The following is a 72089-nucleotide window of genomic DNA, read 5'->3' as shown; positions in this document are numbered from 1 at the left end:
CAGGAGTATTCTCATGGTTATCCGCCACACTCTGACTGCAAATTTGTACGTCAGTCTGGTAATTCGATCTGTTGTGGTGCCATTCAGGAAGAGCAATATAGAGGGTGTCTTCCAATAGCATAACGCACGCCCACGTACCACTGTTGTAACCCTACATGGTCTACAGGGTGTAGACATGTTGCCTTGTCCTACTGTATCACCGGATCTGTATTTAGGTTCCCAACAATAAATGTTCCTAGAAATGCCTTCAGTAGTGGAGCTACGTTCAAACCATACCACTCTCCACTGTTGCCAGATGTATCCAAGATGACAGCGATGACGACATCCAAGATGGCAGCCTGTAGATTTGGCAACAGCGCATGAAATCATCCAAGATGGCGCCTATGACGTCATCCAGGATGATGGATTTTGATGTGAAGATAGGTCAATTGGGCTACCTCCACTAACCTAACCCCCCTTCCCTCTCCTTCCCCCCCCCCCTCCCCCAGAAAATGGTGGTAAGTTCAAATTGCATCATCACAATGCAACATACCTGTATTAATGTAAGAACATAACAAGAAAATAGGTCACATGGGCTATCTCCACTAACCTGTCATCCAACTGCCACCTCTACCTAGGAACTGACGGGAGGTTTGAAATTTGGTGGTAAAGAAAGGTCGCTTGGGCTATCTCTACTAACCTAAATCATCTGACCGCCACCTCATCCTAGGAAATGGTGGGAAGAGGACTCGACCTGTGCTGGATATTAAGTCTTTATTTTGTAAGCACTATTTATTTAAACAATTAGTACCACTATCAAGTGTAGTCACCATGGGGTCCAAAGTCAAATAGGCTTAGTATACAGTAGTGCCAACAGAGGGCACTGTCATCCATTCAAGACGTAATCCAAGATGGCGGTCTGGGGTGGGGGGGAAATGGCGCGAAACAGTATGGTCACCATAGGGTCCAGAGTCCAACTGACCTAGTACTGTGAAGTAATCAAGATGGCGCGGGAAAATGGAGGGAAACAGTGTGGTTGCGATGGGGTCCAAAGTCCAACTGACCTAGTACACAGTACCATCACAAGAGGGCGCTGTCGTCCATTCAATTACATAACCCAAGATGGCTGTCTGGAGGGAAAAATGAGTCAGCTGATGCTGGGCTGCTGGAGAGAGGAAAAAGTGTACTTTTTTTATTTTGGAACAATTTATTGAGGGATGGATTTTAGACAGTATATTTATCACACTGATACAAAACACATGCTCTGAAGTGCTTGGGACCACACCACACAGCCTTCAGACCTGTAAACTACTCATTAATTACCGAAATAACGCGCTGCAGACACGCAACAACTCCTAAATTACCGAAATAATTTCAGTGCACAGCACACAGACACGCAGACTCTCCCTACATAATTCAGTACCCTAATGTGCAGACACGACATCAATTCATAAACTGTCCAAATAACACATAGCACAGCCTACAGACCTGCTCGCAAAATAATGCAACAGGCACGCAAACAACGTGTGCAGGCACCACCTGCTGTTCCCTGTCCACTGGACCACACAGGAGGCTACCACACAAGCTCCCAGAAGTTGGGCTGCACCAGCAGGCCCTGTGAAGTGACACGGCTGTCAGTTTCCAAGCCACACACAGGTGCCCATTCCGGTGACTCAAGCATGAGCCGGACGCTGCGGCCGAGCGGTCCTGGGCGCTTCGGTCTGGAACCACACTGCTGCTACGGTCGGAGATTCGAATCCTGCCTCGCACAGGGATGTGTGTCGTGTCTTTAGGTTTAAGTAGTTCTAAGTCTAGGGGACTGATAACCTCAGACGTTAAGTCCCATAGCGCTTAGAGCCATTTGAACCATTTTTCAAGTATGAGGCGGCGTCATCCATTTCATACTTGACACCTGGGAAATTCCTCTCGAAATATGTGATCACCTAGGCACCATTGCTGTCGCAATGATATGGGAGCGCAGGCCTATTTGCAGAGCACAGGCGGTACAAGGGTGTGTGCACATTCACTCCGCCATGAGCCACTGCAGGACGCAAGCCAGCATGAGCCATTACTCTCACACCGTTGCTGCCTACAGCGAGCATGTGAAAGTTGGATCTATTTTTGGGTATGCGGTTAGATATCTTCGAGTGTTATGCTGACATCACACAACAAGGCGCGCTCACTACAGTCCCATAGGAGAGACGCCACTAGGGAACATGTATGTTTACCAATGCTGATTCCATACCTGTGGATACTGACATCACAGGATAGCACAGTGTGCATTGCTCGTAGCGATCCTAATGGGACATACAAGCTGCGTCTAGGCATTCACGCATACCCAGTGTGGCTGACGCACCATGCAAAATGTTCGTCCTGCTGTCAATATACATCTCAGAAATGTTAAACGTTCTCAACGCTAAAAGCCTGTGCACGCCACGAAAACACCATTAATCGTAAAAGCGTTCTAGTTGTTTGGAAAGAGAGCACTCTCTAAGCACAGACAGGGAAGAAATCAGAACAATTACACATAATGAAATAAAGAAGAGAAAAAGATGGCCGGAATGCTACAGGTCTGGAGACAACATAATGCCACAGTGGCAGCAACCCTGCCAGGGATGGATGGTCTGCTTTAACTTGTCTTTGAACACTTGCTTTCTCAGAACTTTCCGTACATACTTTGCCTCCATCTTGTTCGAATTAGTTTGTAGGTTCTCCTACATCCTGGCATTAAGGATGTCTTGTGAATGTAAAGAGCATTACGATTGCATTTTGTACAGATCACCATATTGCACCGATAATTAAACCCTGCAAAGTGGCCTACAGATCGTCAAATATGGAAAGACTCTTACTCAGTTACACTGCTCTCCCACTGAGGACAGGAGCTTGAATATTAGAGCGTGAAAGAGATTTCCAACCCAGCAGTATATCACCACGTACTGTGTTGATGTAGTAAACATACAATTCGTATCCTGCGCCATGCAAAATCTGCCACTCAGCCCTCTTGCATCATTCGTACAGACAGCACCGTATACACTCCTCACAGCACTAGATATTTCCCTGCAAGGTCGGCAGTCATCCACCCCTAACCGATGCCCAGAGCGCCCTCAGCGGACCGAACTCACTCTCAGAACTGTTCTACAAATCAGGCTCGTTCCCCCTCAGCGCAAAGTCATTACTGTTTCTGGTCCAGACCTATTTGCTTGCTTCCTCTTTCAACACCCATCTCCAGACTCTGGGATTACAAGAACACATGTATTTTCGCGTGGTTTGCCATAATATTATACCATTTTCGCGGTACTTATCTATATCAACCACAAAGCAGTATCCTACCGATCGCTCGCGCTACATAATTCCGAAGATAGAGACTGAAAATGATTTCTCTACGAGCCCAGAGCTTTATCTAGGTGGGGTGTGATGTAAACCACTGACTAGCTAGAAACTTGTCACGTCTGTGAAGCCATTTACTCGGAAACACGAAAAAGTACAGAAAACTGATACTTCCACTCATGAATACCGATGTCGGTGATGTAGCAAATTCCAAATCAACCCTGCAATTTACAAGGTCAAATAAGGTGTCTAGAGAAATGGCAAACATGTCTTCCGATGTAGCAGATTCAAAATCGTCCGTATAATTTACAAGGTCAACTAAGGTGTTTCTCATGTCTAGAGAAATGGCAAACATGTGTTCCACATGCTAGTTGCACACACCACAATCGATCTTCTCTCAACTAAATATAGATGTGAAATGTGCAGAAGCAGTCAACCATGCAATTTACGTGGGAGGGAATAACAGTCCTGCATGAACACACCTCCATATTAAATGTTCTCAAAGTCCCATGCGATCACGAAAGCTATCCAACACATACTAAGTATTAGATCGCTATTCGGTCGTCTAGAGGACAACACAGTTAAGTCATCTACATTCGTACATTCCAACAGGCCTCTCCATTTGGACAGCTCCTACCATTAATGGGAAATGTGGATCATCCCCACACAGGTCACCAGCGCTGCAAGCCAAGCACGCACAGGTAGAATTATCACCCTAAGAAATCGGTCACATTATATTTCATACCTGTACTTACTGCTATTTAGGGAGTAAAATAACTGAGGATGGTCGAAGTAGAGAGGATATAAAATGTAGACTGGCAATGGCAAGGAAATCGTTTCTGAAGAAGAGAAATTTGTTAACATCGAGTATAGATTTAAGTGTCAGGAAGTCGTTTCTGAAAGTATTTGTATGGAGTGTAGCCATGTATGGAAGTGAAACATGGACGATAACCAGTTTGGACAAGAAGAGAATAGAAGCTTTCGAAATGTGGTGCTACAGAAGAATGCTGAAGATAAGGTGGGTAGATCACGTAACTAATGAGGAGGTATTGAATAGGATTGGGGAGAAGAGAAGTTTGTGGCACAACTTGACTAGAAGAAGGGATCGGTTGGTAGGACATGTTTTGAGGCATCAAGGGGTCACAAATTTAGCATTGGAGGGCAGCGTGGAGGGTAAAAATCGTAGAGGGAGACCAAGAGATCAATACACTAAGCAGATTCAGAAGGATGTAGGTTGCAGTAGGTACTGGGAGATGAAGAAGCTTGCACATGATAGAGTAGCATGGAGAGCTGCATCAAACCAGTCTCAGGACTGAAGACCACAACAACAACAACAACAACTTACAACTAAATGTTACAGTCATGGTCTCAGTTGAATGACATTCGACAATGACCGAAATATTGGAAATACACCCTGTTGGCAGCGGTGACTCTGGAAAGAGAAATATCAGTACTTTTCTTATTACTTGTAATACTACTGGGTACTAGGTCAGTTTGACTCCGGACCCCATGGCTACTACACTTGATGGTGGTACTGTCTCTAATTGTTTAAATAAATAGTGCATGCAGAATAAAGACTTATCTCTAGCACAGGTCGAGTCCTCTTCTCGCCATTTCCTGGGACGAGGTGGCGGTCGGATGACTTACGATAGTGGATCTGGCCGCATGACCTATCTTTCCCACCATTTTCTTAAGTTAGTAGAGATAGCCCGAGTGACCTTTCTTTGCTGCCAAAGTTCAAACTTCCATCCAGTTCCTAGGAAGATGTGGCCGTAGGATTACTTAGGTTAGTGGAGGTAGCACAGGTGACCTATTTTCCCGCCATTTTCTTACGTTAGTAGAAGTGTGTTGCTTTGTCCTGATGCAATTTGAACTTACCACCATTTTATGGTTGAGGGGGAGGGGGGTTAGGACGAACATATCTCCACTACTGTCTTCCACAGCTACTCTTTTGCAATCCACAGTGATCTTTCGATATTCTGAGACGTCACCACTTAAACAACCTTGTTCGTTCATCGATATCAGTTTCATCTTTTACTGGTCTTCTGTACGTCCTTAATTCACGTAGTTTCTAATCAGTAACATCAACTCTCGCTGGAATGATTGATAATCGCTCTTTCTTCTCAGTCTTTATATGTTGGTAACCTCTCGACTTCTTACTAGAGTTCTTCGCCTCAGCGCTGTCTGTAGCATTTACTGCAACCGATCCCCAACTTTACAATCTGAACAGCACCTCTATCTCCTGACACCTGCCTAGTCGCATGCCCGATCGTTACGTACTAAGATACAGCTGGCTGCTGCTCGACAAAGCTTTCGCTGTCAACAACACTTGTGTGTCTCGCGGGAGGTTCCAGAATGTCAGCTTAGCTGGCTACCGGATGCTAACAAAAGAGTACAAGCGTACCAGGCACACTATTCTTACAAGGGGTGAATGACTGCGTCCCTTAAAATCCACCGAGTTAGGTGGCGCAGTGGTTAGCACATTGGACCCGAATTCCGGTGGAAGTCGGTTCATATCCGCGTCTGGTCGTCGTGATTTAGGTTTTCCGTGATTTCCCTAAATCGCTTCAGGCAAATGCCAGCATGGTTCCCTCGGAAGGCCACTGCCGACTTAGTTTCCCATACTTCCCTAATCCGATGGGACCGATGACGTGGCTGTGGGCGCCTGAATCAACCAACCAACCAACCAACCTTAAAATCACAGACTTTCGTTCTTATTCTTCTGTTCTTATTTTTCACTCGTGCTTCGTTAACATATTGTATCGTACAGTCTTTCTCTACAGTTTATAGCGGTTTTCCAGAGAATTTTCAACTTTAGCATTACTACACAGTGCTGAACGTTTTTTTCTGCCTCTACCAATTCTGCGACTCAAATATCTCTTATCACTCGTATTTGCAATGGTTTGAGAATTAAACTCGGGCATTAATCATGTATCTGCTTTTGTAAATGTACGTTTGGGAAAGGACTGCAGAGTTTCTCTCTTTGCTTTGCGACTGTCAGTTTCAGATCCTCTGTCATCCTCCAGTGTCTGGACACTAACTGAGGGGCCATTGAGAACCTTTAAATATGACCAAAATTTGTTTGAGTTTTGCGCGACATCTTTCGATAATGTTCTGTTTCGGTACTCACTGAACGCATCATTCACAGCCACTTTGAAAGATAAACGCGTTTCATTTAGTATCTCTTTGTTTATCTTGGCTGTTTCTTTACAAGTATCATTACTGTGGCTGTCTACCATTGAATAGCCGCGCGGGATTAGCCGAGCGGTCTTAGGCGCTGCAGTCATGGACTGCTCCCTCGGGCATGGATGTGTGTGTTTGTCCTTAGGATAATTTAGGTTACGTAGTGTGTAAGCTTAGGGACTGATGACCTTAGCAGTTAAGTCCCATAAGATTTCACACACATTTGATTTTTACAATTGATTGTTATCTCCCATCACGAACTGTTCTACTAGGTACATGTCCGTGCAGTTCTTAATCTATTGTACTTCAAAACCTCGAACCGCAGTTCTTCTAAATGCTCCTGCCACAGCCAATGTTTCTCAGTTCCTACATGAAATACGACACCTCTGGCTCCTTATTCTTTTCTTTCTACGCACACAGATTTTCTGGATACCTTAGTTCCAACGGTCTCGCATCACGCGAGGCTGCCGCTTATCTACGTGCTGTGTGCGTCTGTATGCTCGTGAAACGGGAAAGGAGCGCTCCCAGTAGGTGTGTTTTACACGCGCGCGATGTTCCATGAGATGAAATGGAGCACGGCATCAAACTACTGAAAAAGACTGATGACCGTAAAATGAAAGAAAAAAAACGTATTCTCCGTGTTTACGAGCGTCGTCTCTTGCACTGCAGCCAGCACGCTGCCGAACTATCTGGGTCAGCGGGCGCCCTCACGGCCATAAAAATCTGCGTAGCATCCAGTTATCTGGAATCTCTAAGAACACGCCGTAATTTTACTCTTTCGCCCACATAATTAGAGTAATATCTCGGCAGCACATTGATTAAAACATGCGTTCTGTTACCGCCACCAGACTACATGGGAGAAAAGATGTATACTTGGCATTAAACAGTTTCCCGATACAACGAATCCTCTCAGAGTCTTACGATTTCGACGTTGCATGGTAAAACAATTGTACAATGGACTGTTACTCATTGTACGATAAAAGCAAGCAAACTATTTACACAATTCTTTAACAGTATATGTGTGGGTACATAGCTTTAGAGATAATGAAGTTTTCTTTCTTTCGGTAATCGGCTTCCCCACTCTGTTCATTAACTATGTCAAAGGTACATCAGTAATTGTGCATTTGTTTCATTGTATGCTTTGCTGCAGTTCTTAATTACGTAATAAACCAGGTACATTCGTACCAGTTTGTTTATAAGTCAGCAAACGGTTTCGTCATTCGTCCCGTTTCATGGCAGACTATTGCTCCTATTCTTGTCTTTCTCCTTTCACTTTCCCCCGTTTTTATTCATTCATCTCTCATGCAGTAGTTCTATTTCTCAATACTCATACGGTAACATTAGTGGTACACAATGTCCATCATTCCCACCAGTTGTGAGACCAGTGCATCGTGCTGTTTGAAAAGTGGGAAAGAATGGATTGAAAGCATCGTAATGGTTGCTTTTTAACTAAACTGAGCACATAAAAGATCTGACTTGAATAAACATGCCCTGAAAATATTCCTTTTCATACAAGATTTTGACCAGTAATGAATATTTACGATATCTGACCTCTGTTTAACTGACACAGTCAGTAGCAGAAAATACTTTCATTGCATAATCCAAGAAAGGAGGAGAACGAAAAATTATATGACTAATAGGAATCATTATAATATAATTTAAAAGCAAAGACGCAATTATCCTGCAGAGAGTACAGCTCTGGCACGTGTAATAATATCTGTGTGAATTTCGTGAATCAACTATTTTAAAAATTGATGTTTGACTCACTCTTGTTTCAACTCTTGTCTCGCCGCTTGTCTTGAATACTTGTTATCTCCCTCTCTTATCAGCCATTGGATGAGAATGTCACGTACCATCATTACTCTGTCCGATAATCAGTTAATAATAATATATTGAAAATTGTGTTCTGTTTTATTTACTAGAAGACTAGATGCCAAACACCTCTACTAATTACAAATATTTTATGTGGTTTCAGACTATTAAGCCCGATAGAAGTGGTCGGTTTGGTGACGTTACGACCGCACGCCATTAGCGTGGTTTTGTTTTCGAATTACTCGTTCCAGCAACATTAACGTGACCACTGCCTTTGTCCGGCGTCAACAGGCAATAACTACTCACAGACGGCAGATGGCAGCACTAGCAGTGGAGGGTAAATAAAGCGTGTCGGAGGAAACGCCAAAAACTATAGCAGTTGTAATGCGTGTGACACTCCACTCTTTTCATATTCCTCAGATATCAGCAAAAACACCCTGAGAGTACGTCAGCTTCACTAGAATAAATTAATGGGGTAGGTGTGGATCCTTATTCTACGACACTTATTCTACGACAGAGCACATCGGTGTTTAGCTGTACAAAACTGTTTTGTTTACTGTATTATTGTCAATGAAGTACTCCGGTTTAGATAGTGTGTGACATGACAATTTCAGGACATTTTTCAAGATAACGTCCTGATTAGCAGAAACAACACCAAACGCAAAAATAAAGGATTTAAGTAGAAGTTCTCTACAAAATTTGTGTTACATCTCGACAGTGAAGTACTGTCTGAGTTGGGCAATGTTACCTCAAATTATCCGATTCCAGGTTCTAAGCTCAGTACTATATAGGATGACAATCAAGTTTACGGAGAGTGGTCAGTTTCTGTGACAAGATATGCAAAAGATTACTCAAGGTTGCTCGTGTTCACAGTGGACACGAGCTGGTTATCCAATATTTTTATGCCCCTGCCAGAGACATTTACCTTTAGCTGCGACGTGTTGTCGGTTGTATGGCTGCCCTCGACCTCTGAAAATCCTGTAAAAAGCTAATCAAAATCCTTACTGATTTTATCAGCTGAAACTGCCTTATGTTCCTTGTTAGGCGAGAAAACATGCACTCGTCGCTAGTCTGGAAATATGGCGATATACACACGCAAAGATGGAGCAGCATGTGTACTTCAACGCCTTTTCAGTTCTCGCAAGAGCAATTAAGTACGTGGCTGTTTCGTTTCTCAACTATTGGAGCTCAACGACTTTTTCAGCCAATTTCTAGCTGAATCTCAGTGTTCACACAAAATTCCCCTTTTTGCGTCGTGAAGAGAGTGATACGCCCTGTTCTACACTTGATACTGGTTCAGAGGAAAGTCCCCAAAGTTTTCGGTATTCTGTCTGTCGTAGCAAGGTGTCCTCCATCTGTGTCCTTTCGTGCTTCGCGTCAGAGCTTTTTAGACCAATGGAAGCGTTCCTTTCATCTCGTGGAAACTACGCCGCCAATCACCAAGGGAGTACCTTCAAACTGCGCCATAATCTCGCCATTTCATCTTCTTTGGGGTTTACTTCGGACAATCGGACATTTTGTGGACGCTCCTGACGCCTAAAAGTTATACGCGTGCATCACAAGAGCACCACGGACCTGTCACGTGATCAGAAAATGTGACTCCATTTAACTGCGTCTCAAGCCTGTTTGTAGCCATCTGGAAATTCCCCCAATGTAATTTTCTAAAGAATTTCTCCGTCGCAGGCAGCGCTTGGCCATCACCTGCTCCCTTCGATGGACCACCTGGTATGTTCGCCATCTCCCCCTACCACGGGTCACACCACGCTAATAGCCTTTCGCTGTACGTGGGCAGTGGCCAGCCAACCCAAGTCCGCCCCAAACTCAAGCCTCTCTTCCAGCAGCTTTTTTCCACCTTTTGCTCATTAATAAGCAGGATTTGGGTTAGTTGTGTTAATACCATCGAACCAAGTGTCATACCTTTTTGCACCACACACAGTACATTTTGCTGGCCGCTGTGGCCGAGCGGTTCTAGGCGCTTCAGTCCGGAACCACGCTGCTGCTACGGTAGCACGTTCGAATCCCGCCTCGGGCATGGCTGTGTGTGATGTCCTTAGGTTAGTTAGGTTTAAGTAGTTCTAAGTCTAGGCGGCTGATGACCTCAGATGTTAGGTCCCATAGTGCTTAGAGCCATGTGAACCATTTTGATAGGCAAATCTGCTCACTGTCACCAAAGTATATGATGCAACATATCAATCTACTCATTACGATGTATAGAAACTTATGTAAGTTGCAAAATTAACATTCATTCTAGCTGCCACCTTACACGTGGAAATGGTGCCGTTTATCTGACGTCCTGAATGGCATGTCATTGGCTTTAAAGCAAAGGGCAGAAGCATTCCAAAATGGCTAAGTTTGTAAACTGATCATACGCTGTCATGGTTAAAGTGTACCGTGCATGGCAAGGCGCTATCCAAAACAGGTGCCAAGGCAACTGTAGTGCACCATAGGCAATGGATGATGGGGGTGAACGACGGTTTTGTGGAGATATGTACGAGCGAATTGACGCACAACTGTTGAGCAACTGATCACCCAGATGAACCCAGGGGACACCAACAGTGTTTCTGCAATTACTGTTCAGCCAGCACAGCCTTGTCGGTGCTATATCTTGCAGAACCTCATGGATTGTCTTCCTGCATGTCTCGCAGCAGCCTGCACTGCAAAAGGTAGCTATTCAGGCTTTCGACAAGTAGTCACGTTAATGTGGCTGGACAGTGTACTATGTTCTTCATTCGAGATTGCTGTCTACAAAATTGAGGAAGTCCAATTACAAATATTATCCTCATGCAAAGCTGATTTTTCGCATCAGCTGTCAGGAATCACAAACCTAACTACTTTCCAGCTATAACCCAAGGCTTTGAGACTTATATAGATACTATGAGAAAATATACATATGAAATTAAAGACAATCTTACACCATATCGTTGCGATTAGGAGCCAAATGCTTTTTTTCTTTTTTGCCGTCTATGTGCCCCGCCATTCAAACATTCAACTCTGAACAGTAACACCCTCTGAAACTTCCTGGCAGATTAAAACTGAGTCCTGAAGTCGGGACCTTTACAAAGGTCACGAGCTCGAGTCTCAGTCGGTCACGCAATTTTAATCTGCCTCACATCAGTGCACACTCCACTGCAGAGTAACACCATTCTCTTTTCATTTTGTTTTCTGGGATACATTACAGACTTAAAAATCAGGACCTCCGTTGCAGTCAGATAACGTGCTATGGTGATACGAGACCTCACTTGGTACGCGAAACACCCATTTACAGCTGAGCATGAAATACAATAGGCAGGTCGAACATCGTCAGGTTCAAAATGTAGTCTCGGAATTTACGTCAGTAATGACTTACCTTATTTGCTGTAATATGCATGGAAATAATTCATAATACTTGTTCTAATGGCAAGTCGTTTCTGAATCTTTATTCTGCTGAAGACTACGCTTGATAACTTGTGATCAGTACTACTACAAGTGTTTCACGTAAAAATGTAGATGAGAGCCCATAGTAACAACTCAAAAACCGTGGAAATTTCGTAAATGATCGTGAGATGAGAATAATGCTCGATGTCATTCAAGGAGTGGAAATAACATAATTGCATTTGTACTGTAGTGGCCCATGTGGAGTACAGTTTCATGAAACATGAAAATCAGAGCAAAAGTCAACCTTACAGAATCTTGAATTCCCGTAGAAATGTTACAACATTTAGAAGGTAACGAATGCCATACCATACCCTCACGGATGAATAACTGGAATATTGATGTTGTTCCAGAAATGCAGAAAAAATCTCTTTGTCTGAACAACAGATGTTAAGTTTTGACGCAATGGAAAGTAAATCTATAACCCGCAGAGCGTTGAGAACAAAACATTACGCCAAGTTGCCCTTGCAAAGCAGCGATGTCACCACAGATTTGGTAAGCTATGACACAGAAGTGGCCGTTGAAACTACACATCGGATTACTACATGAAGCATCCAGCCATATGGTCCCAATGAGTCTGGAAACAGCCAACCTCGAACAGCATTTAGAACCAGCATGATGAAAAACAGGAAGCAAAGTGACTTTGTCTGATATTTACACCAACATGCAACCACCAAACTCTGCCCGTGACTGATCAGTTCACTATAGCCCGATAGGTACCAATTATACACAACTGGCCATTTCAACTGCTACACCACGAAGATGACGTGCTACAGACACGAAATTTAACCGACAGGAAGAAGATGCTGCGATATGGAAATGATCAGCTTTTCAGAACATTTACACAAGATTGGCGCCGGTGGCGACACCTACAACGTGCTGACATGAGGAAAGTTTCCAACCGATTTCACGTACACAAACAGCAGTTGACCGGCGTTGCCTGGTGAAACGTTGTTGTGATGCCTCGTGTAAGAATAAGAAATGCGTACCAACACGTTTCCGACTTTGATAAAGGTCGGATTGTAGCCTATCGCGATTGCGGTTTATCATATCGTGTTGGTCGGGATCCAGTGACAGTTAGCAGAATATTGAATCGGTGGGTTCAGGAGGGTAACACGGAACGCCGTGCTGGATCCCAACGGCCTCGTATTACTAGCAGTCGAGATGTAAGGCATCTTATCCGCTTTGAACAGTGGACGTCACATTTCAGATGTGTTACGACCCGTCGCTCTACCCTTCATTCGATCCCTGCGAAACCCTACATTTCAGCAGGATAATGCACGACCGCATGTTGCAGGTCCTGTACGAGCCTTTCTGGATACAGAAAATCTTCGACTGCTGCTCTGGCCAGCACATTCTCCAGATCTCTCAGCAATTGAAAACGTCTGCCCAATGGTGGCCTAGCAACTGACTCGTCACAATACGGCACTCACTACTCTTGATGAACTGTGGTATCTTGTTGAGGCTGCATGGGCAGCTGTACCTGTACGCGCCATTCAAACTCTGTTTGACTCAATGCCCAGTCGTATCAAGGTACTGATTTCTCATGATCTATGCACCCAAATTGCGTGAAAATGTAATCACATGTCAGTTCTAGTGTAATATATTTGTCCAAAGAATACCCGTTTATCATCTGCATTTCTTCTTCGTGTAGCAATTTTAATGGCCAGTCGTGTATATAGATCGTATACTCTTTTCATTGTATCAACAGTATTTTTCTACTGCTAATACCACATCCATGCCGGTGACCTCTGGTTGTACGTAACTATAAGCGCAAAACCAATAAACTAGAAGATAACTTACGAGAATCTCAGTACCGACCTGTGGTCGTTATCGAAATGCGCGCAGGATGTGTGGTTAAAGCTCAAGGCATCGAAAACCCGAGCGGTACTGGTTGATCATTGTAGGCCCACTAGCCCGAGATATTGGGAATTCCTACCATCTTTATCCCAAAATGATCAAATATCAACTTCTCTCCTTCACCACAGAATCTAGGAGTAATAACAGAGGAAACTCTAAATTGGCAATGTGCAAGAATGTATCAGCAACTCTCCACGTCCTACAAAAATATGAAAATCTCTTCCCTCTTGTCCTGGAAAAAAAAATCTTGTACAAAATCTTATACTCCCCCTTACTGATTACAGCGATGCTATCCCGCAAAGTCTTTCTCAGGGAAGTTCACGGCCCCTGGAACTGGTTATGAATGCCCCGTTCCTTATATCTGTGATGTTCGACTCTTTGCTCACATTTCACCGCCATATACACTGGCCGCAATCCTGGTAAGCGGAGAGATTTACGTACCCTCTGTCTTCCCTACTGTCTTATAAACGAGCACAGTTCATCATATACTTCCTCCACCTAAAGGCTCTTAGCAATATCGCAAAACACCCATTCTAGTAAGAGCAAAATCTTTTCTGTCCCATTCCATTGTTCTGGCATTTTCCTGAAGTCCTTGTCAGTTTATATTAGAGAACTGAACAACATCGCCAACTACACAAGACGGTTAATGACATACCTACTGAGGCAGAAATAATGATTACCACTGTTCTTGTACGCACTCGTTACCCTTGTTCATCCTTCTCTTCAACCAGTTCTTCCTGTTTTCCCAGTAGTCTTAAACTTCCTTTCCGCAGAACTCGCTCTCAGAAAACATCTGTCAGCCATGATTTACGAAAGGTAGCGTAAGTGTGAAGCCCCTTGTGCGATGTAAGAAACGACCAGTAGGCTCTCAGCAGATCAGGATTTTTTTTTTCCGCCGTCAGTCTTCTGACTGGTTTTATGCTGTCCGCCACCGATTCCTATCCTGTGCCAACCTCTTCATCTCAGAGCAGCGCTTGAAAACTACGTCCCCAACTATTTGCTGTCTTCCTCTACAGTCTCTGCTCTTTACAGCTCCCTCTAGTACCATGGAAGTCTTTCCCAGATGTCTAAAACAGATGTCTCACCATCTTGTCCTTTCTCCTTGCAGTGTTTTCCCCAAATTCCTTTCCTATCCGATTCAGCGCAGAGCAAAGAGTCGAACATCACAGATATAAGGAACGGGGCATTCATAACCAGTTCCAGTTCCTTACCTTATCAGTCCACCTAATTTTCAACATTCGTCTGTAGCACCATATCTCAAATGCTTCAATTCTCTTCTGTCCCTATTCTCAAATGGTCTATGTTTTATCACCATGCAATGCTGTGCTCCAAACTTACATTCTCAGAAATTTCTTCCCAAATAAATAAGTAATCAAATTAAGTACATATATAGCCTTCATCTTTGTCAACCAGTTAGTAGTCGATAACTTGAATGGAGAATTTCACACCACTGTCTGACTAATTTGTAGCTCGCATAAAAATAAACAATTTGAAGGACGACTTTTAGTGAAAAGCTTTCTAGGTTCTTACTACGACCCGCTTAAATTCCAGTTCGCCCACACAAGGTCACCAGTCATAAAATCGTCGGTAACTTGCCCGTGACACACGAGGCTAATAATAAAACGTGAACAGCAACCGTTAGACTAAGACCCCCTCACTAGGCCCGCCCGGCTAGCCGCGCGGACTATGGGGCTGCTTTCCCGAGCGCGAAGGCGTGCCGGTCCCCGGCACGAATCCGCCCGGCGGATTAGTGTCAAGGTCCGGTGTGCCGGCCAGCCTGTGGATGGTTTCTAAGGCGGTTTTCCATCTACCTCGGCGAATGCGGGCTGATTCCCATTATTCCGCCTCAGTTACACTGTATCGGCGATTCCTGCGTAAACACCGTTTCCACGCAGCATACAGCATAATTATTCTACCACGCTACACTCTCCTAGTATTAGACATCCCCGGTCCCCGGTGAGGGGGGGGGGGGGGTGTCCACTGGGGGCCGAACGCACAACAACAACAATCCTGGCATCAGTGTGGGGCGGTGGTGGGGGTGGGTGGACTGCTGTGGCCTGTTGTGGGTTTGTGAACCACTGAGGGCTACGGAGGGACGAAGCCTCTCCGTCGTTTCTAGGTCCCCGGTTTAATATAATACAATACCCCTCACTAGACGAGAAAAACACTAGTGAAATAAAAAAAGTAATATCGAGTACCGGCACTCCGTGCGCTCCCCAAGATGACAAATTGCTTAACACATTTTCTTGTCTGTTCTATCGATAACTGCTTATCCCACTTTGATAATCAGCCGTCAGAGATTATCTTAGTGGGAGTCCTCGACTAGCAAAGAGATGTGCTTATGTGCATGTATGCTGAGGCATGAGGGAAAGTTGTATAGATAAATAGCCCAGTAAAATTGTTAATGTTCCGGTCCGTGTATCTGCTGCCTGCCTCTTATATGCTGTAGATTTCAATGGTAACAGACATTAAGAGTCGCTCGAATGTGTCAGCGGCTTCTGATGTTTTCTGTCAAGAGAGGACTACTTCTCTGGACCATTCAGTAAGTAGCCGGCAGCGGTAGCCGTGCGGTTCTAGGCGCTTCAGTCCGGAAACGCGCGACCGCTACGTTCGCAGGTTCGAATCCTGCCTCGGGCATGGATGTGTTTGATGTCCTTAGGTTAGTTAGGTTTAAGTAGTTCTAAGTTCTAGGGGACTGATGACCTCCGATGTTAAGTCCCATTGTACTCAGAGCCATTTGAACCACTAATTCTATTACCATCGTATGCAGTGCCATAGAATTCAATAAACAAAATGTTTCGCGATCCTATTCAACTGCGATTATACGTTTAAAAAAAGGTGATAGTACAACAATTAATGAATATGTCATTTTCAATTTGTTACCTGGAACGGCAAAGGTTTATCTCGGTTCTGAATGTGTACAATTCGAAGAAATAAACTGCATTCAACTGCACCCCGTAGAATTCTTGAACTCTTTAAATCATGAATTTCTTTTATAGAAAAATGCTATTATTATGTCAATTAGAAATATTAATGCCGATCAGGCATTAACTGGTGGCGCACGATTACTGGTACCTCACTCATGAGAAGAGTACATCGTCACTGCTGAATTCATTAATTCCAATAAAACTGTGTTCGAACCCCTTATTAACCTCACAACATCTGATACAACTATGCCTTTCCAAATGATAAGAAAACAATTCCCGACGCAACTATCCTTCGCTATGACCATTAATAAAGCACGAAGTCTGACTCCTCGAAGGGCTGCGTTGTATTTACCAGTTCCTGTTTTCTTCACATGGACGGTTATACGCGGCTCTTTACGACGCAGATTCACTGCTATCTCTGTTTGTATTAACGACACTTATAGCCAAAAAGTAAACGATCGTCACATTATAACTGCTAATATTGTTTTCCAAAAAGTTTAGTAAAAGAAAGAAAATTTAAAAATAAAATCAGTCTGACGCTATCTGTTTGTATATGTTTTACAATTGACCACAATGTATTTAATGATATCGATTGTTACATTACGAGAATAATATCTGTTACTACTATTCAAAATACAATAAATTTTATTAGTAAATACTTGAATTCACTCCATTACAATGTTAGTTACCCGTGACTGATCAGGATGGAGTGTCAGTTACTCACACAGATCAACTAATGTAATACCATCGAAATACTGTATGAAACAAATGTCACAAACTGGTGTCAATCGTATTAGAATGGCATCAACAGCGCATGTCTTTAGATTCTACTTTCAGCTACTTTTCTGTGCTCAGTAGTTTTTGGTGCTCTAAATGCGATGACATTAGACTTGTTGACGGAGTATTAGGAATCCAATTCGCTCTGATCAGGTGGAGTTGCAAGATTATAAAGTAAAATACAGGCGAAACATTATCATGTTACTTGAAGAAAGGCAAATTCTGTCAAACTACCAACACAGGTTCAAGGGACTCCAATAGAGTGAAAGACAGCTTATGTTATATTCACATACGATATCTGGCAAACAGCAATTTTAGGTATAACATTGCTGGCTCGTGAAATTACAAGCAATATTCCCAACTTTTATATCCCATCTGAGCTAAGCGTAGTATCTGACACATGAAGTCATAAAGTGGAGTGAGGTAGACACAACAGCTGCGCTCATCTATCGCCATTTGTCATGAAAAGTGCGCCAACTGAATCGTCTTCTATTCTCACTGGCTGCTGTGGACAAAAAGTCATATTTCCTTTTGTTAATTGTTATTAATGGCCGGCCGGAGTGGCCGAGCGGTCCTAGGCGCTACAGTCTGAAACCGCGCGACAGCTACGGTCGTAGGTTCGAATCCTGCCTCGGGAATGGGTGTGTGTGATGTCCTTAGGTTATGTAGGTTTAAGTAGTTCTAAGTTCTAGGGGACTGATGACCTCAGAAGTTAAGTCCCATAGTGCTCAGAGCCATTTGAACCATTTTTTTGTTATTAATGTGTCATTCATATTTTTTTTGTAACGATAGGGGACAAACTGATAACATCGAGCTAACATTACATAATCGAAAATGCGCTTTTCTGTCAACTTTTCGGGAACATTTGAGTAACGAGAAAGAACTTAATCAGTTCGTGAGACATCGTATTTGCGCCAAATCAGCAACTGGCGAAGTGGGTCGTGCCAAATCGTTCAACTGAAAGTAACGTTCTACAGTCGTTACTAGAGATCAAACGTCTCAATGTGGAGCGTTCCATTGGCAATATTTAACTGCCTTCAAACTTTACATACTTACCTGCAGCTCTATTGGTCGGTACATTTGTGCTTTCGATTGTGGGGCGAAGAACAAGCTGTGGAGAGTTTCATGACACGGCCAAAGTGCCACTTCAGTGGGCAAAAATTGTTATTTCTCAATTTATGTTTTACATTTCACACATCTACGGGTTTGCGTTTGCCGATGACATTGTAATTCTATCACAGACAGAAAAGGACTTGGAAGAGCGGTTGAACGGAAGGGGCAGTGTCTTGAAAGGAGAATATAAGATGAAGATCAACAAAAGCAATCCCAGGATAATGGAACTTAAATCAGATGAGGATGAGGAAATTAGGTTATGAAATGAGACGCTTAAGGTATTAGACAAGTTTTGTTACTAGGGGAGCAAAATAACTGACGATGGCCAAAATAGAGAGGGTATGAAATGTAGATTGGCAATGGCAAGAATAGCGCCACTGAAGAAGAGGAACATCGAATGTAGATGTAAGTGTCAGGAAGTGCTTTCTGAAAGTATTTTCATGGAGTGTAGCCTTGTATGAATGTGGACCATGGATGATAAACAGTTCAGACAAGAAGAGAATAGAACCTTTTGAAACGTGATGCTGCAGAAGAATGTTGAGGACTATATGGGTAGATCACGTAACTAATGAGGAGGTACTGAATAGAACGGGGGAGAAAAGAAATTTGTAGCACAGACTGACTAGAAGCAGGGATTGGTTGGTACGACACACTCAGAGATCGAGGGATCACCAATTTAGTACTGGAGGACAGCGTGATAGGTAAAAAACGTAGAGGGAGGCCAAGGGATGATTACAGTAAGCAGATTCAGAAGGATGTAGGTTGCAGCAGTTACTCGGAGATGAAGCGGCTTGCACATGATAGAGTAGCATGGAGAGCTGCATCAAACCCGTCGCCGGCCGGTGTGGCCAAGCGGTTACAGGCGCTACAGTCTGGAACCGCGCGACCGCTACGGTCGCAGGTTCGAATCCTGCCTCGGGCATGGATGTGTGTGGTGCCCTTAGGTTAGTTAGGTTTCAGTAGTTCTAAGTTCTAGGGGACTGATTACCTTAGAAGTTAAGTCCCATAGTGCTCAGAGCCATTTGAACCATTTTTTTTCAAACCCGTCATCGCACTGAAGACCACAACAACAACAAGATCTATACTAAATATCTGCATCTATAGTTCTATGTTGAAGTTTCCCATTTGTTTATTACGTTTTCATACATCTGTTTTTCCCTTTCCTATTCGTTGTCTCGCCTATTAGGGAGGTTGTTCACTATGTGATCAAAAGTATCCGAACACCCACAAACACATACGTTTTCCATATTAGGTGCATAGTACTGCCACCAACTGCCAGATACTCTATATCAACGACCTCAGTAGTCGTTAGACATCATGAGAGAGCAGAATGAGGCGCCCCGCGACGCTCACGGACTTCGAAAGTGGTCAGGTAATTGGGTGTACTTGCGTTATAGGTTTGTACGCGGGATTTCCACACTCCTAAACATCCGTAGCTCCTTTGTTTCCTATGTAATAGTGAAGTGGAAGCGTGAATAGACACGTACACCATAAAAGCGTCTGTTGACTGACAGAGACCGCCGAAAGTTGTAGTGTGTAACAGGCAGACATCTAACAAGACTATCACACAGGAATTCCAAACTGCATCGGGATCCGCAGCAAGTACTGTGACAGTTAGGCGGGAGGTGAGAAAATTTGGATTTCAAGATCGAACACCTGTTCATAATTCATTGCCTATGGCGGGGTGGTTACATGACAATAACATCCCTGTAATGGACTGGCCTGCACAGAGTCCTGTCCTGAATCCTAAAGAACAAGTTTGGGATATTTTGGAACGCCAACTTCGTGCTAGGCTTCACCAACCGACATCGATACCTCTCCTCAGTGCAGCACTCCGTGAAGAATGGGCTGCCATTCCCCAAGAAACCTTCCAGAACCTGATTGAACGTATGCCTGCGGGAGTGGAAGGTGTATCAAGGCATTGAATTGCAACATTATCAATGGAGGGCGCCACGAACTTGTAAGTCATTTTCAGCCAGGTGTCCGGATATTTTTGTTTACATAGTGTATGTACGTCTATGTGTGATACTTCCATGTAGTTTGGTTCTTAGGAAGGAGCTGCTTGAGTGGTAGTGACAGTTTAACCAACTTGTGCTGGGCCAAATAAACATTAGGGGACGCTTGTCAGCAGCTGATATGGAGGTTTGCACAGGCAGAGGAAAGACGTAATCTCTGCTCGTTTCCGCCCATACCCGTAGACTTCACTGTTCACTTGGACGTCAGAATATGAGGTTGTCTGTTATGATCACGTCTTGTTATGTAAGTTTACGTAGTTAGAAAGAGTAAGGATTTGGTTTGTTTTGGGATGCTGGTGGGTTTCGCAGAAGTATACTCTTGGTAAATCATACCAAAGTATCTATTCATATGTTGAGTGCGATGATGCTTATTAATATTTTGGTTATTTAACGTGATTCCTTGTCCTACGTCCGCTTATCTATACGATAGTGAGCCGCGCGTGGCTCTCATGTGCCCGCCATCATGTATTTTACACCCTGTTTTTAACGTACTTCCACCTCACTACGTTAATTTAAATTATTACTGTCACTGCTGCTTCACCAGACCGTGAGCGGCATAACAGCACGTATCGATACATCCACTCTCGTAGTATCTTTGCTCGACTGGTATTACTTCCCGGTCGTTGTTTGTCGGAGGCCAGTTCCGGGTTGCGAGTTCGGGCTGCCAGTCAGTTGGAACGCGTCTGGGGCGCAGTCCGGACCTGCCAGTCGGGCACTTGCAATGAGGCACTAATGCAGTCAAGGTGGAGCATCAGTGAGGTCTGCGCCGACATGGCTCGCCTGACCATTGCCGCCACGCATCACTTGAGCCGGGCCACGGTCTTGGTGGATCGTCGGTCGGTCGTCCTACCGGACGACGCGTTTTGGCTCGCCGATCGTTCATGGGTCGGCTCTGTGTGTGTGCATCGGCTCCTGATTTGTCTTCGTGTGTGCCTAGTACTGTGGTGTATCGTTTAGGTCTTCGTGCAAATGTTTGTCAGTTTGTGTGTATAGTTCACGTTATTTCCTTTGACAAGTTATTTTAAATGTCGTCGGCGTACTGCCTCTGAGAGGTAGTTCGTCTCAACGGGCGACGTGTAACTGGTTCTCTGAGCGCTTGTGAGCCCCTTCAGTTACCATCTTGTGGAACTTGGGTCGGTCCTTTCCTGGTGCAGGTATGTCGTTTTGCCAGTGAGCTTGTTTCCTCTGCATGTTGGGTCCGAGCCAGTATTTCCGCCGTCGTGTGTTTGGAAGTGAGTGGGAGACGCACTAACAGTGCAGTCGCGACGGAGCAGCAGTCGCGGACGGACCAGCAGGCAGTCGGTCGCTTGCGGCGGAGCAGGGAAGATATCTCCGTGCACTGCAGTCGGATGGGTCCGCTGCCGGTCCCTGCGCAGTGTCGGAGCGTGTGTGGAGCTGTCCGATCGCTACGAGCTTCGTCGTTCACCGACCCAGCACGTCCGAGTTGAGTGTGTAACGTTTGACTTCTCATGTACTGATCGGTGGCAAGCAGGTCGTTGTATCGGTCGGTCCGTGGCTGTCCCCTGGTTGGGCTCCGACGGATCAAGTATAGTTTGGCTCACCACCTGTCTCACCTAAGTGAACGAGGGCAGACCAACCTCCCTGGAGGCATTCTGAGTTTGTTTTCTTAAAATTTTGCAAAATTAATTTTTAAATTTATCTTTCAAGCTTAAACACTGAGGCCTTCTGCCTTTAAAGATTGTGGTAATATATTTTTAACATTTTTGGAGTAATTGTGTCCCTCAGCCATTGGTATTGCACCTTGCATACGTTGCTTCTTAAATTATTTTACTGCTTTTTTAATTTTTAAGATTTCTTGTTGTTAAACATGCTGGCCTTCAGCCTTTAGAAGTCTATAGTAATATATTCTAAAATTTTGGAATTTAATTGTGGCCCTCAGACATTTGTATTGCATTTGAATATGTTGTTTTTTGAATTATTTTATTGCTATCTTAATTGGATTTTTATCTTGTTAAGATTTCTTGTTGGAGGCCTTCAGCCGTGGAAGAGTTGCATTCGGTTAAGATTCGGCTATGTGCTTCTTTGGTTGTAAAGGTTGTTAAATTATAATAAATGACAATTAGAAGCAGAAACTGACCTCAACCCTTGGCTGTTTCCACAATACCACCTGTTCTGCCCAGCGAGTTTAGCGGAAGTCTCAGATAGTGCTTGATTCAACCTATATCTCGCTCTAGTTAGTGTGAATCTTTTATGTGTGAATGCGTTGTGTATGTGATATCCGTTTGTCGTGTTAGAATTCTTTTCCACATTTCAGTTTTAGATTCATTTCTAGAGTTTCAGGTTTCTTGTTGCGTGTGAATCGATAATAGAACACGTGCTTACCACCTGGTGCATTACTTCGTTCCTCTCCATAAATCTCTTGTTCTCTTTCTGTGATTTCTTTTTATATGGTTCCTTATTTGTACAATTTTACGTTATTTGAATAATTTTCGTGAATTCGGTATTTCTTTGTGTTGGTTAGCTAAACTAGACTACACGCCTTTCCACCACGTGGTTAGCCTCTAGCGCAGTGTTATTATTCATCCAAGCACGCTGTTAAATATGAATTTGTAATCGTGTGTGAATTTGCTTTTATCCCGTACACTTCCGAGATGGAGAATTTCTACGTGAGCTATTAGCCATACGGTTGATCAGTATAGCTAACGTCTGTCTGGCCCATCGTTTTTCAGTCTGGTCTATAAATTTACTCACGGTAAATGATAACAGCCAAACAGTTGCAGGATAAAGATTTATTGAAATCCTTGACCACGGTTTCGGTATAACTAAATATATCTTCAGCATAAGCAAAAATACACTAAAATTATATCCTGCAGTGGAGATACGTAAACCAACCGTGTCAAAGGCGTCGTCAGTAGCTAAAATTAAAATATCATCTCCATCTGTACAGCATAATTATGAATATGTGGTCGATGGAAACCCGGCATATTATCAGTCATTTATGTTTTTTTCTTTCAGTGTGCATAATGCGACACGAATTTACGAGTGCATTTGATGATACGAATCCTTCCTTATACCAAACCAAGGCTTTTTCCCACCATTTAAAAAATACAATGCACTTTTTCGAAACCCCATAATTGTCTCTCATTCTGACACATCTTTGAACTATTGCTCACAAGTGCCTTCAGACTTCCCCTGTAATAGCGCAAAAGCATGATGCCCTACCACTTCATCCTCTCACTCGACGACGCTTCACACAGCAAGGTGTAGAAATACACTGAAAAAAATTTTTAAAAAAAATAAAAAAACCAGAGCTCAGAAGTTCACGTGACGCCTTGAGTGGGTTAATTACGTCACATCGGCAGCAGATTTCACCACAATTGTGCCCAGCGTCACAGTGGATGTGTCGCACGATGGGAAGGTCGTCACAGCCCCTCTTACCTACAGTTCTGGTCTCTGCGGTGGAGGCCAGAACCACTAAGCCCAGCGTTGAAATCACGACGTTTCCTTATGGGTGGCCGAGGAACACTTTTCAGAAACACCGCCTCTCAGAAACGAAACGAAAAGGCCTCAGGTCCTAGGCGCTACAGTCTGGAACCGCGCGACCGCTACGGTCGCAGGTTCGAATCCTGCCTCAGGTATTGATATGTGTGACGTCCTTAGGTTAGTTAGGTTTAAGTAGTTCTAAGTTCTAGGGGACTGATGACCTCAGAAGTTAAGTCCCATAGTGCTCAGAGCCATTTGAACCAGTTTTGAAATTTGAATGTCTTCTGATAAACAAATGATCTTTAAGCTTTGTCAGTGTTCCTGTAGCACGTCCTGCTGTGGCGTGATCACAGAGGGATGCGACATTGACACAAGCGTGAATAAAATGGCGAAGGATCCCTCTGTGACCTTCTCAGTTCGGCAAAACGCTCGGTGGCTACCACCCAACTTTGTTGAGTACTTTACAAACATGTCTTAGAAAACCTGCGAAATACTCCTAGGTGTCTGCTGGCAGGCTACTTTGCGGGTTTGTTCTGTAAAGGTACATGTTTGAAATACTCAATAAATGTGTGCTGGTACCTTCGAGGGCTTTGCCGAACTGGGGGCAGTTAGAAGGAACCTTTGCCGTTTTATTCTCGTATGCGTCAATGTCACATCCCTTCACGACCACGCCACAGGAGGGTGTGACACAGGAGCAGTGAAAAAGCATGATGACACTTTACTGATTCACGTCACAATAAAAGTTTGGCGAATAATTTTTGAACTGTTTTCAGTGATTCCACCCTGTGCACGAGGGAAAAAATTACGGTCATTCTCCACTCAAAGGGTGGCGATCGCGTTCAACGTGGATGCAGTCCCTCGATGTCCACAGAGAAGGCTTTAAGCGTGGGGAGTGTCAAATGTTGTCAAGAAATTCTGCCTGTTGCTAATTGCAGCGTGAATCGACGTCTTTGACCACGGAATGTGAGGTAATCAGTATCCCAAACAGAGGAGGGGTGGTTTAATTGACGCCATTCATGCCACCCATTTACGCCTTTTCGTTTCTATTCAGAGCAGCTGAACTACACCCTGTTTTTACAGACACAGTAAAATTATTGGGTCTTGCCCACTCGTCTCGTATAGGGTGTCTAAGCGATGCTGCGTTCTCGGAACACTATGCACTTCAAGCAAATAACGTTAGTATTTTTATTTCTATAAAGCAGATTTGCAATAGTTAACTTCGAGATTTACAAGGAGTAGTCGTTAGCGATGGGCGACATGCAAACAGTAATATTCTTGGCTATGAAATGTTCCTGCAAGTTTGACACATGTCACTAATAACTGACCTGCGTGTGCCGAACTAGAATTGTGCCTATACTACACTACTGACCATTAAAATTGCTACACCACGAAGATAACGTGCTACAGAGGAAGAAGATGCTGTGATATGCAAATTATTAGCTTTTCAGAGCATTCACACAAGGTTGGCGACACCTACAACGTGCTAACATGACGAAAGTTTCCAACCGATTTCTCATACACAAACAGCAGTTGACTGGCGTTGCCTGGTGAAACGTTGTTGTGATGCCTCGTGTAAGGAGGAGAAATGCGTGCCATCACGTTTCCAACTTGGATAAAGGTCGGATTGTAGCCTATCGCGATTGCGGTGTATCATATCGCGACATTGCTGCTCGCTTTGGTCGAGATCCAATGACTGTTAGCAGAATATGGAATCGGTGGGTTCAGGAGGGTAACACGGAACGCCGTGCTGGACCCCAACGGCCTCGTATCACTAGCAGTCGATATGACAGGCATCTCAACCTCATGGCTGTAACGGATCGTGTAGCCACGTCTCGATCCCTGAGTCAACAGGTGGAGACGTTTGTAAGACAATAACTGCCTGTACGAACAGTTCGACGACGTTTGAAGCAGCATGGACTATCAGCTCGGAGACCATGTCAGCGGTTACCCTTAACGCTGCATCACAGACAGGAACGCCTGCGATCGTATACTCAACGACGAACCTGGGTGCACGAATGGCTCAACGTCATTTTTTCGGATGACTCCAGGTTCTGTTTACAGCATCATGATGGTCGCATCCGTGTTTGGCGACTCGCGGTGAACGCACATTGGAAGCGTGTATTTGTCATCGCCATACTGGCGTATCACCCGGCGTGATGGTACTGACAAGGGGAGGCCGCCAATTGTGAAATTCAGATTCGATTCATACTGCGCATAATAAAAGCTCATGGCCAGAGGTGTAATGTGGCAAAGCACCAAGATGCACTTCTCAGCCGTTGTCGAGAAAATCGACAGTTAAAAGAAACCGTTGCGGTGAAATAATCTCTACGACTAAGGATTTTCTACAGCGTCATAGCGCAGCGGTAAGCGCTTGGGTTCGTAATCCGAAGGTCGCCGGATCGAATCTCACGCCATACAATATTTTTTTATTATTAGTTTTTGGCAATTCAAATATATATATATATATATATATATATATATATATATAAACTATTAATGAATTGCTTATGCATGTTGGTGAAGGCGGATGGCTCTCCAATTGTATCGCCTCCATTTTTCCGTTTGTTTAACAGGGTGTACCAAAGCTGTCCCGTCCGCACTGATTTTCGACGATGTTATAAGTTGCGCTAGGGACCGCATCTACCTTCTTTCGAAGTTAGCAGGCAACTACGCTGTTATGGGGCGGCTCGTTTCGGCCCATTCAACATCTGTCCTTCAAGTGTAAAGAGCGAGTAACGGAGTTTATATTTCATACCTGCCACAGCATGTTTGTGTTCGTGGGGTCTCTATTCTAATTCGAACGTTTGACTTACGCTATACGTATTCGTTTCTACGTCTTCCGTTAACTATACGTGTAAACATTATGAAGACAATTAATAATATTTGTGAAATACAACTTGATTTGCGGAAAACATAATGATGTTCGAAGTCGCCAGTTTTTCCACGACAAACGACTTTCAACATCTTATTATACGCGTAATTGTTGCAACTGATTGCCAGGAATTATATATATATATATATATATATATATATATATATATATGAATTACAAAAAACAAATACTAAAAAAAAAGTTGCATGGAGCGAGATTCGATCCGGCGACCTTCGGATTACGAACCCAAGCGCTTACCGCTGCACCACCATGCTGCAGAAAATTACTAATCGTAGAGAGTATTTCGCCGTAACGGTTTCTTTTAACTGTCGATTTTCTCGACAACGGCTGAGAAGTGCATCTTGGTGCTCTGCCACATTACACCTCTGGCCATGAGCTTTTCTTATGCGCAGTATGAATCGAATCTGAATTTCACAATTGGCGGCCTCCCCTTGTGAGTGCCACTGGTTACACGTCTCGGTCACCTCTTGTTCGCATTGACGGCACTTTGAACAATGGACGTTACATTTCGGATGTGTTACGACCTGATGCTCTACCCTTCTTTCGATCCCTACGAAACCCTACATTTCAGCAGCATCATGCACGATCGCATGTTACAGGTCCTGTACGGGCCTTTCTGGTTACAGAAAATGTTCGACTGCTGCCCTGCTCAGCACATTCTCCAGATCTCTCACCAATTGAAAACGTCTGGTCAATGGTGGCCGAGCAACTGGCTCGTCACAATACGCCAGTCACTACTCTTGAAGAACTGTGGTATCGTGTTGAAGGTGCATGGGCAGCTGTACCTGTACACGGCATCCAAGCTCTGTTTGACTCAATGCCCAGGCGTATCAAGGCCGTTATTACGGCCAGAGGTGGTTGTTCTTGGTACTGATGTCTCAGGATATGTGCACCCAAATTTCGTGAAAATGTAATCACATGTCAGTTCTAGTATAATATATTTGTCCAATGAATACTCTTTTATCATCTGCATTTCTTCTTGGTGTAGCAATTTTAATGGCCAGTAGTGTATTCACTAATGTCCGTATACTCAGTGGATCTGAGCGGCCGAGGCTGGCAGGAGCGGCGCTTATATTCACTTCTTGCAGACGTCGCTCCCGGAGCGGCGCGGTCATATTCCGCGCCTATTGGCTGACGGCGTTCCACCGCCTTTTCTGGTCTCCCGTTCTTCGCCTTCGTTCCGGCGCTTATGGTTACGCCGGAATATTCCTCCCCCCCCCCCCCCCCACCCTCCCTCCCCCAAAACAAGGAACAGACCGTCGGCGTGTAGGGAGTGCGACCACGGCGGGGGAACAAAAGCGCAACGTCTGGCCAGAAGCTGTGGCTACAGGGGACGTCAAGCTTCTGGCCGTACCCCGCCATCCGGCCTGCGCTCTGGCTGAAACGTCCTCCGGAAAACGACCAGAAAGGTATGAGTACACCTCCTGCTGCCATGAAACAGATGAAGAAGGCGGCGACTGCTGCGGTGTGGGGTTATCGGTCGGAGGCGAAGGCTCCATAGGGTCTTCCTGCGATGTCGTGACGACACCCTCTGGCTGCTGCAGTGGTCGCTCTGCCCTCTGGACCAGTGAATCTTGGGAAGAGAGACTGAAAGATCATCATGTAGATGACTGGCGAAGTTGGTTTTGACGGCGGTGTTGCAAGCCATCGACACCTGAAAGAAGATACATGCAAGCGCCAAGCCGACGGATGATCTCGCCTCGAGCCCGCCGTCTCCTGAAGCTATGTGCACACGTTGACAAGGCGATTGCGACTTAAGCCAAGCAGAGAATGAAACTTCCTGGCAGATTAAAACTGTGTGCCGGACCGAGAGTCGAACTAGGGACCTTCGCCTTTCGCGGGCAAGTGTTCTACCAACTGAGCTACCCAAGCACGACTCACACCCCGTCCTTACAGCTTTACTTTCGCCATTACCTCTAGGCTGTGGCTAAGCCATGTCTCCGCAATATCCTTTCATCCAGGAGTGCTAGTTCTGCAAGGTTCGCAGGGGAGTTTCTGTGTTGTAAAGTAGGAGACGAGGTACTGGCGGAAGTAAAGCTCTCAGGACGGGGAGTGAGTCGTACTTAGGTAGCTCAGTTGGTAGAGCACCTGCCCGCGAAAGGAAAAGGTCCGGAGTTCGAGTCTCGGTCTGGCACACAGTTTTAATCTGCCAGGAAGTTTCATATCAGCGCAAACTCCGCTGCAGGGTGAAAATCTCATTCTGGAAAAAGAGAATGTTTGTGGCGGAGCGGACTGATTTTCCACACATGAGTGACAAGGTGACGTTATCTGTTCTACTCGGGCGTCCACACCCTATCAAGTGCAGTGTCGACGCGCTAACTTTTTCGTACGAACAATCCCCAATGTCCTTCGTGAAATAACTGCAACACTTGTTTTTGCTTTAGGGATCAACACACGTGACTGTCCATTGTCATTCTGAACAAGAATCACACCCTTCTGTACACCAAGGCTATGCCGAAGTGCAAAGTATCGGCGCAATACATAGTTCTTTATGCAGTGCAAGGAACGAGGCCAAGATGTGCGAATGTAATTGAACAAACTGTTCAAATCTGAATCAGCTTCCGTAGCCTGTGCAATCTTCCTATAGTTCAGCGGAAAAGACTGAAGCAATTCAGAATCCTGAGAATCGGAGTGACAACAAGATACAGCAGAAGCGTCAAAGTCTGTATCAGGGCCGATCGGAAGATGTGAAAGTTCGTCCGCATTACCATGTTTAGCTGTCGGACGATACCGAATCTCGTACTGGTATTGAGACAGTAACGAAGCCCATCTTTGGAATTTTATTTGGCAGTTCGTACAGGAATCGGTATCATCGGATGAAACAAGGACTGCAAGGGCTGTGATCAGTCACTAAGTAGAATTTTATACCACAAAATTAGTGGTGAAATTTGGTGACACTATACACAATAGCCAAACCCTCTTTTTCAATTTGTGAATAGTTACACTGAGCTTTGGGCAACACTTCTGATGCGAAAGCAATAGGCCTGTCTTACCACCAATTCTGTGCGAAAGCAGTGCACCGATTCCGTAAGGGGAAGCGTCAACTTGCAGCAGAAGTGGTTTGTCAGGATCAAACTGAACCAAGCATTGATCACTGAGCAATGTATCTATAAGTTTTTGAAAAGCTACTTGGCACACATCTGTCCAAACAAAGGGGACATTCTTGTGACGCAAGTGATGCATTGGAGCTGCGATTTGTGCAGCATTCGGTATGAACCGAATATAGTACCTTATTTTCCTTAAGACATTGCGAGGTACTGGCAAATGTCGTATGGCTAACATATGCGACTGCAGAGGATGTACACCTTGACTGTTTATGGCATAACCAAGATACTGCAATTCAGGTTCAAGAAAATCCTACTTGTCCGGTCTACACTTCAGTCGTGCATCAGGTAACACACGAAACAAAGCACGTAAATTTGCGATATGTTCTTCAGGTTTTCGACCTGCTACTAGAATATTGTCCAAGTAGTTTGAACTGTTTGGCACTGGTGCAGTCAGCTGTTCCAAATACAATTGGAAAATGGCGGGTGCGGAAGCAGTGCCAAATGGCAAACACAAATATTTAAATAAGCGCAAATGAGTATTAACTACACACACTTTTTGAGATTCTTCATCGAGAGGTTTTTGAGGATATGCGTCGAGCAAATCAATTTTTGAAAACTAGCGTCCAGGACCTAATTTGTGCATGAGATCTTCTGGGCGTGGCAACAGATAAGTATCAATGACAATTTGTGGGTTGAATGTACACTTAAAGTCAACACAGAGGCGACTGCGTCCCCAAGGTTTGGGGATCAAAATCAGTGGACCTGCCCATTGACTAGCTGATATGGGTGCAATAACTCCGTTATCTTGCAATTCTTTAAGTTCAGCAGCGACTTTGTCCAGTAATACAATGGGAACAGTTCTGGCCCGGAAAATTTCGGCTGAGCATTGTCTTTCAGAGTAATATGTGCAACAGAATAGTTAGCCTTGCCTAAACCTTGTGAAAATAGTTCTGGAAATTCTATTAGCAATCTAGCTACACTGTCTTTTTCATCGAATGCAGACACTGACAACACATAGTCCTGAATGTTAAAGGCAAACAAATCAAAAGAATCAAGCCCAAGTACGTTTTCACAATCGTGTGATTCTAGCACTTTAAAAGTCACTGTTCGCGTATGCGAGCGATATGTGGCAAGCAAAGTACATGTTCCGAGAACGGGAATGTCTTGTTCATTATAAGCCGTCAGTTGAGTGCTAGATTTAGACAGTCGTGGAGAGCCTAACAGTTCATATGTCTGACGATTTAACAATGTGGACGCCCGTGTCCAACTGAAATTTCACACGCTTCCCACAAATAAATAAATGAATAAATGTTTGACTGACGTATCACTGAAGAAACTGGACTCTTGCTAGTTTTGCTAATGCCCGTTTCTGGCCTTGAATACACTGTACTAACGACATGGGCCTTTTGACTATATTTTTGTGAGTGGGCCGAAATCTTAAGGGGAGTTGGAACGCCCTATCACGACAATGTTAAATTTAGTGACTTGGCTTCCCTGTATTTCAGGAAACACTGTAGGCACTGACATGAAAGTTTTACAGGAAATTAAACCCTATGTTCTGAGTCTACTGAAGTATAATAACTGGATTTCAGCCCCTACTTTCGGAAATACAATTTTTTAACTACGTGGTTAAAATTGTGTGTACTTTTCTGTATGTAGTCATAAATGTTTTTTATTAATATATGCTTAACTTTTTATTTTTACTCACTCAGAAGCACCGTGCACCATACTGTATGTCATCCTCTTGATCTTTTTTCGAGTTTTTTTCTTTTCTTCTTTCTGGACTCCTTAGTGGCCAACTGTGCTGCATACTCTGCTCTATCAATGCGAACCGTGTCCATCCGTTCAAGTTCTCTGAATCAATTTGCTCCAGGATTAGTGCCCATATGCCATCATTAAAAGCAATAACAGTATCACTGACCCCCCCCCCCCCCCCACTTTAGTGTCTTCATTCCAACAAAAACATTTTTTGGTAAGAGAGTTCATATAAGATAATTGAACGATTCATTGGGATTTTGAGTCTGGCCATGCAGACACTTCATCAGTAATTCAGGATTTGCCAGGTCTCTGCAAATAAGTTTTATGATATCCATGACTGCTGCTGGGATGGGATGTTTATGGCTGTATGAACTGCTTGAGTACTGGGCATTGCAGTAATTGCACCATGAATCAGGTCCAGGAGGACAAAGGTAGTGTACTGGTATTTCATCCGTTGACAGTCTGTGGAAGAAGGTAGCCCAGACTGCCTTCTTCATTTTCAACAAATCCTCAGTATTATTTCTAATGACAATCCCATAATACTGCTGTAGGTCATCAATCATTTGTCAGCCTGCCTCTTATGGTTTTACCACCAGAAAGTTTCTTGTCTTTCGAACTTTGTTTCAAATTCCTCATCCTGGTGTCTCTCCTCTTCTGGACATGACCTTTATAACACAGCAATCTTCAGCCTTCTATATTATAAAATTACCGATTTTATTAGATCTTGAAGAATGCACGTAAAAATTTTAACATTTTCAGCTGGTGCAGTTTGTATTTAAAAATTAAATAAAATACTTTCGATGAGAGTATATATATATATATATATATATATATATATATATATATATATATATATATATATATATAATCATTTTATTCGGAAAATTGCCAATTTTGTAATGAGATAAAAATCCGAAAAAGTGAAAAAAATGTTTTTGCCGTTCTAACTTCCCTTTAGTTTGTTCCGTCGCAAACAGACAGATTGTACGTGTCCTTTCCTACCCCAAGCGTAACACTGAGCTTGTCGGGAGAGGCAGCCTTGGCGTTTGTGTCATGAATAATACCTATGGCAAGACTTAATTCTGTTCTCCTGTGCAGCCGCCTGTGTAGCAAACTGCTTACGCAGCGTGGAAGGTGGTTTACTTGGCGTGGCTAGCGCACGCCGGCGCTGTGGAATGGGACGATCGCAGCTAAGGGGCTCAACCTAACACATAGCTGGCTGCTCAAATGTAAGAGGGTCACTCCAAAAGAACTGCACACTACTTTCATAAAAACACATTTTTCATTCTGCATGTGTGAAAGTTTTACAGTGTGGAGATACATCCTTCCCGCTTGCTTTCAAACTTAGTTCGACCTGTTCTCCTGAGTGGCGCCGTCACAACATGTCTTCAAGATGGCTGCTACACTTGACGTTCGTCAGAAGCAACGTGCTGTCGTATAATTCCTGTGCTGTGAAAACGAGACAGTGCGAGACATCAATAAGAGGTTGAAAAAGGTGTATGGAGATGCTGCTATCGATCGCAGTACAGTTAGTCGGTGGGCCAGCAGGTTACGTGATGAAACTTCCTGGCAGATTAAAACTGTGTGCCCGACTGAGACTCGAACTCGGGACCTTTGCCTTTCGCGGGCAAGTGCTCTACCAACTAAGCTACCGAAGCACGACTCACGCCCGGTACTCACAGCTTTACCTCTGCCAGTACCTCGTCTTCTACCTTCCAAACTTTACAGAAGCTCTCCTGCGAACCGGGCGTGAGTCGTGCTTCGGTAGCTCAGTTGGTAGAGCACTTGCCCGCGAAAGGCAAAGGTCCCGAGTTCGAGTCTCAGTTGGGCACACAGTTTTAATCTGCCAGGAAGTTTCATATCAGCGCACACTCCCCTGCAGAGTGAAAATCTCATTCTGGAAACGTCCCCCAGGCTGTGGCTAAGCCATGTCTCCGCAATATCCTTTCTTTCAGGAGTGCCAGTTCTGCCAGGTTCGCAGGAGAGCTTCTGAAAAGTTTGTAAGGTAGGAGACGAGGTACTGGCAGAGGTAAAGCTGTGAGTACCGGGCGTGAGTCGTGCTTCGGTAGCTCAGTTGGTAGAGCACTTGCCCACGAAAGGCAAAGGTCCCGAGTTCGAGTCTCAGTCGGGCACACAGTTTTAATCTGCCAAGGAAGTTTCATTTCAGCGCACACTTCGCTGCAGAGTGAAAATCTCATTCAGGTTACGTGATGATAGCGGGCACGGCAATATTGACGATTGTCCTCGTAGTGGCAGGCCTCGTACTGCACACAGTCCAGACAATGTGCAGAGAGTTAACGAATTGATGACTGCTGACAGACGCATCACAGTGAACGAACTGTCACGCTACGTTGGGATAGGGGAAGGAGGTGTTTGCAGAATACTGAAAGTGTTGGCGTTAAATAAGGTTTGTGCCAGATGGGTTCCCAGGATGTTGACAGTGGCTCATAAAGAAACAAGAAAAACGGTATGCAGCGAACTTTTGGAACAGTGCGAGAATGGTGGAGATGAATTTCTTCGAAGATTGTGACAGGTGGTGAAACATGGCTCCATCATTTTTCGCTAGAGACGAAGAGGCAATCAATGGAGTGGCATCATGCAAATTCACCCAAGAAAAAAAATTCAAAACCACACCTTCTGCTGGAAAAGTTATGGCTGCAGTGTTCTTCGATTCTGAAGGACTCTTGCGTGTGGACATCATGCCAAGTGGAACCACCATTAATTCTGACGCATATGTGGCGACACTGGAGAAACTTCAAGCTCGACTGAGTCGTGTTCGACCACATCGGCAACAGTAGGATGTTTTGCTGTAGCACGGCCATATGTCAGTCTAAAAACCATGGAAGCGATCACAAAACTCGAATGGACAGCACTGAAACACCCGCCTTACAGCCCTGACCTGGCTCCATATGACTATCATCTGTTTGCGAAAGTGAAAGACACTCTTCGTGGAACAAGGTTTGAAGATGATGTCTCCCTTGTGCGCGCTGCCAAATAGTGGCTCCAACAGGTTGGTCCTGAATTTTACCGTGCGGGTATACAGGCGCTGGATCCAAGATGGCGTAAGGCAGTTGACAGGGATGGAAATTATGTGGAGAAATGAAAATATTGTTCCTAAAGGATGTATCTACAGATTGTAAAACTTTTAAACATGTAGAACAAAAGATGGATTTAAAAAAAAATAGTGTGAATTTCTTTTGGAGTGACTCTCGTATATCTACATAGATACTCCGCAAGCCACCGAATGGTACGTGGCGGAGGGCACCCTGTGACCCTCCTATGAGCCGAGAAGGCACCGGAATCGTACTGATCTAGTATTTGCACTACGTGCTGAAATGATGGCTTGGACTGTTTCCACATCAGTTCTCTGAGTTTGACATCAGGCACATTGTACACGATTGCATCACGCAACATAACATCTGAATATTAAAACTCTGCAAGCACCTTTGAATTTGCATTTCCTTGTCGTACCTTGAAAATCTGTTACCCACTCGCCATTAAATTGTTTTGACGTTTTTAGCAGTTAAAGAACTGATACCTAGCTGCTACCGCATTCATTTGTTGGTCATAATAGTTTGTTGGATGCTGTACTCTTTGTTCGTACGACATTTAACTCGGAGTGGCGTTAGGATATAACTTCTGGATAAGTTGGCACACTGCACTTCCGACCGTTGATAATAGCTAGGAAGTTTCACAGTACCTGCAACACAGTGGGCCAGTAAATGTGCCTCGAAATGTGATAACCATTCGAGCCATTCCTCTTCTTGGTCACAAAGCTGTCGAAAAGGTGGTATAGTAGCTGTAGTAGACGGTGCTTGTTCTGTCGGGCGTGGAGCATTGGCCAGTAGCTGCTGCACCGTGTTGAGTAGTGCTGGTATTTGCTGCGTCTGGAACTGAAACATCTGCATTAGCTAGCTGTGTGGTATCTAACGCTTGCGGCTGTGGCGCCGGAGCAAGGGGCAGGACAGAACTGGTGGGCATGTGGGATGACACAAATGCAATAAAATATACAAGGCAAGCAATCTAAATAACGACAAAAGCAAAGACAAGTCCTGCAACGCCCACGTGAAAACACTGATTAGCTAAAACGGCGAGAGACTGTTAAAGCAATATGCACCCTTGTAAAGTAAAGACAAGAGGCAATTAAGCCAGCCGCATAAAAAGAAAAAAAAAGTTCGTGGCCGTCGGGCACTGGATTCTGAGGATTCTTGTCGCCAGTCGTGTCTTGCACACTTGTCTCGTAAGGGTGCCTAAGGGGTGCTGCATCCTCGGAACGCTATACAACAATTCAAGCAAATAACATTAGTAGTTTTATTTCTTTAAAGCAGATTTACAATACTTAACTTGGAGATTTGCAACGAGTAGTCGCTAACGATGGGTGACATGCAAATAGTAATATTCTTGGCTATGAAATGTTCCTGCAAGTTTGACACACGTCACTAATAACTCACCTGCTAGTGCCGAACTACAACTGTGCCTACACTGTCCACTAATGTCCGTAAACTGAGTCGATCTGAGCGGCCGAGGGTGTCAGGAGCGGCGATTGTATTCACTTCTTGCAGAGGTCACTCCTGGCGAGGCGCAGTCCTATTCCGCGCACCATTGGCCGACGCGTTCCATCGTCTTCACTGGTCCTCCGTTCTACGTCTTCGATCCGGCGCTTTGTTTAGTTTAGTTTAGTTGGCTGCGTGTTCCATTTATCAATTGCACGACACGGTAGCCGTTACGATGTGGGACGCGTCAAGTGCACAAGAAATGCACATATGAAGAAAGATATTATATATATATATATATATATATATATATATATATATATATATATATATATGTGTGTGTGTGTATGTATTACAGAGTTAAGGATTAATATTTCTCTTATTTACCCCATTACCTTAAATGGCACAAAATGCATATGCTATGTTTATAGAATTATTTATTCCTATTCAAGAATTCATCTGTGGTATAGAAGGAGATATGATTTCAATTTATTTTTGAAGCTATTACTGCTGTCTGTCAGACATTTTATTTCATCTGGTAATTTGTCGGTAAATTTCGTAGCAGCATATTTTCCCCTTTTCTGTGCCAAAGATAGGTTGAGTAAAGAATAGTGTAAGTACTTCTTTTTTTCTGGTATTACAATCATGAATGTCACTGTTGTTTTTAAACTGGTCCATGTTGTTGAGAACAAATTTAATTAGTGAGTAAATGTACTGTGAGGCTGTTGTAAGAATTCCCAATCTTTTAAAAAGATGCCTACAAGATGTGCGACTATGAACCCCACACGTGTCTTATGGTTACGCCAGAACAAAAACAACCGATGATCTTATATTTCGCGTTTAATTCAACATTCAGTCAGCTGCTTAAGTGATTTGAAATCCTGTCTATATCTAACTTCAGTTGTGATATTTCAATATTTCGTGTTTTTCACTTGTCAACTAGCTTTCAATCGATGAAACCTGAAAGTAACGATATACACAATATATAGTCAATATACTCGTATTCTCCTTGATAGTTTGAAAACACTTTTAAGTACTATAAATATTAGTAAGTATACAGTATGAGTGGACTTCCATTCGCAGTTACGTTGATCATGTAACAGCATGAGTGGACAAGGAACTAAGTTAAATGTCAGGCACAGGAAGATTCAAAGGGTATAACATAATGTTGACTCTGACCTGACAGAAAAGTTTGTTCTTCATCTTGTTCATCTGGTACTGTAGTACTTATTTGTTAATGTATATTCCACAATTCCTAAGGATGTGCCCTCACATAAAGTCCAGCAATAAAATGAGTTTAGGTTAGTTCCTTGATAGTGTGTGTGATTGTGTATTCATGCCATTTAATTGTTGTTCACACATTGTAACGGAGTTCCTTGGATTGATATTCACGGTCAGCAATAAGGTATGTCATTTCGGCAAACCAGATATTAATGCAGTTGCAGACAGTAAACTGGCAGAAAAATTTTGCTTGTTGCTGCCTATATTTTGACTTAGGAGGGTAACCTGCTACATACAATTTTCACAGATAGAGGGATGTTATGAAACACGACAATCAGTTTTGCATTCTTATTTCTTTCAATCCGAGGTTATTAGGTAGTTAGAGGGAGATAATGGCGCAGAATTCTTGGGCAATGCTTTTATTAAAAGTATTTCGAATGACAATGGCTGGACATTGTGGTGTCACCGCCAGACACCACACTTGCTAGGTGGTAGCCTTTAAATCGGCCGCGGTCCATTAGTATACGCCGGACCCGCGTGTCGCCACTGTCAGTGATAGCAGACCGAGCGCCACCACACGGCAGGTCTAGAGAGACGTACTAGCACTCGCCCCAGTTGTACAGCCGACGTTCATAGCAAAGGTTCACTGACAACTACGCTCTCATTTGCCGAGACGATAGTTAGCATAGCCTTCAGCTACGTCATTTGCTACGACCTAGCAAGGCGCCGTATTCAATTGATATTTATTATGTGAAGCATGTATCATCAAGAGCGATGTTCTACAATTGTGGATTAAAGTTAAGTATTATATCAACTACGTACTTTATTTGCAATTCTCAAGATATTGTCCTGTTCCAGACATCACGTCAGTCAGCGTGTAATTAAACGCGTGCATTTCGGCCTCCTCTAGAAACACAGTGTTGGCTCTTCTGCCAACACTACAGACATAATGCACTCTTTCTATATTCATTTTCTTTCATTTAACACGGTACCAGGATGGATTGCTATCTGGATGATTTTGTGTGTGTGTGGAGCACAGCATGTTTGTTTTAAGACAGGATGGACAAAGAACATTACAAAAATAAGGTCTTTTGCCACCAGCGTAGCGTGGAGTCTCAGGCGGCGGATTTTTCAGAAGTCTGGATGCCAGGGGCGAGTCTAGGTGTTGCTGGCTGTTGTGTATTTACAAGCTGAGCACTCCTCGGAGGCCGAACTGTGCCCGTGGCGCTGCTCTAGCAACAGGAGAACGCTGTCCGTCCGGGCTTTACTGACAAAGAGAGTTTTTTTGTACATAACCATTACTCACTTTCCGAAAGAAACGCAGTATGCAGAAAATAATGCCGTAGCCTCATAATTTGTTTTCCAGATTCAGAGGACCTCTCATGTGAGGCTTGTGCGGGGGTGAGCGAAAATGTACCTTTGCTAAATTACCCACTGACATCATGGAGACAGGGTTGTGGCAGCTGTTTCTTAGAGGTGGGAAGACGTCTTGTGACTGACGTTTTCTTGGTGGGATTTTCTGTGATGGAAGGATCCACGCTATTGGGCAAGTGTGTATGGATCTTTTGTTATTGGTGGGCATCCAATGTTTGGCGGGAAATGATAGCAGGATGTCGGAATTAGTGAAAATTAGTGTGGGTGTTTATGCAGCGAATCAGGAGTGGAGCTGTGCACATCTATGCATATCAGATGTGTACATTGGAGCTGCCTCAGTGTACATCCTAGCATCCGAAAGGTGTCCTGGCCTGTGGCAACAAACAACGTGCTCTCTCATGATAGTGGCGTTCACCGTGGCTGTCCGTGAATAATTATGGTGAGCAGAAGTAGCAGCACTGTCACGATGGGACACACCTTGGTCCGCGCTTACAGACATCTGTACGATTGTCTGTCTCAGGTTCAACATTGTTGTATTGAATGTCTGAGCCTCTTGACTAACCAGCATGCTTACAGTCTTACTGTCTAGGGATTCTGCAGAGCTACTGTCCATATGTCGCTAAGTTTCATTGCCTCCTCTTCCCTATTAATATTATCCTGATGCTTATAAATTTCAGTGGCTTCCCTACGTAGTCGTGGATAGTAATTTAACGTTGCAGATAAAATTTCTGATTCAGTAAACTTCACTTCGTGGTTTCCTGACTGAGGAACACGCTCTGCTACAGCTGGTTTCTCTATTTTCCTTGGTCGGCAAAGACTTTTGTGCTCTTTTAGCCGTTTATTTACACTCCTCTTGGTAGTTACAATACAAACTTTACAGCACGTTAATGGAATTTTTATACACCATATGTCGACATAGGAGGGCGTTTATCCTTCACAGATCGGAGTACTTGACTTATTTTCTTTGTTGGTCTAAAGACCGGTATGGTGTCATGTTTATGTAAAATATAACCGATCTGATCTGTGACTTTTTTAATAAAACGTAGAGAAACTGTATTTTTCCATCGTTGTGGCTCATCCTTGTCCTTCAGTCTTCTGTTCCTTGGTCGCAAAATTCTCTTTACCTCTTTCTCTGAGTAACCATGTTTGTCGAAAGCCTGCTTCAGATGTTTTATTTCAGCGTCCAAGCGTTCCGAAGTGAATATCCGTTGGGCTCTATCGACGAGACTTTCAGTGACACCTCTCTTTTGTTTTGGATGGTGAATGGAGTTTTTATGCAAATATCTGTCCGTATGTCTTACTTTCCGAAAAACTTTATGTTCCGAACATCCATCGGTGTGTCTCACAACTAAAACATCCAAGAAAGATATTCTGTTAATCACTTCCCATTTCCATGGTGAACTGGATTTTTGGATTAATTTTATTTATATGATCAAATAATTCATCCAAAGCCTTTCTACCACGGGACCAAACCAGGAATGTGTCATCTACAAACCGGTACCGGTGAGATGGTTTCTTATTTGCTTTCTCCAGAGCCGATTGCTTGAATTTCTCCATATAGAAATTAGCGATCGCAGGGCCTAATGGGTTACCCATTGCTACACCATCAAGTTGTTCATAAAATTAATCGTACCACTGGAAGTGACTCGAAGCAAGGCAATGACTCAGTGGAGGAGCGCCTCTGAGTATGTCCAGCGAAGCCCTGGACGAAACGTCAGGAAGAGTTTCTTGGATCACGACCTCACATGACAGCTCGTAGTTAGTTTTCTTGGTCTTGGTAAGTTTATGTCTGCAGCAGGTTTCAAACTGTGGTCGAGGAGTCACGGCATGGGGAAGCGTAATGTCGCTCAGACGCCCTGACCATAAAAAATCTGATCATGGTACACACACCAGTTTATGTTATTGTGGCGCTGTGATCACTCCCCATGTGCGTCTCTTCAGGAGTGCATTCGACACTTTTTTTATGGATGAGAATGCACGACCGCATCGAACAGCGCAGGTGGAGTAGCTCTGTGAAAGGGACGATATTCGGCGAATGGGCTGGACTGTTCGTTTCCCTGACTTAAATCCAAACGAGTACGTTAAGGATACGTCGGGGAGACTTACTGCGGTATATCCACATGTACCAAAGACGATTCAGCAGTTGTGAACGGCGCTGGTGTAGGAATGGAACGTCTTAGCTCAAGAACTCTTTACCACCTTCAGGCTAACGTGGAGCCCTTTGCAGGGGTCCGAGCTGATCGCACACACTATTAAGAACCATATTCCGTCCTTTTTGTCCAGAGGACCAACATGAATAACATAGCCTCCACTGTAATTATGGCTTCTTTTTGCCATCGTTTCGGCCTGCTACGGACCAAGAAGATTTTTATCTCTTTCCTGATTGTGTTTTCCTCTTTTGCCAGTAGATTTTCATTTTGGCTGACTGTGCTTCTTTTCGCTCATTTTGACCATTTGCAGGTAGGACGTGGAACTGGCGTAGTAAGCGAGACAAAGTTTTTAGTAATTTTGACTTTTTCTCTGAAAACTTCTCGATCCTTAATGTCATCAAATGAAATTTCAGCTTCCTGTAAATCCTTTTTAACTTGGCTTGCCCATTTTGAATACGATTTTGTTTTTGAAATTGATGAATGTATGCGATGAGTAAGTCTTTGCGGGTTCATTCCTTCCAGAAGACCAAAAAACATCATTCTCCGCTTCCTCATGCTGGTAACAATGTCTTCTGTATGTTCGTATAATTCACAGTTGTGTCAAAGATGGAATTCTCCGTTTTCTTTGATAGGGCCAAGGATTTTCCTTAAAATTTTTCGTACTTTATTTCAAGTTTTCGTAGTCGTCCTTTCTTTGTCATGTTTAAACATTCTGATGCATACAAATCTGACGGTCTAATTATGGTGTTATAATGACAAACTTTTAGGTTTAAAGACAGACTTTTGCTTTTGTATAAGTCCTTGCACAGATGAAAAGCACTTTCTAATTTAGAACAGCTACTTTCTACAGCTGCATTTTCTGAACCGTCAGGCGTAATTATTTCTCCAAGATATTTAAATTTCTTCGACTGCTTGATTTCTCTTGTTGTATTTCAATATGAGAAGGAGCGTGTTTGATGTTTGTGCTGAATTCAGTTTTGTTAAATGCTATTTTTAGGCCAGTCTTAGCAGAAATTGATTGTAGGCTGGCCACTTGAACCTTAGCTTCGTCAATATTATTTGCAATGAGTGCCAGATCATCAGTATAAGGCAAACAGTTTCCACTGAGGCCATTTCTTTTGGGTCCAATTTGAATTCCATAACCTGGCGGTACGGTTGTTTTCCACTCTCCGATTATCTCTTGCAGGACACAGTTGAAAAGCAAAGGAGAGAGCAGGTCACCTTGTCTCACCCATGTACAGATTTCAAATGGTTCTGATAGTTCGCCTCTGAACTTGACCTTTGACAATGTGGTATTTAAAGTGGCGCTTATCAGATTGATTTTTTTCCTATCTAGACCAAATTCGGCAAGGGTGTTCCATATTGTTTCTCCATCAATTGAGTCATACATTTTTTGAAAGTCGACAATGATCACAACAAACGTTTTTGATCTTGGTTTGGGGTATGATATAACAGATTTCGGGATATGGATCTCCTCTGGACAGGATCTTGATGTCCTGTGAAACCAGCTTCATATTCGCCCAGTTGTTGATCTAAGACTGACTCAGCGCTGTTTAACAACAGTCTGGAAAAGATCTTGTACGTCGTTGGTAACAAATAGATTCCTCGGTAATTATTCAGATCACTCTTATCGCCTTTTTTATGAAGTGGCTGAATAATTGCGACGGTCCAATCTGGAGGTAGAGTTTCAGCTTCCCAAATCTTCACTATGATACCAGGGAGATGTTTTATTGTATCATGATCTGCGTGTTTCCAAATTTCAGCCAAGATGCGATCCTCACGTCCAGATTTGTTATTTTTCAAGCCTTGTATAGTTTTCATGATTTCATCTAATGTGAGAGGGAGACTACCTGCAGGAGGGACAGTAGGATAGATATCAAGCTTTTCATTTGGATTTTCAGCTTTCAGTAGGGATGAAAAGTAATTTCCAAAAGCTGCAACACATGATTTGTCATTCAAATTTAGTTTTCCATCGAGTCCTCTTATATGTAACGTAGGAGGTTTAAACTTCGATAGTTGTGATTTAAAGGCTTTATAAAATTCCCAAGTGTGATGTCTTCTAAAATTTGCTTCTATTTCATCGATATGGTTTTTGTTGAGAAGTCTCTTAGTTGTTCTTAATACTTTTGATGTGTCTTTCCTAACCTTCAAGAAGTTTTCGTGATTTTCGGAGGTTTTCTTGCTATTCCATTTTACCCAAGACTGTCTTCGCTTTTCAATTGCTTCATTAAAATCTTCGTTCCACCACGGGTGTTTATATTTTTTATTGGTTAGTGTAGTTTCAGTGGCTGATTGTACCATGGCTTCTTTAATTCTGTTCCAGTCTGTTTTATTATGGTTTATGAGTAGAAGTGTATTTCTTTTCATCTCACAGTGTATTTCTCTCAGCAACCTTCTGTACTACTGTAGAGGGTCGAAAGATAAGAGTGATGGAGTTATTTAAAGGTAGGAGTTATGCAGCAACTAAGTTAAAATGGGAAGGAGTATTGGGAGCAAGATGTCATAGGTGTGTTACATCCGGTTCCGCAGTTCAGCGCTATGATACCGTGGCTTAAATGGGTCGACGGAGGCTCCAGTTCAGCAACATGGAGGAGAACGCTGTGTCATCGGCCAACTCGCTGCAGAATGCGTGACAAGAAGCAGCTCTCCACACGCCAGGGTGTCGACATCGAAGGCGGTAATCTGGTCAGTTACGCCAGTCGAGCAACAACAGAATATGTCACCGACCTACTGGAGAAGAAGAACAGCAGACATCATCGGCAGAAAGCCGTATTTAAGGACCTGCATTCAGTTTCTCAACATCGTCCGCCGTGAAGTGTTGGAGTGAGACATAGCCTGTGTCACCCAGCGCCGCCACCAGTTCAGAGTCGTCGCTGCCATCGTAATGTAGGTCGTCGCCGCAATGACGCCGCCGCCGTAACTATCGTCGGCCGGCGTCAACAAGCAGCCACCTGTCATGCGGTACTTCGCGCTAACGCACTGTCGCCATCGTCCTGGGACGCTGCGGACACGAATCCGTGATTGGGGCAGGAACCGGGGACCATGGCCCGCCGACGCCAGGCAGCCACCGCCGGGGAGTCCGCTGAGACAGGTCACTGCCCTGCCCTCCTGCCCCCCCCCCCCCCCCCCCTCTCACACAACCGCCAGCACAGCAGAGGCCCGTGGCGTGTGGTTCCAGCCGCCCCAATAAGTCTCTGAAAGGCCGGAACGCCGGTGCTGAGGCAAACGACTCGATTTACACCATGTAAGTAGGCTGTTTAGGTTTCTATGTTGTTAACGTCACGTAGCGCTCTGTATGAAAATCACTGGCTGTGCTGTACCACAGAGTAATATATCTTTGTCTGTGGCTGTACGCAATCTGTAGCTGGTTGGCATTGTTGGAATATTCGCTATTGCAGTGTTGGGCAGTTGGATGTGAAGAGCGCGTAGCGTTGCGCAGTTGGAGGTGAGCCGCCAGCAGTGGTGGATGTGGGAAGAGAGATGGCAGTTTTGAGAGCGGACGATCTGACGTGTGTCCGTCAGAAAAACGAAATTTGTAAGATTGGATGTCATGAACAAGAGACGAGGGACATGAAAGGGAAGCAGTGGTTGGGAAGGGAGTAAGACAGGGTTGTAGCCTCTCCCCGATCTTGTTCAATCTGTATATTGAGCAAGCAGTAAAGGAAACAAAATAAAAATTCGGAGTAGGTATTAAAATTCATGGAGAAGAAATAAAAACTTTGAGGTTCGCCGATGACATTGTAATTCTGTCAGAGACAGCAAAGGACTTGGAAGAGCAGTTGAATGGAATGGACAGTCTTGAAAGGAGGATATAAGATGAACATCAACAAAAGCAAAACAAGGATAATGGAATGTAGTCTAATTAAGTCGGGTGATGCTGAGGGAATTAGATTAGGAAATGAGATACTTAAAGTAGTAAAGGAGTTTTGCTATTTGGGGAGCAAAATAACTGATGATGGTCGAAGTAGAGAGGATATAAAATGTAGACTGGCAATGGCAAGGAAAGCGTTTCTGAAGAAGAGAAATTTGTTAACATCGAGTATAGATTTAAGTGTCAGGAAGTCATTTCTGAAAGTATTTGTATGGAGTGTAGCCATGTATGGAAGTGAAACATGGACGATAAATAGTTTGGACAAGGAGAGAATAGAAGCTTTCGAAATGTGGTGCTACAGAAGAATGCTGCAGATTAGATGGGTAGATCACATAACTAATGAGGAAGTATTGAATAGGATTGGGGAGAAGAGAAGTTTGTGGCACAACGTGACCAGAAGAAGGGATCGGTTGGTAGGACATGTTCTGAGGCATCAAGGGATCACCAATTTAGTATTGGAGGGCAGCGTGGAGGGTAAAAATCGTAGAGGGAGACCAAGAGATGAATACACCAAGCAGATTCAGAAGGATGTAGGTTGCAGTAGGTACTGGGAGATGAAAAAGCTTGCACAGGATAGAGTAGCATGGAGAGCTGCATCAAACCAGTCTCAGGACTGAAGACCACAACAACATATATATATATATATATATATATATATATATATATATATATATATATATATATATATATATATATAAGACTTTTGAACACTATTAAGGTAAAATATATTGTTTGTTCTCCATGAAAATCTTTCATTTGGTATCTATGTCTTTCAGTAGTTAGTGCCTTCAGTAGTTAGAATCCTTTATGTAGCTGGCAGTATTGGCGCTCGCTGTATTGCAGTAGTTCGAGTAACGAAGAATTTTGCGAGGTAAGTGATTCATGACAGGTACAGATTATTGTTAGTCAGGGCCATTCTTTTGTAGGGATTATTGAAAGTCAGTTTGCGTTGCGCTAAAAATATTGTGTGACAGTTTAGTGTTGATCAGAATAAGTAAAGAGAGAAATGTCTGACCACGTTCAGTTCTGCTCAGCTGTTTGAAAATCAAATAACGTAAGGGGCTTATCAGCGCAGTAATTCATAAATTTTTTCTGAGGGGACGTTTCAACCAGCGCTGCTTCAGACGCAGTGGCGGGCGAACGTGTGAACGTCCGCCGGTCACCCCCGTGGCCGCCAAGAATATTACGAGTGGAAGAAAACCACGTCCAGAGGGCCCAAACCAATGTATTTGAGTTGATCAATAAATGTTTTTCTGTCATCAGGAGCCATCTGTGGACACACCCTCACAATCCTCTTCCTCATGCCTCGCAGAGAACCCACATTCGAAACTGGCAACGGATAGAGGAGTCTCGTTCCGGTTAACATGGCCTGTTTATACTGTTATCAGATGGAGCTGTAATACCACACAGTACTGTACTGCAGCAGTTCATTCAAACGGATCAAATGGCTCTAAGCACTATGGGACTTAACTGCTAGGGTCATCAGTCCCCTAGAACTTAAAACTACTTAAACCTAACTAACTTAAGGACATCACACACATCCATGCCCGAGGCAGGATTCGAACCTGCCACCGTAGCGGTCGCGCGGTTCTAGACTGAAGCGCCTAGAACCGCTCGGCCACCCCGGCCGGCGCAGTTGATTCCCTTTATGGTCCAAATTTCATCCAGCTATGTTATAAGTATTCGACAGTGACACATTATGTGGAAGTTACTTGCGTTCTTAAGTCTTGCGCGCCCGTGTACTCTACACAAGAAACTGGTTTAGCGGATTGATTGGTACCAGATGTATTCAGCATTGTCGAAAATCCTGATAATACAGAAATCTCTAATCTCTCAGTGTTGTGCTAGCAAGAAACACATTTCGGCACTTAAAGTTTACAGATTCACTACCCTACTAACGTTTATTTTCTGAAATAGTTTTTAAGTTTCTTTTGTATGAAGCTTTAATGGCGTTTGGGGGCAGCACGATCGCGTAGACGTTTCACTAACATTAGTCAGCTGGAGTTGTTTAGGGCTGATGTTCCACGTAGACCATTAGTTTTTCCAACTGTGCCGTTCCCCATCCACTCACACTTGCCCATTCTCACACAGTCATTTTGCCAATTAATTTTCACTATCTCTTTGTGTCTCTCTGTCACACTCTCCTGTCTCAAAGCCCCACTCTTTTGTTCTGCTACTACTACAGTCTCCTATCACTGTCGCAGTCTCCCTCTTGCTCTCTGTTACTGCTCTTATTGCATTCATTCCTTCCTTTTGGTTGTCTCTTCTCAATGTCACCTCCTCTCTCTTCCTCGTCGTCAGTGTCATGCACTCTGTCTTACCCAGTTACATTTTCTTCTTCTTTCATTCCTCTCCCACTAACACTGTCTCCTTCTCTCATTTCTGAGCACTTTTCTGTCACTGTAAACTATGTTCCACTGTCGTTGTGCTCCTCTGTTTCTATCACACTGCCAGTGTCTCCTTCGCTCTTTCTACATCTTCCCTCTACTATGTTCCAGTGTTTACTGCATTCCCACCTCCTTCTCTCTCCGCTTAAAAAGCGCCAATACGTTTCCATGCCAAAATTTGTGCTATAATTTTTGAAGATGCTGAGAAAGTTAGAATGAGGCACTAGCTCACTTTTCAGTAAGAGTCTTTCGAACAGGAGCATATTCGCCTTTTTTGTGCTTCAAAATGAATATTTATTCTCTGGTTTGCCTTCTTTTCCATGCCGCAGTAAGGCATGACATAGGAAATGAAACTTGTGGTAGTTTACTTACGGGAAACTGAACTAATCGAAAACTCATTTTACACCTCTGACAGGATTTTGCGTGCACGAAGAGTTTGCACGTGCTTCGGTACTACTGCATGACGTTCTCAGAACACTTCCGATGATGAAGGAGACATTTTCCAGCAGATACCTCTACACTTTATAAACTACGTTTCCACCTCACACAGGATATTACCTGCGTATTTTATATAGACAAGTAGGGTAAGTTTGAAACTATGCATCTCGGAAAAGATAAAAATAGCAATAAAATTGTCAAGATCGTTCGTGATCGGAATGTTAGGAAAATATCGTAAAAATTTCAGCCATTTGCTGGGAATAGCCGTCTTAGAACCCGCGGCTCGTATTTGATACGAAAAATTTGTGCGAAACATTTTCTTTTTTTATGGGGGAGGGGGGGGGAGAGTTCTCAGGAACCACCCATGGACTAATTGTGCCTCTGTAAGTGTCTCAAGACGCATCGCAGATCGCATGAATGGAAAAAGAAGAAGCAGAATTCCTCCGTTAGCCTAGGCAGGAGGAAGTGTGTAGTATTCATAATGTTACCATGTCTGTGGGACAGTGACATTAAGCCGATCCTTCTGTTGGATACACAAATGGTCCACAGCCCGAGGGCTGCCCTAAATACTTTCTACCTTTCTGTCCGAAATCGAACCCAAATATGAGCGCCGGAAGAATCTCTTTTTTATACGGGCCATTTCGAACATATTAGACGGCACACGTTGTCGCATGCGTATTTCCACTGAGGGGAAAAGAATCGTAAAACCAAGAAGGAGTTGTAGGCGTGTTTCTACATCTGAAAGATAATATCTTCTCAAATTTGACACTAGACCCATGTGAGCGGCTGCAGTGGCGCCACTGCGACGATGTAAATCAGTTTTGCTTTAAACACACGCTGTAACTGTCGTGAGGCTTAGTTTCCTTCGAGAATGGACGTGATCAGTTGATGTCAGTCAAGAATGTCTTTGGGCAAGAAAGAGGCTGTTATTAAAACCTCACTGACTTTGCATAAGGTCTTGTAACATCACTACGAGATATTGCAGAAAGACTTGGGAGGAACGTAGCCACCGTACATGAATGCTGGCAGCGGTGGTCACGACGGCGTACGGTCACAAGAAAATCGGGCTCCGGACGGCCACGTGGTACTACCGAGAGGAAAGACCATCGTGTTCGGCTTATGATTCCGGTGCATTGCACTGCATCTGCAGCAGCAATCTGAGCAGAAGTTGGCCACACTGTAACACAGCGAAGTGTTACAAATTGGTTACTTCAGGAACAGCTTCGATCCATACGTCCTGTAGCGTGCATTCCACTGACCTCAAACATCCCCTATTTATAACTTCAGTGCTCTTAAGCGAGTGGGTGGAGGTCTGTTGTGTTTTTTAGCCGAGCGATCTAAGGCGTTGCGTAGACTGTGCCGCTGGTCCCGGCGGAGGTTCGAGTCCTCCCTTGGGCATGGGTGTGTGTATTTGGCAGAGACGGGCGTGTGTTTGTAAGAACGAAGCTATTTCAGGGTCTCAGACCAAACTGTCTACATGCTAGACACATTGGACAGACACCAGCGTTACGTTCTGGACTGCAATTTCTTACTGCGGCAGGAGTACTCTCGTGGTTATCCCACGCACACTGACTGCAAAGTTCTAAATCAATCTGGAGATTCGATCTGTTGGCAAGCCAATTTAGAACAGCATTGTGTAGGGTGTTTTCCAACAGGATAGCGTTCAACCACATACCGAGGCTGCAACACAAGATGCTCTACAGGGTTTCCACATGTTCCTTTGCCTGCTCGATAACCGAAAATGTTTCCAATCGAGGCCATACAGGACACCATAGGACGTCAACCACAACGGCTACCACAACTAGCATTAATTGTGCCTGTATTGACTGACCAAGTCCAAGAGACAGGGAACTCCATCCCACAAACTGTCATCTGGCACCTGTACAACACAATGCGCGTACGTTGGCATGTTTGCATTCAACAGTCTGGCGATCACACCGGTTATTAAAGTGCCAGCATTTCACATTTGCAATGTTTTATCTCAAGCTTACATTAACCTGTGAACTTCCAGTGGTAATCAGATAAACTCACTACTGGCCATTAAAATTGCTACACCAAAAAGAGGATGTGCTACAGACGCGACATTTAACCAACAGGAAGAAGATGCTGTGATATGCAATTGATTAGCTTTTCAGAGCATTCACACAAGGTTGGCGCCGGTGGTGACACCTACAACGTGCTGACATGAGGAAAGTTTCCAAACGATTTCTCATAGACAAACAGCAGTTGACCGGTGTTGCCTGGTGAAACGTTGTTGTGATACCTCGTCTAAGCAGGAGAAATGCTTACCATCACGTTTCCGAGTTCGATAAAGATCGGATTGTAGCCTATCGCGATTGCGGTTTATCGTATCGTGACATCGCTGCTCGCGTTGGTCGAGATCCAATGACTGTCAGCAGAATATGGAATCGGTGGGTTCAGGAGTGTAATATGGAACGCCGTGCTGGATCCCAACGGCATCGTATTACTAGCAGTCGAGATGACAGGCATCTTATCCGCACGGCTGTGCACGAACAATTCGACGACGTTTGCAGCAGCATGGACTATCAGCTCGGAGACCATGGCTGCGGTTACCCTTGACGCTGCATCACAGACAGGAGCGCCTGCTATGGTGTACTCAACGACGAACCTGGGTACACGAATGGCAAAACGTCATTTTTTCGGATGAATCCAGGGTCTGTTTACACCATCATAATGGTCGCATCCGTGTTTGGCGACATCGCGGTGAACGCACATTGGAAGCATCTATTCATCACCATACTGGCGTATCACCCGGCATGATGGTATGGGGTGCCATTGGTTTCACGTCTCGGTCAGCTCTTCTTCGCATTGACGGCACTTTGAACAGTGGGGGCTACATTTCAGATGTGTTGCGACCCGTGGCTCTTCCCTTCATTCGATCTCTGCGAAACCCTACATTTCAGGAGGATAATGCACGACCGCATGTTGCAGGTATTGTAGGGCCTTTGTGGATACAGAAAATGTTCTACTGCTGTCCTGGCCAGCATATTCTCCAGAGCTCTCACCAATTGAAAACGTCTGGTCAATGGTGGCCGAGCAACTGGCTAGTCACAATACGCCAGTCACTACTCTTGATAGCGTTCTCGGTTCCCACGCCCGGGTTCCCGGGTTCGATTCCCGGCGGGGTCAGAGATTTTCTCTGCCTCGTGATGACTGGGTGTTGTGTGCTGTCCTTAGGTTAGTTAGGTTTAATTAGTTCTAAGTTCTAGGGGACTGATGACCATAGATGATAAGTCCCATAGTGCTCAGAGCCATTCGAACCACTACTCTTGATGAACTGTGGTATCGCGTTGGAGCTGCATGGGCAGCTGTACCTGTACACGCCATCCTAGCTCTGTTTGACTGTATGCCCAGGCATATCAAGCCGTTATTACGGCCATAGGTGCTTGTTCTGGGGTACTGATTTCTCAGGATCTATGCACCCAAAATGTGTGAAAATGTAATCACATGGCCGGCCGGAGTGGCCGAGCGGTTAAAGGCGCTACAGTCTGGAACCGGACGACCGCTACGGTCGTAGGTGCGTGTCCTGCCTCGGGCATGGATGTGTGTGATGTCCGTAGTTTAGTTAGATTTAAGTAGTTCTAAGTTCTAGGGGACTTATGACCACAGCAGTTGAGTCCCATAGTGCTCAGAGCCATTTGAACCATTTGTAATCACATGTCAGTTCTAGTATAATATATTTGTCCAATGAATACCCGTTTATCATCTGCATTTCTTCTTGGTGTAGCAATTTTAATGGCCAGTAGTGTATCTTACCTAGAGAGATTTATTCACAAAATTTCATTACTCTACATTAATAAGTTTTTGATGTTCCAGATTTTCATCCATCAGTGTATTTCGGAGTACTGAATTTAGTATTTTGGTGTTCTCTCTTTGGTCTCCCGTTTAGGAGCCATTACGGCCAGTGGGCGATTGAAGAGGTGTATTTCGATGTGATATTAATCCTGACCCTGAAACAGACTGGGAGACCCGCGCCGGCTCGCGTCCAGTGAACTACGGCGGCGTCGCCTCGGAGCAGCGCGGACCGCCTGCACTCGCGGCCCCGGCCGGTCCTCGGAGGCGCCTGTGCCGGTCCCCTGCCGGCCCGTCGCGTAATTAATTTAGCGGCCCGCCGGCTGTCTTGGCGCCGCTCGTCACACGCCGCTCCCGCTCGCACTCATTTATCTCGCGCACGGCTTAATTAAACAAATGAACCCCGCCGGAGAGGCGGGTGTGGGCGTGGGCGTGGGCCTTCAGAGGTAGCGAGCGGGTGGGCCGTGCCGCCGCCACCGCCGCCGCCGCCGCCGCCGTGAATCGCGTGCCGGCCGCGCGTCCCGCAGGGACCAGTGCTGGCGCCGCCACTGTGGCCGCGGAAATAACTCGCAACGGCGGAAGTTAGCGCCGCCGCTGCATATGCAACGCCGCGACGCAAGTTCTGCCCCCGCTCGCAGTTCGTTCAGCGCAGCGCGTTCACTTTGTTACCTCACACCTAACTCGTCCACACCGGCGCCCAGCAGTGGCTTGCGGACGTTAGTCGGTTCAGGGAGAGATTAGTTCAGAGGAAAAGTGGTTACTCTGCAGCGTGGAGGGACACGAATGTATGAGAATTACTCCGAGAACAGTCGCAGGGTAGAAAGCTGCGCTAAGTGATGGCTGCGTAACCCATCACCCCTTAGATCAGGGATACAAACACGGTGAGTCAGGAGGAAAGGTACGTACTTTGAGCGGTAGTATTGGTCATTGTGAACTGTTAAATCCTGCCTAGTCGTCGAATATGGTTCGTCTAGGAAGCCAGCTTTCTCTGATCGCTAGACAAAATTCAGACAAATCGTAATAATAAAGTTTATTATAAAATGAAAAGGAATACAATACTTTGCGATTAGACAAATGTGTCGCAAGCAAAGGGCGACGTGCAAAATAAGCAAGGTTCATCCATATAAACAAACCTAGTACAAGCAAAGTAATAAAGTTGACACTTCAGGTCGTTAGTGTAGAAACTTCTCTTCGACTGGGCCGCGACCAGTCGGGCGCGGCGCTTATGTTTCTTCGCATAGAGACCTATGTTGTCGCGTTGTTGTCTTGTAGAGGGGTCAGCGCGCAGCTGGCTGACGTCTTGTCACAGTCCTCTCTGTTCTATCGTTCCCGGCGGGCGTGCCGTAACATGAACAAGAAACTTCACATGAACAAACGCTCTTCTTTCAAAAGTATCCGACATAAATTGAGGTGACGAAAGTCATCGGACACCTACTAATATCATCTACATCTACGTTTATACTCCGCAAGCCACCCAAGGGTGTGTGGCGGAGGGCACTACGTGCCACTGTCTTGACCTCCCTTTCCTGTTCCAGTCGCGTATGGTTCGTGGGAAGAACGACTGCCGGAAAGCCTCCGTGCGCTCTCGAATCTCTGCAATTTTACATTCGTGATCTCCTCGGGAGGTATAATTAGGGGGAAGCAATATATTCGATACCTCATCCAGAAACGCACCCTCTCGAAGCCTGGACAGCAAGCTACACCTCTCTTGCAGAGTCTGCCACTTGAGTTTATTAAACATCTCCGTAACGCTATCACGCTTACCAAATAACCCTGTGACGAAACCCGCCCCTCTTCTTTGGATCTTCTCTAGCTCCACTGTCGACCCGATCTGGTACGGATCTCACACTGTGTGCAATACTCAATTGTAGGTTGAACGAGTGTACTGTAAGGTACGTCCTTTGTTGACGATTTTCTAAGGACTCTCCCAATGAATCTCAACCTGGTATCCGACTTACCAACAATTAATTTTATATGATAATTCCACTTCAAATCGTTCCGTACGCATACGCCCAGATATTTTACAGAAGTAACTGCTACCAGTGTTTGTTCCGCGATCATATAATCATACAATAAAGGATCCTTCTTTCTATGTATTCGCAGTACATTCCATATGTCTATGTTAAGGGTCAGTTGCCAGTCCCTGCACCAAGTGCCTATCCGCCGCAGATCTTCCTGCATTTCGCTGCAATTTTCTAATGCTGCAACTTCTCTGTATACTGCAGCATCATCCGCGAAAAGCCGCATGGAACTTCCGACACTATCTACTATGTCATTTATATATAATGTGAAAAGCAATGGTCCCATAACACTCCCCTGTGGCACGCCAGAGGTTACTTTAACGTCTGTAAACGTCTCTCCATTGAGCACAACATGCTGTGTTCTGTTCGCTAAAAACTCTTCAATCCAGCCACACGGCTGGTCTGATATTCCGTACGCTCTTACTTTGTTTATCAGGCGACAGTGAGGAACTGTATCGAACGCCTTCCGGAAGTCAAGGAAAACGGCAACTACCTGGGAGCCTGTATCTAATATTTTCAGGGTCTCATGAACAAATAAAGCAAGCTGGGTCTCACAAGATCGCTGTTTCCGGAATCCATGTTGATTCCTACAGAGTAGATTCTGGGTGTCCAGAAATCACATGACTCGCGAGCAAAAAACATGTTCTAAAATTCTTCAACAGATCGATTTCAGAGATATAGGCCTATAGTTTTGCGCATCTGCTCGACGACCCTTCTTGAAAACTGGTGCTACCTGTGCTCTTTTCCAATCATTTGGAACCTTCTGTTCCTCTAGAGCCTTGCGGTACACGGCTGTTAGAAGGGGGGCAAGTTCTTTGGCGTACTCTGTGTAGAATCGAATTGATATCCCGTCAGGTCCAGTGGACTATCCTCTGTTGAGTGATTCCAGTTGCTTTTCTCTTCCTTGGACACTTATTTCGATGTCAGCCATTTTTTTTTCGTTCGTAAGAGGATTTAGAGAAGGAACTGCAGAGCGGTCTTCCTCTCTGAAACAGCTTTGGAAAAAGGTGTTTAGTATTTCAGCTTTACGCTTTATATCAGACATTGTTATGCCCGGAGTGGGGCGGCAAGCCGATATGACATGGATTCAACCAGAAGATAGAAGCCCCCTGCAGAAACACTGAGCCGTGGATTTCCGCAATGAAATAGCAGTCCATAATTGCAAAAGTGTTGCCTGTTGTGACTTGGCAAGACAGCCAAGCCACTAGGAGGTGAAGCCGAAAGGCACGCGTTTAAGCTCACGCAGGCTGGCGTGAGGTCTGGAACAGTTAAAGGATTTGAGTCTAGCAAATAAAGAACGTAGGTGTTGGAATACGTAACTTTAATCCATAATTGGTGAACATCGGTCTGACGGTACATGCATCACAAGATAAATAGCAAATGATAATGGCGCCTTGCTAGGTCGTAGCAAATGACGTAGCTGAAGGCTATGCTAACTATCGTCTCAGCAAATGAGAGCGCAATTTGTCAGCAAATCGCTAGCAAAGTCGGCTGTACAACTGGGGCGAGTGCTAGGAAGTCTCTCTAGACCTGCCGTGTGGCGGCGCTCGGTCTGCAATCACTGACAGTGGTGACACGCGGGTCCGACGTATACTACCGGACCGCGGCCGATTTAAAGGCTACCACCTAGCAAGTGTGGTGTCTGGCGGTGACACCACATTCCTCCCCCGCAAATCGGCGCACGGGTGTGTTATAAGGCTTCCGCCAGCCGTGGGGAGGACCCCATGTTGACATATGCGACAAGGTGGGGAGCCTAACAACAGGCGAGGCTGTGCCACCTGCACCCTGCCATTCGGTCCGAGGGGAGCTAGGAAACGCCTGAAAACCTAGTCCAGGGTGCACGCCAACATGCGGTGTATGCGCCCGTAAAGAGACAGGAGGGGCCGAAGGGTCGACCTCCATCTGGTCGGGGCACCCAACGGGCGAAGACGTCCTATGGTTCGGAGCGGGCAAGAAGTCTATGGCGGAGGACAGCTGGTCACGGGAAGCGATCGGCGGCGCGTGACCCAGAGAGGCGCCCGGCGGTTGCAGCGACGCGTCCACTGCGGGCGTCGCCGGCGGGAGAACAGGCGGCGGCGCGTGCCATGGGGCAAAATGGAAGGCAGCGTCGGTAACACCTGGGGATGAGACGAGCCAGTAGATGGGTCCCCAGGGCGCTGACCGGACGGCACCGTCGCTGAAAGCAGACGGGGAGCGGCAGATCCCGTGCGAAGACAGAGGCGCAGCTGATTGAGATGCCGACGCACCTCACCAGAGGCCCCCAAAACCAGATACATAGCGCGGCCGAGGCAGCGAAGAATGCGCCCTTCAAGGCAACGCCGTGAACTTCGATAGCTGCGATAGAATACAACGTCGCCTGGAGCAAAAGCAGGTGGCTGCCGCCGCACAGGAACCTGATGCGGCGGGTGTAGCAAAGACATCAAGGTTCGATGAGGACGACCAAGAAGCAACTCAGCCGGCGAGCGACCATCTCGGGACTGAGAGCGATACGAGGGCAAAAAGAGCAATAACACGTCCTCCCGAGAATGCGACTCTTTTAACTTCAACATCTGTGACTTGAAAGTCCGGACCAATCGTTCAGCGGCACCGTTTGAGTGCGGCGAAAACGGCGCGGACGTCAGATGTTGAATACCATTGGCCTTGCAGAATGACTGAAATTCTGCGGACATGAATTGTGGGCCATTGTCGGAAACAATTGTCTGCGGAAGACCTTCAATGCAAAAGATAGCGGATAACTCTTGGATGGTGGCAGATGACGTCGTGGAAGACATCCAGACAACAAAAGGAACATTACTGAATGAATCGACCAGAACCAACCATCGAGCTGGACCAGCAAAATCGATGTGTAAGCGTTGCCAAGGGGAAGTGGCTTTTGGCCATGCAAAGAATTTCCGCGGTGGTGCGGATTGTTGTTCGGCACACGCCATGCAAGAAGAGCACATATGCGTAATCGCAGCATCGATTCCGAACCAAGTACAGTGCTGACGAGCAAGTTGTTTCGTTCGCACTATACCCCAATGTCCTTGGTGGAGAAGCCGTAAGACAGAGGACTGTAACGAACGTGGGACCACGACCCTGGACTGATCATTATCAGAACGCAACAGCAAAACACCACGTCGTACAAAAAGTCTCTCCTTGTGAGCAAAAAATCTGCGAACCAACGGATCCCCGATCCGTGACTTTGACAAGGGCCATTGCGTAGCAACAAAACGCAGAACGGTAGCAAGGACAGGGTCAGCAGCTGTGGCTGTAGCTACACGACGAAAATCAATCGGAAACGATGCGACCACATCATCGGTTTCCGCATCAATGAACATGCAAGCAAGTTCGGAGGAATCGAATGCTCTATCCGCAGCAACAGGCAAGCGGGACAACGCATCGGCGTTTCCGTGCTTAACAGTGGACCGATACAAGATATCGTAGCGGTACTGCGAGAGGAAAAGAGACCAGCGAATGAATTTCTGCGCTGTACGTCGAGGTACAGGCTTGGTCGGATGAAAACGCGATGCCAAAGGATTGTGGTCTGTGATGATGGTAAAGTGACGACCATACAAGAAATCACGAAACTTTGTAACACCAAATACTAGAGCCAGTGCTTCTTTCTCGATCTGTGAATAATTTCTTTGTGCAGACGAGAGCAATTTGGACGCAAAGGCAATAGGGCGATCGTGCGATCCATCTTTGTGCGCAAGGACAGCACCGATCCCGAATTCCGACGCATCCACCATCAACAAAAGGGGCTTCCGGGGATCGAATGGCGTAAGGCAAGTATTGGAAAGCAACACCGATTTCAACTGGCGAAAGGCGCGTTCTCATTCCGTCGTCCAGACGAACGGAACACCTTTACGGCGTAAGCGATGAAGCGGAGCTGAAATGGAAGAGGCGTGGCGCACATATTTATGGTAGTAATTGATTTTTCCCAGCACACTCTGTAGCTGCTTCAAATTCTCCGGCGAAGGCAAGTCTCGTATGGCACGGAGGTGCTCTGGACTGGGATGTATGCCTTGGGCATTGAGTACATGGCCCAGATAGGGTAAGTCGCGAGCAAAAAACACACATTTGTCCTTCCGCAAGCGAAGACCATTTTGTCGCAAGACCTGAAATAATGTTCTGAGATTGGCTAAATGTTCTTCTTCCGTCATTCCGGAGATCACAATATCGTCCAGATAGTTTGCTGCAGTAGGGACCGACACATAAACAGTTTGCAGATATTGCTGAAACAATGCAGGGGCGGATGCACACCCGAATGGCAGTCGTTTGAACCGGTGCAAACCAAGATGCATGTTTACCAAAAAGCGCTGGGATTCTTCGTCCACCGGTATTTGCAAGTACGCATCTGCTAGGTCCAACATCGAAAAATATTTACCCGGGCACAGTATGTCAAAAAGATCTTCTGGGCAGGGTAAAGGAAAAGTTGCAATCACTAGTTGCGGATTCACTATTGCCTTGAAGTCCACACAAAGTCTCAATTTTCCGGAAGGTTTTGGCAAAATTACTAAGGGTGGTGCCCAGAGAGAAGCCTGCACACGTTCAATCACACCTTGTGATTCCAAATCGTGTAATTTTCTTGCGACCTCATCACGCAATGCGTGGGGAACATTGCGCGCTCTGAAAAATTTCGGTTACGCGTTTACCTTCAGTTCCAAATGTGCTTTATAGTTCTTAGCGCAACCGAGGCCCAGTTCAAAAATGTCTTCAAATTCTTCACATAGACGAGAAACACTGGCTGAAGGCACAGTCTGGTTCACTGATAGGACCTGATTGACTATAGACAAGTTAAACAACTGAAATAAATCTAAACCAAACAAGTTCACTGCAGAAGAAGAACGAAGGACATACAATGACACAAGTTTTGCTTGTCCTTTGTATGTTGCAAGAAGGCTGCACTGTCCTAACACAGGGATGGCTTGTCCTGAATAACTACGTAACTTAACATTTGCGGCACGCAACAGAGGGGTGCCCAGCTGTTTGTACGTGTCTTGATTGATCAAGGAAACTGCAGCTCCGGTATCGAGCTGGAATGGTATCACGTTGCCATTAATGTCCAAGTCTACAAAAAGTTTATTGTCCTGCTGACGACAAGAGCGACTGTCTTGTGCAATGTGAACTGACACTGGTACAGAAGCACTTGCGACTTGACGTGATTTCCGGCGACGTCGACGCACACTATTTGTGGGACGAACACAGTCACTGTTAGAGAGAGTGGCACTGGGCGGAGTGGAATGAACTACATGAATGTCCATGGGCGAAGGTTCACAGGCCTGAGTATTCTGGGTTCGATTCAGATTCCAGCGCGAAGCAAAGGGCCTGGAATGGTTTTGAGTGTCCGATCTGAGCTTTTTCTGGCAAACACTCTGAACATGTCCTTTTTTATTACAGAAAAAGCTAATAGCCTGGCGTGATGGGCAATTCTCAGACGAATGTCTAGTAGCACACCGCAGGCATGATTTTAACACTGCATTTGCTTGCTTGCGCAGCATACGTGGCGGAGGGCTTTGCGGCAGCTGCCCGGACGGGCGCAAGGGCTGTTTACTGTTCCGTGCAGCGCGCCCGGCGGGCCGGTTAACCTGACACATGGCTGCCAAAGTTTCAAATGATTCCTGAGCAAAGTCAAGTGCGTCCTGCCGATCCAATATGTCTATAACTTGTTGAAGGGAGGGATTGACTAGTTTCAAAATCTGTTCTCGTATATGAACATCAGAAACGTTCTGTGCAATTGCATCACGTTACATAGTATCTGAATAAGGGAGTTCACATTGACACTCAAAAGCACAATCCCTAGTAAGGCCTTGCAAGGTTGCAACCCACTCCCAATTAGTCTGACCGGCCGAACGTTTTGTACGAAAGAACGTATACCATTTGGCAACTACATTGACCGATTCTTTGAAATATGCATCCAATGCGGACAAAATTTCTTCGTAGGACAGAGTTGCTACGTCGCGTCGGGGAAATAATTTCACTATCACACGGTACGTCTGGACGCCTACGGCGGAAAGGAGAAAAGGCTGCCGCTCATTACCTTGAATTCTGTAGGCGGCGAGATGGAATCCAAATTGGCATGACCACTCCATCCAACTTTCCAGTGCCGCATCAAAAGGACGAAAAGTTGGCGCAACTGCATGTTGTGGCTGCTGTAGCGGTGGAGCGGCGGCCGCCGCATCGTGTTGCATTGCACATTTACCCTGGACGAGCTGTCCAAGGGCATCCAGCAAGGCCTGCGTCTGCTGATTCTGTAAGCGATAAAATTCGGATAGTACATCTGGAGATTGTGGCGAAGCCATGACACAATTAAATTAGTCTATCACTACGAACGCAAAATCCTCGTTGTCATTTGTTGTGACTTGGCAAGACAGCCAAGCCACTAGGAGGTGAAGCCGAAAGGCACGCGTTTAAGCTCACGCAGGCTGGCGTGAGGTCTGGAACAGTTAAAGGATTTGAGTCTAGCAAATAAAGTACATAGCTGTTGGAATACTTAACTTTAATCCATAATTGGTGAACAACGGTCTGACGGTACATGCATCACAAGGTAAATAGCAAATGATAATGGCGCCTTGCTAGGTCGTAGCAAATGACGTAGCTGAAGGCTATGCTAACTATCGTCTCGGCAAATGAGAGCGCAATTTGTCAGTGAACCATCGCCAGCAAAGTCGGCTGTACAACTGGGGCGAGTGCTAGGAAGTCTCTCTAGACTTGCCGTGTGGCGGCGCTCGGTCTGCAATCACTGACAGTGGCGACACGCTGGTCCGACGTATACTACCGGACCGCGGCCGATTTAAAGGCTACCACCTAGCAAGTGTGGTGTCTGGCGGTGACACCACATTGCCAGTCCAACATTTTGAGCACAAACTTACCTCTCGTTTATGTTCCATAAATGTTCGATGGGAGTCATGTCGAACAAACTGAGTGAGCCAACGATTCGCTCTAACTGTCCCCGAAAGCTCTTCAAACCAATCGCGAACAATTGTTGCCCGGTAAAATTGGTATTGTCATCCATAAAAATTCCATGATTGATTGGGAACGTGAAGTCCATGAATGGCTTCAAATGGTCTCCAAGTAGTAGAACATCCAGAGGACCTAGTCTCTTCCATGTAAACAAAGCCCACACCACTATTATGGCACCACCAACTTCCACAATTCCTTGTTGACAACTTGCATCCATGGCTTCGTGAGGTCTACTCCACATTCGAACCGTACCATCAACTCTTACCAACTGAAATCGGAACTCACGTGTCCAGTCCACGGCTTTCTAGCCATCTGTGGTATAACCAACATGGTCACGAGCCCAGGAGAGGTGCTGTAGGTGATGTGGTGCTGTTATGAAAGACACTCGCGTCGGTCGTCTGCTGCTATAGCCCATTGATGCTATACTTCAGGGCATTGTCCTGAGGGAAACGTTCGTCGTACGTCCCACGTCGATTTCGGCGGTTATTTAACGCAGTGTTGCCTGTCATTCAGCAATGAGAAGTCTACGAATACGTCGCTGCTGTCGGTCGTTAAGTGGAGGCCGCCGGTCATTGCGTTGTCCCTGGTGAGAGGTAATGTCCGAAAAGTGGTATTCTCGGCACATTCTTGACACTGTGGATAGCAGAATATTGAATTACCTAACAATTTCCGAAATGGAATGTCCCATGCGTCTAGCTCCATTTTGCGTTCAGAGTCTGTTAATTCCGCCAGTGCACTGTTGTATACCATGTGGATGTACTGTCCCGTAACTTTTGTCGCCCCTGTGTAGAATCTTCTTCATTTCACACTGAGTTACCGATCTAAAGAATAACTACTATGAGTTGACAGGAGCGTTTTTTTTACAAGCACGACTCGTATCCCGTATTAGATGCATGTAGCTTGGTGTTCATTATTCCCATTTCAGTACGATCTTGAGCTGACAAATCAACTGTAAAAGGAGGTTACGTCAGCACACCCGCGACAAAGAACATTAAATCTCGTACTCTTCAACATACTTCCCATGTAAATTCAGACTCTTGCACCATTCTTCAACATAACCTTGAAATCCTGCACAACGAACTACTGTGGCAACTGTCACATACTAGCTCTCAGTATTTCCACTGAAACATAATACAATGAATTCTGTTGTTTAAGGAGTTCTATGGGCAACGGCCTTGCCGCAGTGCTTACACCGGTTCCCGTCAGATCATCAAAGTTAAGCACTGTCAGGCGTGGCAGACACTGGGATGGGTGACCATCCGGGCCATCATGCGCTGTTGCCATATTTCGGGGTGCACTCAGCCTCGTGACCCCAATTGATGAGCTAGTCGACTGAATAGTAGCGGCTCCGGTCAAAGAAAACCATCGTAACGACTGGGAGAGCGGTGTGCTGATCACACGCCCCTCCTATCGACATCCTCCGCTGAGGATGACACGGCGGTCGGATGGTCCCGATAGGCCACTTGTGGCCTGACAATGGAGTGCTTTTTTTAAAAAGTTTTCTTGTTTGTGGTGATTTTATTTCTTCAGCCTGCATTTGGTTTAACTATCATAAAGTTGAGAAGAGCCTACTGAAACTTTAATGTCCTTATATTTACACTGAGGTTACAAAGGTCATGGTTTAGCGATATGCACATATACAGATGGAAGTAAGATTGAGTACTCAGGGTACAAAATGACAGTGCATTGGCGGAGCTATTCTTTGTACTAAGGTGCTTCATGTGAAAAGGTTTCCGACATGATTATGTCCGCACGATGGCAATTAACTGACTCTGAACGTAGGATGTCAGCTAGAGCTAGACGTATGGGGCAATCAGGTTCGGAAATTGTTGGCTAATTCATTATTTCAAGATCCACACTGTCAAGAGTGTGTCGAGAATACCAAATTTCAGGCATTACCTGCCACCACGGACAAACCAGTGGCCGACGGCCTTCACTTGTCTGTGAAATAATCGCAGAAATCAGTGTTGGACATTCAACGGAATTATCCGTTAGGGCAGTTCGGTGAAATAAAGTGTTAACGGGCTACAGCAGCAGACGACCGACTCGAGTGCCTTTGCTAACAGTACGACATCGCGTGCAGAGCCTCTCCTAGGCTCGTGATCGTAACGGTAGGTCTCTAAACGGCTGTGGCCTGGCCAGATAAGCTTCGATTTCAGTTGATAAGAGCTGACGGCAGGGCCCGAGTGTGGTGCAGACGCGACGAAGCCATGGACACAGGTTGTAAACAAGGCACTGCGCAAGCTGCGCTGCCTTCGTAACGGTGTAGGCTGTCTTTAAATCGGACTACTTCCTACCGTTTCCATTGCACAACGCTTTGACGGTAATTGGATTCATGGGAGCAGTCAGTTTCTGGACGGTCTAAGCCTATCAGGCGTTTTAATCTAACTGTGATTCGAAGCTCAGACGGCGCCTTTCTACATCGTGTTAACCGTGGGAATGAGTTGTGTTTCTCGTCTTTCTAACTCTGTGTCAGACGACAGTACAATTGCATGGCACATACCTCTCGTATAAGGCGGTTTTGTTCTGTTCAACACCTTGTATGCGACATATCTCCATTAATTTATGCTGGAGGCCACTTTGCTCTTCCGTTGTTCCATGAAAGTTTGCTCAGTACCTAATATTTCATTAACTGTAGTCACATTGCGTTGATGCTTTTCGTGCATCAAATTTCATACAGAGGCCAATATTTTAATGGCATTAATATCGGAGTCACAATTTGACATGTACTTATAAGTAAAACTTAGAAAGCAGTAGCAGCTTTCAGCATGTGCAGACCATAGTGAAAGACGGCCGATATTCGGTGTGAACAACAACGAAGAGAGAACAGTAAACATATACGACCAAAGGAATCCTGAGCTATATATGTGTAAATGACAGAGAAATACGAGCACGAATATGAAACAGTAAGCACCAAGACCAAGAGCAAAGTACTCGGTATTTAAAAATGCTTATGACAGAGATATATTCTGTCTCCGCTACTGTTCGACGTGAATCTCGAAGAGTCAATGAAGGAAATAAAAGTAAGGTTATAAATGGGGTTAAAATTCACTGAGAAACAATACCAGTATTGAGATTTGCTGATGATATTGCAGTTACTGTCGACGTTCTATCCGATGATGAAGAGATTGGGCCAGGTGCGGAAATAATTGTGGCCACAAAAACCAGTCAGATGAACGAATGGCCACCAGAGGTACGCAGAATTCATGGGTTTCCAGTTTCTTATTGGTTTAAGAAGGAAGGGGGGCGTAAAAGTGTGAATGAGCCCGCCCAAGTGTTCCTCTGAATAAGGAAGTGTTGTCAGTATAGTGTCGATCTACCCCGCATGGACTGGCATGGGTGTGTATGTGTTCGTCCTTAGGATAATTTAGGTTAAATAGTGTGTAAGCTCAGGGACTGATGACCTTAGCAGTTAAGTCCCATAAGATTTCACACACATTTGAACATTTTTTTTACCCTGCATGACCAAAGTTAAATCTGCCAAAAACTTCCTCACAAGGACATTGTAAAGTGGGAGATGAATAAGTTAAAACGATAGAAGCCAAGTCAAGCTGCCAAACATTATGCCTTCTTACTCAAACCCTTCCCTCTTACATAGTTCGGTTTATTTCTTGATAACCTTGATTTTCTGTTCGATCCGTGTAATTACGACGATTTCTTCTTTCCTCCACTCCCCTTGATTTTTTTCCCAAAATCTTTCGTTCTACCACTAAAAAACAATTCCTTATGTTTTAGTTAACGTCGAAAAAGTTTTTATGTTGTTGACAGTTACCACAAGGCCTTTTCGAACGTAGATTGCTCAGAAAAAGATCTTCATTAGATTTTCTTTTTGTTCTCACCAGAGCCATATTTCCAGGGCTTTCTATCATCAACAGTGTCCATATTCCAGGTGACTGTCTTGACATATTACTTTCTGCACTGATTGACTGTTCCGTCAGTTCTTGGTAAAATATTTTATACATTATGAACGAAAACACACACGACGCTGTTGTAATATTCTAAAATATTTATTATTTATTTAGTTATCAATTATTTATTTCAGAAACCGGTTTTCGGCTGTTACACCATCATCAGGTACAAAGATAAATATGTGGTGCAGTAAAATTTTTATAGTATCTAAGATTTTAAACTAGTGCATCTACAGATGAAGCTAAATTCCATATTTGCGTAAAGTCTCACTGAACGTAGCCATAAAGCTTAAATCCAGAAATTTACCGAGCGAGGTGGCGCAGTGGTTAGCACACTCGGCTCGCATTCGGGAGTCATCCTAATTTAGGTTTTCCGTGATTTCCCTAATTCGCTTCAGGCAAATACCTGGGTGGTTCCTTCGAAAGGGCACGGCCGACTTCCTTCTCCCTCCTTCCCTAATCCAATGGGGTTGATGACCTTGCTGTTCGGTTCCTTCCCCGTCCCCCCCCCCCACACCCCCCACCCCTCCCACCCCCCAATCAACCAACCAACCAATCCAGGAGCTTTCTAAAATAATTTGATGTGCACAACACTGCTAGATACTTTTTGCCCAAAAACGGAACTTCATCATTGGAAAAGAGTGGAATATACAAAATCACTAGTAATTGTGGCAGATTCTATATAGATCAGTATGGGAGAGCAACATGCATCGTCTTGAAGGTACTTCATAGGAGTTGATAACTTGAGAAAGTAGACTCTACTTTCGCAAACTACCTGCTTAAACAATGGCGTAGTTAAAGGTGCAATATCAAGTACTGAGTCATCACATCCATAGAGGATGGAAGAAGAACCGCCTTGAAATGAGGAAAATTAATAAATATATGTCCATCTGGCAAAGCTTAGTACTGACTGGCCAGACACAATTCCAGTACTCGCCACTTCTAACTGCAGATACTACTCATAATCCCACCCACGTGATGTCGTAAATTACGACTCTTACTCTCATGCCCCATTTTTCCTTCATTTCATTTGCTGTAATTTCTCTGCAGCAGTTTTCGGAAGGATTCCTCTTCTGTCACGTTGAACGATTCTCTTCAGTCGGATGTCGGAGATCTGATGTTTTACCGGATTCCTGATATTCACGGTACACTAGTGAAATGTATGTTCGGGAAAACCCCACTTCATCGCTCTCTCGAAGATGTTGTGTCCCACCGCTAGTGCGCCGACTATAACACCACGTTCAAGCTCACTTAATCCTTGATAATGTGCCACTGTAGTAGCAGTAACCGACCTAACAACTACTCCAGATACTTTTTATCTTATAAAGACGTTTTTGACTGCAGCGCCGTATTCTGCTTGTTTACATATCAGTGTACTTGAATACTCACGGCCTATACCAGTTTCTTTGGCGCTCCACAAGTACTCTGCTACCCGAGTAGCTGCCTCATTGTGAAATGCACCCCTGACTTATCAAGGGCACCCGATAACGCAGGTCCAGAAATCTGCAGCCAAGACCGTCATAGAGTCGACGAATCTTTTGCTTGAGACTCCCCACACGGCTTTAAACTAAAGGACCCCTATCGACTCTTGGAACAATGCTGCAAACTATGAGCTCTGCTTGCACACTACGCGCGAGGCCAGCAGTCTTCACCACCTCCACCAGCCGCCTGTATGAACTGAGGGTGGCCTCAGAACCCAAGCGACATGCGTCGTTCGTACCGACGTGAGCCCCAACTTACAGCCGACTGCACCCTGCACGCTCGACAACCACAGGCAAGGCCTTCTCCACATCTCGGATGAGGACTCCCAGCAGACACACCGAGTGCACATAGGCTTTCTCTCTGATCCTGAACGCTGTCTGACTAAGGAGCTCCATAACAGGCCCAACGTTGGAGCTCCCGATAAAAAGTAAACCCCTCTCTTCACGGTTGATATCTTCCCTAACAGTGACGACATCTTCCAGAAGGATAACTCTCCGCGTCACAAATCCAGAAAGATGCTAGAGTGCTTTGAGAACTGTGTCAATGAACTCACGTTCATATCTTGACCACCAAATTCACCTGATCTGAAAGCGATGGGACTCATCTGTGGAGATATCGGGCGCCAGCCCTCCAGGCATAAACAACTTAATCTACTTGTCCTGGGAAATCCGTTAGCAGGTATCTGCGGAAAAAGGACTTGTCGAATCTATGACACGCAGAATCGCTGCTGTATTAGGTTCCAGAGATGGACCAGTATGCTTTTAAGCGAGTGGTTATGATGTTATAGCTGCCCAGTGTATCCTGTACGTGCTTTTCCAGGTCAGAATTTACGATAACAGCATCCGAAAAACTTACGCAGTACATATCAGTTCGCTCACCTCAGCTCGAGGCAATTTCCATTGAAGATGATCATAGCTTTATCGACGAAAACTGAACAAATGCAATTACAAAATGAAAGGTAGTGAGACGTGGGACTTAGGGAAAGCAGGAAAGGTGTGGACGGGACCTAATCAGTTGCCGCTGGTTGCACAGAAAACACATACACTTTATTTTTAAAAAAGAAAACTCTCAACAACAATTTTTAAAAGATTTTACTACTCTGGCGGCTGAAAGCTTTATTAGAAGAATTGCAAGTTATTGTCGGCTGAAGGCCACAAACAATGTTACACACAATCGACGGCTCAAGGCCTAATTAAGAAGGTTCAGTATTATTCGTCGGCTGAAGACCAGAAACAATTTCAAAATACTCAACGGCTGAGGGCTTAAATTACCAATAAGGTGGACATTTACACGTTAAAAGTACCAAAAACCATTTTCACAATCTTAATAACTGTAACAAGCTATAGTGAGCGCTGAAGGCCTCACTAAAACAGGACTGAAAATTATTTTTCGGCTGAAGGCCACAAGAAATGTTACAACCAATTAACAACTGAAGTCCTGATTAAGAAAGGATTCCAATTATTGGGAGCTGAAAGCCACAAGCAATTTTCAGAATACTCAACGGCTGAAGGCCTGAATTACAAGTAAGGAAGGCAGTTGCATGTTAAAATACTAAAACCTTTTTAAAACAATCTTAACGAACTATAACAGGTTACAGCGATTGCTGCAGGCCTTATTAAGAGAAAATCAAAAATTATTTGTCGGCTAAAGGCCACAAGCAGTGTTACAAACAATTAATGACTGAAGGCCGGAATTACAATAGGAGAAGGTGATAACATGTTAAAATATTAGAGTAAATTTTAAACAATTATGACAACTTGTCCAAATAAGACGGAGTGATCCACAGACACTGCTCCCTGGATCGACCTGAAGAAGGTGACTGCAGCTGTGTAAGCAGTGAGACAGGCAGCCAAGAGTTGTACTCACGAAACAGGATGGCAACTCACATTACGGGTAGCTTAAGCGCCGGCCGACCGACTAACCAATCCGCCTAACGCCCGATCACCGGTAAAACGATGGAATATTTTTAGGCAAGGCGAAGAGACGGACAGCACCACGTCTTCAGAAACACACCCAAGGCCGAAGGAAACACTAGAACCAAGGCAGACCTCCAAAAAACACATGCACAGCGCAATTCAAGAAGCTGTAGAACTACACGCTGTGTCGGACAGCAACAACACGACGAGGAAAGGTATACTTCCGGAAAAGTAAGCTAACCTCCAGGGCAGGTAACTGGGGCGTTAGCGGCCCAAGGCAGAAAATACCGCTGGTTGCACTTCACTAATAACAACAATACTACAGCCAAACTAACACCAAGGAGTAGAAGGTGGCTAATAGCTTCGGCCAGCCAGACAGACTCCACTTGTTGCGGTTGGTCTCACCGACTCTGGGACCAGCAACACGCAAACAACAGCGAGGTCTCAAACAGTGGAGGTTTCAGTACTGGACACGGTTCACTCAACTTCAAATGTCCTCGGCTACAGCCCCCCAGTCCGACAGTGCCTGCACGCCCCCAGCAGTGCCGGTGTGCCCTCGCGCTGCGGACCTCCTCGCTGCTCCGTCCGAAGCCGAACTGCCTGACACACACGGCGACCCGGAATACTAGCCGTGGCACCAAAGATAGTACAGCTGCCACTTGCGGACTAGCAAGTCAGTGGCACCATTAACACAACAAGGAATCGAGACGCCACTACCGCTATTACAGAACGTCAAGTTACCAACGGCAAGAACGCGAGCCGCACACGGCTCAGGTAGTAGTTAATTAATCACAGTAATGAGCGTTTATTATCTTTAAGCACAAAACTACAGCTATCGATAAGTGCACTAAAAGGATTAATGAGGATTGCTTCAGCCAACCAAACATTTAGAAGAAAATATGTTATAGTTACGTGTTCCACTAAGACAACTGGTAAGAAACAATCAGTAACATTAAGTTGTTACTGCAGACATAGCTCACTTTATATGCATAGTGGATAGGGAGAATAGTGCGAGACAGCGGCATGTGAAAAAAATTCATTCGGACCCACGTAAATTACCAGAATTAGAAACTAAAAAGGACCTACAGACGTTCGGCTGCTACTGTGGAACTGATTAAGATTAAAATAGAGCGAGTGCAGCCATGTCACAGCTCAGATATCGAACTAATGAAGAATACTTTAAATTCTACATATGCCAAAGCAGAAGGAATACATTCCCATATAAGTATTCGTTTGGGTCACAACTAGGTTAAAACAAGAGCCTAAATAGCAATAATACTTTACTAACGTCAGTTTCGATTCCATGTAGAAGTCATCTTCAGAAAATTAGCAATTTAAGGACAAGCACAGCAGAGTTAAGAAGGTTTGGTAAGCAATAAGTCCGGTAAGTAGTAAGTGTCAGAGGAAAGTGAAATGGAATAACGATGTTGCCTTTACCAGCCTGGCTGCTGCTGGCGGCTCCTGGGATGATCACGTGACAACACGATCGTAAACTGGTGACTGACGGCTGTAGATAAACGGGTTAAGTGGTAAATTTCGAACCGAAAACGGATTATGTCAGCCCAAGCCAATAGTAAACACCTCACAAAATGTGAACTATTGAAGTTGTATGGAATTTACGAAATAAGTTATCGTAAAGTAAATACGAATATATAAATAGGCAAATAGTTACAGATCGCAACAAAAGTAGTCTTTTTGATGTCAGGAAAAGTGAGCTTACAGTTTGAAAGAAGATGAAGTTCCACCTAGTGGCACTGGTACAAGTTCCAAAGACAAAGTTCTTAATAGCTTTCAGCCGATAAGTATAAGAACAAAACAGATTTTTTAATTCTTTTATACGTCCTGGCATATCGTGATATACAACTAGCAATTAATGGCATTAAATGATGAAAATATTAATATACACTCCTGGAAATGGAAAAAAGAACACATTGACACCGGTGTGTCAGACCCACCATACTTGCTCCGGACACTGCGAGAGGGCTGTACAAGCAATGATCACACGCACGGCACAGCGGACACACCAGGAACCGCGGTGTTGGCCGTCGAATGGCGCTAGCTGCGCAGCATTTGTGCACCGCCGCCGTCAGTGTCAGCCAGTTTGCCGTGGCATACGGAGCTCCATCGCAGTCTTTAACACTGGTAGCATGCCTCGACAGCGTGGACGTGAACCGTATGTGCAGTTGACGGACTTTGAGCGAGGGCGTATAGTGGGCATGCGGGAGGCCGGGTGGACGTACCGCCGAATTGCTCAACACGTGGGGCGTGAGGTCTCCACAGTACATCGATGTTGTCGCCAGTGGTCGGCGGAAGGTGCACGTGCCCGTCGACCTGGGACCGGACCGCAGCGACGCACGGATGCACGCCAAGACCGTAGTATCCTACGCAGTGCCGTAGGGGACCGCACCGCCACTTCCCAGCAAATTAGGGACACTGTTGCTCCTGGGGTATCGGCGAGGACCATTCGCAACCGTCTCCATGAAGCTGGGCTACGGTCCCGCACACCGTTAGGCCGTCTTCCGCTCACGCCCCAACATCGTGCAGCCCGCCTCCAGTGGTGTCGCGACAGGCGTGAATGGAGGGACGAATGGAGACGTGTCGTCTTCAGCGATGAGAGTCGCTTCTGCCTTGGTGCCAATGATGGTCGTATGCGTGTTTGGCGCCGTGCAGGTGAGCGCCACAATCAGGACTGCATACGACCGAGGCACACAGGGCCAACACCCGGCATCATGGTGTGGGGAGCGGTCTCCTACACTGGCCGTACACCACTGGTGATCGTCGAGGGGACACTGAATAGTGCACGGTACATCCAAACCGTCATCGAACCCATCGTTCTACCATTCCTAGACCGGCAAGGGAACTTGCTGTTCCAACAGGACAATGCACGTCCGCATGTATCCCGTGCCACCCAACGTGCTCTACAAGGTGTAAGTCAACTACCCTGGCCAGCAAGATCTCCGGATCTGTCCCCCATTGAGCATGTTTGGGACTGGATGAAGCGTCGTCTCACGCGGTCTGCACGTCCAGCACGAACGCTGGTCCAACTGAGGCGCCAGGTGGAAATGGCATGGCAAGCCGTTCCACAGGACTACATCCAGCATCTCTACGATCGTCTCCATGGGAGAATAGCAGCCTGCATTGCTGCGAAAGGTGGATATACACTGTACTAGTGCCGACATTGTGCATGCTCTGTTGCCTGTGTCTATGTGCCTGTGGTTCTGTCAGTGTGATCATGTGATGTATCTGACCCCAGGAATGTGTCAATAAAGTTTCCCCTTCCTGTGACAATGAATTCACGGTGTTCTTATTTCAATTTCCAGGAGTTTATTATTCACGTATGGCCCATTAGGACCACGGGAGATATGATAAATCAATTTCGCTTTTGATGGTTAGCCTTCTCTTGTGTCCAAATTTGTTTCAGCCTGTCGGAATTAAGTCTCTTTCTTTCATGAGACCACGGTGTTCCAGTCCGTTTTCTAACTTCCTTCTGACGAACTTTCCAATCAAATATATTTTGTCTGAATGTTTTTCTCTCTGTAATTTCTACCTAAGCTATACCTGCTACTTCAAGATCCATCTTAATCGCAGGCACCCATTTAATTGGCTCAGTTTTGGCCTTATTTCTGTTTTAGTTGATATCTATTATTTGTTTTGTCAGCCTAGTAGGTGCCATTCTTTTAATGTGTCCATAAAATTTAATCTTCGTTTAAAAATGCTAAGTAATGCCCTGCAGTGTGTACTCAAAATGACTCCGTTGTCAAGGTAACACAGTAATAAAGATGGCAGCTAGGAAATCAGAGAAGCACACACACACACACACACACAGGGACGCCAATTGCAGACGTGTTATCGGTACAAGTAGATGTCTTCAAACATGTGTGCGTCAACGACCCATGAGAGAGGCTGTTAGAAAACCACTTGACGGCTTTTAGTGGATAAATAGCGGATATTGGCAAAATATATTTTTATGTACCGGCGTTCCATTGCGCATAATGCAGTGAAAAGCCAGGTACTAAAAAATTAATATTAAAGGAACAATGTGTTACTAGTCGAAGGTAACCTCTAATGATGGTAATAAGATGCTGTTGCCATGGGACAGCAACTACAGCCATCGGAACGATAAATTGTTGGTATTTTCAAAGAACTTTGTGTGGAATATTCATGAGTCGCTAGGAAACTACTTCATTATACATATTAGGTTGGTGCATAAGATCGCAGCGTTTCCGTTTTCCATGGTGGTATTCCGCTTGCTTATTTATCAATTGGAATCTTTTATTTCCAGTTCACTGTCGTTATTTGTGTTGTGGATTGGCAAGACAGCCAACACACTATGAGAGGAAGCTGAAAGGCACGCGTTTTAGCTCAAGCAGGCTGGCGTGAGGTCTGGAACAGGTCAAGGAAATGAGACTAATAAAAACGTACGTAGCTGCTGGAATACTTAACTTTAATCCATAATTGGTGAACATCGCTCTTGACGGTACATGTTTTACATCATCAATAGTAACTGGTAATGGCGCCTTGCTAGGT

The sequence above is a fragment of the Schistocerca americana genome, chromosome 4 (genome assembly GCF_021461395.2).
Source record: "Schistocerca americana isolate TAMUIC-IGC-003095 chromosome 4, iqSchAmer2.1, whole genome shotgun sequence".
Classification (NCBI taxonomy): domain Eukaryota; kingdom Metazoa; phylum Arthropoda; class Insecta; order Orthoptera; family Acrididae; genus Schistocerca; species Schistocerca americana.
Note: the sequence above shows the minus strand (reverse complement) of the source record.